This window comes from Tauraco erythrolophus, chromosome 4, assembly GCF_009769465.1.
Source record: "Tauraco erythrolophus isolate bTauEry1 chromosome 4, bTauEry1.pri, whole genome shotgun sequence".
NCBI classification, from domain to species: Eukaryota; Metazoa; Chordata; class Aves; order Musophagiformes; family Musophagidae; genus Tauraco; species Tauraco erythrolophus.
In genome coordinates this window covers 81,031,434-81,103,522 of record NC_141468.1, presented here as the reverse complement: position 1 = coordinate 81,103,522, position 72,089 = coordinate 81,031,434, and the positions used below count along the sequence as shown (strand labels likewise).

General features: G+C 41.0%; 1 protein-coding gene across 7 annotated transcripts; it reads left to right on the top strand.

Moving 5' to 3' along the window:
• The first annotated feature begins 27,717 nt into the window (after positions 1 to 27,717).
• BCAT1 (branched chain amino acid transaminase 1) lies at positions 27,718 to 57,883 on the top strand. Of its 7 annotated transcripts, XM_086610571.1 has the most exons (10): positions 27,718 to 27,843; positions 29,029 to 29,085; positions 31,142 to 31,252; positions 32,115 to 32,234; positions 34,670 to 34,833; positions 36,506 to 36,648; positions 49,473 to 49,558; positions 51,306 to 51,446; positions 52,576 to 52,650; positions 57,806 to 57,883. In XM_086610571.1, the coding sequence occupies exons 1-10, from the start codon at positions 27,733 to 27,735 to the stop codon at positions 57,845 to 57,847; spliced, it is 1,050 nt and encodes a 349-aa protein (XP_086466697.1). In that variant the 5' UTR covers positions 27,718 to 27,732; the 3' UTR covers positions 57,848 to 57,883. The 7 variants fall into 7 exon arrangements, with proteins under 7 accessions (XP_086466697.1, XP_086466698.1, XP_086466699.1 ...); XM_086610572.1 differs by lacking the exon at positions 29,029 to 29,085; XM_086610573.1 differs by lacking the exons at positions 29,029 to 29,085; positions 31,142 to 31,252.
• The last annotated feature ends 14,206 nt before the right edge of the window (positions 57,884 to 72,089 follow it).

The window sequence follows — 72,089 nt, the reverse complement described above, 5'->3', positions numbered from 1 at the left end:
AATAGTTACAAATGACCCCTTATACAGGCCAGTGATTCAGGCCTGACCCTGCGTTTCTTCTGGTGCCACTGTAGCTATGAGGGAGCTTGCAAAGAGGAGTAAGTCCTTAAATACAGGTTTTCGTCTGCTAGCTCTTTTCTTTAAACATGTCAGTTCTCATTTTGGAATCCATCACTGCCTCTGCTGTGGTTTGTTGTTTTTTTTTTCCCCTCGAGTCTACAATGATTTATTTGCAAACTGCAGAAGCTTCGGTCTCCCACACTAAATTGTCTGCTTCCAGTTCTAAACCCTTAGTAACTCTTCAGACAATGATTTTATTTGTTTCTGCTGTGTATGCATTCATGTTATTCACATTATCGTTTGGTAATTGCATCAAGCCACTTGCCTCAGTCATCATCTGCAAGATCTGTGTGTAGTTTCCACCATCAGGAAATTTCACAAATAAATTGTAAGCTATGTTTTATGCGTCTTTAAATCAGATCTGTACTTCACCTGTGCAGCTGTCTCAGGATAAAAAATATAGGCAGTATAACTGAATCTCTGAGGAAAATAAGCAGAATAATTTTTATTGTGCTTAGGCTCATCTTTGCTGATATAACACTGCAATTAAAAATGCATCTCATGGCTCTGCTTAACTTCACTATAAAATGTTAAAATGCTAATTTAGTACCTGGCAAAAACGTAAGCAAAGAGAAATGTTAGAGAAAACGTGATGAACACAAACTTCCTTGTGGTTAACAGCAAATCCCTTTTACAGTGGTAGGTGAAAGTATTCGATAGCATTTATACCCTTTCTTGTTGTCAGTTCGATGTAAAAGATCTCATATCAATGAGAACTGGGCCTAAACATGGTAAAACTGTTGTGACTTTCAGAATTTTCATTTGTTTTGTTTGCGTAATAACCATATCACATAAACATAAGATACCATCTAGTTGGAAAACAGGCGGATGAATTTATAGGTCAACTAGATCCAGCTGGTTGCTTTAACATGTTTTTCTTTATGCCATTCTAGCAAACAATGCACTTGTTAAAAACCTAATTAATGCTAGAACAGACAAACAAACAAAAGAGACACTTAGAGGCACTGTTCATAGGAGTTAGAGATGGAAGAGCTCCATTAGGTCATCTGCCTGTTCTCTTAATAGTACGAGGCTGTTTTCCTCAATCAGAAGGGAAGAGTCGGTGAACTGAGCAAGAGGATAAATACAGAGGAAGTGGCATTGAGGAGTGACGGAGCAACAAGAGGGTCATAGGAGGGAAAACAAAAAAGAACAGTATGAGCAGTAGGCTTAGAAATCAAGGTTAAAGCACATTACGTTTGGACGTCGTTTGCGAAGAGTGTTTCTTTAGAGTACTTGCCTATTTGTGTGAAGAAAATAGGAAGGAGAATTGTATGATTGTGCAGGAAATGTATTAAGACAGAACTAACTATTGAATAAAGGTTCACCACGCAGAGATGGGCAGCTGCCTTATGCTCTGTATTGAATGAAACTGGTGGTAGGTTTTCAGTATTTTTCGATTGGGAAGGATCACACTTTGGATTCCATGTTGTAGGAGTGTAATTCACAGCTAATGTTGTAATTTTTCTGAAATATCTGGCAAAATAATTTTAGGCTGAAGCTGGATAGATGCCTGGTCAGGTTCTCCTTAGAGTTATGACAAATTAATCTATTTTCTACTTCTGGTGAACTCTTTTCTTCTCTTTAGCTTTCTTGATAATCCAGTTTGTCAAGCACACGTTCTTTTTGGAACTCAGAAGTAGTTATCCTTCACCTTGCCTAGTCTTGCTGCCTTTCAGGTGAACTGATACAAGCTTTCTTGTAAAAGAGGTTAGGCATTACTGAAGTCATTCAAATATTAATTTAAGCACTGAGTAAAAAATATTGGCATTATTTCCTAGAGAGATTTCTCACTTGAGTGCTGACTGCAATGACTTTAGTTTGGCTACGTTGTCCTGCATTTATTCCTGTGAAACGAAGTTGGTCTGCTTTGAGTTGTGATATAGCTATAAATGTTACTAAATGTGAATCTTGAATGAACTAGCTGAATATTTCTATATGTTCTTTATTTTAAGGTTTTTCTAACCAGTAAGTTATGCTTATAGTATCTGAATTTTCTTTTATTTAAACATAATAAGAACAGTGATACTTGTTTTAAGAGGAGCATATTTCAGTTTTATTCAAACTATTTAAATTGACTTAAACTAAATAAACTGCTCAAACCAGAAGGTGAGTGCCTGCATAGTCTTTTAGACTATTTAAATTTCTTTCTGCAATCTAAGAGTTTCTTAGATCAAGAAACTCTTGCGGGTTCTAAGCCCTGATGCTTTCGCTCTGATGCAAAATTATTGTTAAATGATGTGGAAGCTTTCTTTTTCTGCTATACTAGTTGCCTTGTATTTTTCTTTATTGTATACTGTTATTACACTGCCTCACTGTTTAACCAACGTTAGTGCCAGCTCAAGGTTGAACAAGCAGCCACAGTAAGGTGAAAATGCCCAACTGACAAGGCATCAGCATAGATGTGTGTTAGGTAAGAGTAGTCTTAAAGAAATGTATTGGAAGTGCAAAAATCAACACAAATGAGGATTCTTGCTGAACTAAGTAAAAAGCTAAGCACTGAAATTGCACATGTCAAATTGTCCTTTTTTTTCCCCCTCTTCGTTTGGTTCCCCTCACCCAGTGCTGATCTGTGCATACACTGAGGGGTGTCATTGGAGCTGCTCTGGGATTTGTGGTTCTGTGAATTCATTATTGGAGACTGTCAGCCCAATACACAGAAAGTGCCACCTAACAAACAAAGATACCTCCAAGATCTCTCCTTGCCTCGATGAGTGATTAGAAATACAATTTAAGAATTAATCTTCTTGCTCCTTCTGTCTTGATTTTGAAAAGAGTAGATTTAAAAGAAGTCGTGTGGATGAGATGTGCCATGCTATCGTGTAAATGACCCCGCCTGATGAATATACCTGGTGACACTTGCATGGTAACACATATGCATTCATGTTTGCACACATACGATATAGACAGTATTAAAATATTTTTATATTATGCAACTGCTCCCATGACAGCTGACATAAATATGCCTGGCTGTTAGATTTCATAAATGAGCTTCCTGAACTCTGGAAGTATTTTGAAAATGTTGTTAAGTAAATATCCTTTTAGTTGATATTAAAAATAGTATTATATGACTCTGCCCTACAGCAATATTCAGAATTTCTCTCTCAGTCTGACAGTGAGTGGATTTTTTTTCTTTTAAAGCTATGAACATCATTGCTGTTTTTTTCTGCAAATTCATCTTTTATGTGGTGTGGCTGCCAAATTGTATTAACATTTCCTAGGAAGAGATGAAAACTGTTTTGAAGTCATGGAAGTGTTTTATATGACTGTAGCAATGCACAGAATATGTGGCATTTGTGTACATTGGACTCTGGTTTACACCTGGAACAGGACGACAACGCTGACGTATGGCTTTGAATGCTGAAGTACTTGTCATCTCATCATGATTTGGGTCACCTGTAGGCAGTATCATAGTATAAGTCATGTATGGAATTTATTGATCTGCTGGATTCCTGGAATCTGATAAGTATTCTAATTTCATTATCCTTCTAGTGTAAATTAGAGCATGAAATATTTCTTAGACATTTAGTAGCCAGAAGCAAGTATGGGAAAAAGCAGTAAAGCACTGTTTTTGCTTAGAGAAATGTCTCAGAAAGGACTTTCTTCCTTGAAAACTGCTTTTCATATGACTTCTGACTGAGAGGAAACTCCTGCTCCATCTTTGCTGGGTCTTGATGACTGCTACAAGATAGTCTTGAGTTTAAGTTTCTCCGCATAGCGGGAAACGCGGTTGCCACAGTAGAAGAAACTATATGCAGCCATAGCTGTGTATCTCCAGCACATTTGCTTCTCCATGAATAGCCAGTGCCTGCCAACAAAGCACTGTCTACAATTCTTTTGTGGGCATGAAGGTGGGTTTTCTGATGTTCTGTCGCTGGTAGTACTCCAGCCAGGGCAGTGGTGCTGTTGATGAAATTGGCACTCAGAGTGGAGAAGTCAGAGCTATTTGTGGGCTGACTTGGATAAGCATGCACTGGTGAAGCCAAAATGATGACTAAGGAGTTGGTGAAACTGTGGATCTTGAGTTGTTTTGGAAAGTGGCCGATGTGATTTCCTAGCTGAAAGTGTGAACTCTAGAAACTATTTGCAATATATTTCTTTATGCCTGCCTTCCACTAGGGAAAGTTTTCTGTTCTCCAGTGGTGAGAAGAGTTATCAAACAACAGGGAAAATTAAGTAAGCATGGAACTGATTAAAGAATTGGATTTCTTTGAAAAAGGATGACAAAGTACATGGCATATAGAGGAAACTGGAATTTTAATTTTTTTTTTTTTAGAACTAGTGCTTTTTTTTTTAATTAAATAATGTCATACACTGTAGGTTAAAGAAGTGCAGTTTGCAGCTTAAGTTTACAGTGATGAAGCTTCTGATAATCTTCAGTTCCTATTTCATAACTGAGGATGACTGCATGAGATAATGGGGTAGCTAAAACTTAAGAACAGTAGTTTGACAAAGAATCTGGTAGAATTGCAGTTTATGGAACAGGTAATCCCAAACGAGAACAAAGATATTGATGGGCCTCAAAAGCCACCAAGTATGAGGGCACAGGAAAAACTAAGGCAGACTCATGTAGTCTAGGGAGTTTAGGCAGGAGCTCGGCCTGTTTTTGTAGCAAAGGTCTTCTTGGCTGAAGGATGGATGATCTTACCGCATAAAAGAGGTAAATTCTCTGTTTTGAAGAAGCTGTGAGATGTAGGATACCCTAAAAATGAGCATAACTAAAGGCATGGCAAAATGGTAATAGTGAAATTGATTGAGAGCTCTTTCAGGTCAATACTTTGGCTACAAGGTCTCCTGCCATAACAGAAGAGCAGTCTGAGAAGGTGTGCCAAAGACAGCAGGGAAAGCCAAGAGACATTGATTGGAGTGTCCTGATGATAAAAGATGTTGAAAATACGCATGTCTAATGCAGTCTGGGGACCAAATGCAGGACTTGAATGTTCGGGTTTGAGAAAGGTCTAGCAGAAATGCAGGTGAGAACTATTAAGTACAAAATCTCCAGAAGTGCTGGTAAGTGTTAGACATACAGTGGTCCTTCACATGTTGGGAGGAGACTAACCCCTCTGAGGCTTGCATCTTCTTTATACAGAGTTAGATTGGAAGTAAGGACTAATGTGAGGGAGCGCTATTACCCCACTGAGTATATATTGTGATTATTTTTGTAAATGCTAAAGGATTTGCAGTGATCTTTATAGCATTGAGATCTGCTATAAAAGACAGAATTCATCACTGGGTCTTTATTTTAGTAGTGTTTCTCAGTGATACAATGACATATAAAACCCATTTTCTACAAAATTTAATCTAGTGTAATGCTTTACACTTTTATTTCTCATACAGGCTTTACAGCAATGATAAAATCAGTGTGCATTTTCAATATTTTTGAAGGAAAACTGTGAAATATTGTCTTATTTCCAATTTAGAAAAACCGGTTACATATACCATAAAGAAAATGTTTTTGGCTCTACACCGCAACATAGGAAATACTGTCATTCTTGTGTAGCAACTTGATACAGACATCAGTGACTTTTGAGGAGACATTGACCCTGTGTCTCAAATGTATCTTTAGGATAACATCACTGTTCTAATAGATGCAATTTTAAATATACCATGCTGTTAAACACAAAGGGCAAATTTATGCTTGGCATATCTCCCTTGGCAATGTTGGCACTAAACCAGGGAATAATTTTCCCTGTTGCATTTAACAACATGTTTCAGATTTAAAAGCCATAGAGCCATTAAAATATGACTCCATCAATTAGAAAGTAATTGTGGTATGTCTTTCTAGTGCTGAAGGATTAACTCCATTTAATCTCAGTGTGGTTAACAAAGGCAGTTAGCTAGTTGCTTTAAATATGAGTTATATCTGTAAACCATGATGACTTCATGGAGAATAGGATCGGCCCCGTGGCATATGCCCAAAAAATGGGCTATTGACTTCACTGAGTTCCGTGGGAACTTTGAACTGAAGGGCAGCACTGATTGAGCCCCAAGGGTCTGTTCCTGCAAGTGGTCCATGCTTGAAATTCACATACAAGTTTTGTGTCTTGTGGAAGGGAATATTAACCTATATCCAGCTTTGGTCCTCTCTGTGTTGATGCCAACACTTGCTTTAGGGCAACTTCATGAAGCAGAGATGGTAAGAAACTGGAGCATAATGGTTGAGGATTTGTCAGTATTTGCTGTCACCCGTAATTATTATTAGAAAATCCAACTTTGCATACTAGATGTTAGACAGAAGGCAGCAATGGAGCTGCACCTGCTTGAGAAATTCTTGCTCCACAGCTGGCAGTTACCATCCTGTTAGCTGGTAACCAGCACACTCTTCATCCTAATTCACTGCAGCACAAAGAAAAATCATTTGGCTTCATTCATCTGCAGAATACTTAACTATTATAAACTGATGGTGTCATGTCAGGGACATGGTTTAGTGGTGGACTTGGCAGTGCTAGGTTAACGGTAGGACTTGATGATCTTAAAGGTCTTTTCCAACCGAAACCGTTCTATGATTCTATGAAGGCCTTGGGATTTTACCAATGAATTTGGGAGTATTTGACGAATTACAGGGAAAGCTAGGACCTGGTATACAGTGCTTAGTTCAGACTGTCCATCAGTTTGGGTAACACTTTAGTCCTGCTAGGGTCTGACACTGAATGCTTTTGAACTGACTCTATCGAAAAGGCTTGTCTTTCTGGAGAAAAAAACCCTAAGCTTTATGGCAAATAAACCATATTTTTAATAGGTTTTTCAGGCAAAGCATATTGGTACGTTGTAAAGGGACTTGAGATTTCTCTCAGCAGACCCTCCTTTAGTTGCTAGGAAGGAGCCTGCAGCCGTGATTGCATGTCTGGCTGTAGAGGGTGAGAAAAAAAGAGGAACAGAAGGGTTAAAGCCGATGGTGAGAAAAGGCAGGAGGGATGTTATGGCCTCCCTGGGGCGTTGGGGGAGGGGAGAGGAAGTGAGATCTGCTGTGGCTGGCAGTTTGCTTTTTCTTTTGTTGGTAGCAAGCTTGCTATCTGTTAAAGGCCCATTGAAGATACAGCTTTTGTTACTCCCCATCTACCATATCCACAAGATCTTCAAAAAGGGAAAAAAATTGTTACTTGCCTGTGTGTGTGTGTGTGTGTGCACACTGTGCGCCATGGGGCCCTGGTCCCGGTCCCACAGGATGGTGGCTACCGCAGTACTGTGGTGGCTGGTGTGTCTCTGGCACTGCCATCCACCCTACACGAAGCCCTCCTTGTAGGGTGAGTGCTGCTCCCTGGGTAAGAGCTTGGGGCAGGGATCTCTCAGGCTGAGCATGAAGGGTTTCCTGTGCACCTCTTTCCTGTGGGGGATTATGCCTTTGACCTGTGGCTTTCCCACTTGGGCTGGGATTTCCCACCCAAGATGCAGCAAGGCTGAAGGGTGGCAGGATGAGAGGCCGCCACCACGTGGTGAGCAGCCAGTGCAGGCTCCTGCTAGGGCTTTTCTTTTGTAGGGTTGAAAGCCTCTTGCCTGTCAGCCCTGGCAACAATATCCCTTAGTGCCTCTATCCTTCCCCTGCCCACTTAGACAGCTCCTCTGACTCTTTCCCCATGCCCACCCGTCCCTGGCCTCATCTCAGCACCCAGCCATGCCTTCTGCCACCCCTTCCGTCTTGCCAGTTGCACTTCCCTTAAGCCATCCTCCTAGCTGTCTCCTTCATGGCCCATCCCACAGACGTCTTGCTCCTGCCGCCTTCCTACCTCTCCCAAACCTTTGCCCTCACTTCACCTTTCCAGCTCTTTTTTTAAAGACTGCTCAGAAGCCAGAAATGCTGTCAAGGCTGTATTTGTCTCCTTTGCTCCGTGCTGTTGGGTGTGCTATGCATTTCCTGGCCACTGACAAGGAAGATCTAGTTGGTGCAGGAGGGTGCACAAAGATGCTAGCCTGATGCTGTGGAAACTGGAGATCTGGCTTGTGGGTAGATGGCTTGCACCCGTTTGTGTTATCCTTCTGTTGCTGAACAGAAGCATGCCTAGAACTATCACTCCTTTTCTTTCAGTTCCTTTCTAGCATGGTCAGTGGCAGAACCCTTAAGTTTGACATAGTAGATAACTCAAAAAACTCCGATTATGTATTTATATAGGTGGGCATTCCTTATCACTGTCTTCCTTTAATGAAGGATTTAACAAAAACAATTCTTTCCCCTTTTCTTCCATTCTGCCTAGTCAGGCTTCTCTGAGAAAAGGCAAAAGTAAATCTGTTAGGTGGATGCTTTAGTAGAGAAACTAGGATCTGATGGAATTGTATAAAAACACTATTTATTTATTTAGCTTTGAATGAAAGGCTTATGGTGCTGTCCATACCCTTCTGCACTTCAGACCAATAACCTAATCTAAGACATTATCTCTCCTATGAAGCTCTGAAATTCAGTTGGACAAAATGATGCAACTGAAGTAAAACTAAAAATCTAGAAGGTGTAAAGTTGTGCTAAGAAACTACCAAAAAGTTGTTGCTAATATATTTACTGAAGATGAAGTCTGAGTGATCGTTCCTAAAAGAATTAGAATCTGTCCCTAAGAGAATTAACAGAATGTGTACCAACTTTTCTGCAATGTGGATTGAATTTGATTTCCTGTGGTTTTATTCCTTCTAGGGCTGTCAGAATGAGTGCACAGCTGGAGGATGTTCAGGAGAAACAGCAAAACATGTGACTCAGTCTTTCAAGGTATGTCGTTTGTTAAAAGATGAGTGTCTGAAGCATTTCAGTATATGGTGCAAGACAGCATCCATACCTTCGTAGTGGGGGTTGTGCAGGCGTTCATAGCTACTGACACACTTGAATGTCATAATTCTGTAAATAATCCTGTAAGTTGCATTTGCCAAAAATGTTTTCAATGTAGAAATTAAGAATGTTACAAGAAGAACTTTAATTTGTTATAGTTTCACATACTAGCTAAAAGGTCAGTAGTCATTAAGCAAAAATTAAAATGGTATAGGTGATTTTAACTCATCTGCTTCAAAAGCAATAGAAATAAATATTGATTCCCTCCATAAGGTTTTTTCCAAACAAAGTCTATGTAACACTCTATTATTTGTTAAAGTTTGACATTATGAATGGTGTTTGAAAGTAGGTTTTTTCCGTCTGGTCTGAAAGCTGCAGAGCTAAAACTCTCAGAAGGACTCCGAAGCACACCACAGCTCTGACACATCAGCACTCAACAAACAAACAAGACTATGATAATAAAGAATGCTGAGCAGCTGCCAGGAACTGAAATGGAATTGAATCCCTCTTTTTTTTCTTTAATCTTATGCTTAGAACTGAGCTCAGTTAAGACATCAGTCTTTGCCTCCATCCTGAATGCAGTGCTAGTAACTAAGAGCTCATTTTAAACACTGTATGGACACAGATGTCGACTTTTAATTATCTGTTGGAAATGCAAAGTCCATCAGCATTTGCTCTTTTGAATTCTACCTTCTATCATTCTCTTTTTTTTCCTGCCTCTTTTATACTTCTTTTGCCTCATGTCACACATCTGTAATTCTTTCTCCCCTTCTCTTCCCCTGCTTTACAATCTTTAAAAAGCCTTGTCTATATTTTGCAGATGTTTAAAAGTAGTACCCAGAAAGAGGTGACCTCACTTGTGCTTTTTCAGCAGCTCACTTCCTGTTATTGCTGGCTGTTGTCAGCAGTACGTGAGATGAAATTATAATGATACACTTTGTAACTGTCAGGTTCTTCCTGATTTTTTGGGCAGGGTTACTGCTGTGCAGTATTCTGAATTATGCTTCAGTAGTTATTTCCCTTTTAGTTGCCAGGCTTTAACCAGATATGGAAAACAAATGCTGCAGAAAATGTGTTGGATCTCCTGATAAAGTTTATTCTGATGCTGGTCTCAAAGAAAACGGCAAAGAATTCTTGAGAGTCCATGACTACAGAATTTCGCCATGTAGCAGCATGCCATTTAACTTCTTTTTCCCCATTCTCAGTCCTTCCCAGTTCTTCTCTTCCTCATTTCTTTGCATTGTGTCTTGTCTTGCAATTCTGCCCAAGAAGGAAGATTTACGATGACTTTTCAGCCAGAAGGTCTGATTTGGAAAATGTTGACAAAACCAGGGATGCAACCAGTTCTGAAACCCCAAGAATTCACAAGTATGGAGTGCAGAGTTGTTTTGTGAATTCATCTTTAGTAAATAGACAAGCTAGATCTCAGTAGATTCATTCAGTAGAGTGTGCTAGTGTATTTAAAAATTGCTTTACAGAGAGGAAGGAGACTCTTGTGTAACCTCACTGAACTGTTTCCTTCCACTCATTGATGGAGTCCAGGAGGAGGATAGACAGAGTGGCAACAAACTCTGATAGAGTTTGGGTCATAGATGAACTGGGCATAAATTAAAACAGACTTACAGCAGATTTAATTATACCGTCAGTCAAGCAGGTGTTTACCAAAGCTCCAAGTATTGGGTGGCACAAATTGGTTTAATTCAGTTTCCTTTCCATTGATACTTGGAAAGAATGGCAAATCATTGTAGTGGAGAGTCTATGTGAGGGGATAAATCTACTAGCAGGTGGGACAGATGGTCCTAAAGGGAATAATACCAGAAGAAACCAGCAGGCTCAGTCTGAAGTCTAATTTGTAAGTCCATTCCTACCTTATGGCTCTGTTTCTGAAGATTAGCTGCAGTCACCGGAAAGGGGTTCAGATTTTTACAAAATATTGTACTGTGGGATGCGTGTGTGTGAAAGTTATAATGAGAATACAGGTACTGATTGCAGTGTCATGCATTATAATAATTATTTGCAGTTTCTTTAACTTCAGTGTCAAATTGAATAGAAAAATGTTATAAATGAAGAAAAGAACAACAACAGACAATGACAAATGAAGTAGCCTGGATTCATTCTAGGGAACTTCACGAATACTTCTGTGGAAGACAGTTACAGTTACAATTTCAGAAACTATAGCTAATAATATTTCAAAGGAATCAAGTTGACCCACGGGACTGAAGGCGCTGAAGAAAGCTGTAGTTTTGTTCCAGTAACCTAAGTAATCCAAGATTGTGGGAATGTAGAAAACAGAGTATGGTTTTGGTTTATGCTTACATAAAACATATTGTTTAAAGTGGATGATGCACAACATTTGAATGCCAGATTAGCCCTCTGAAGACATTGCTTTTTCAAATGCAGTGCTGTGCTTTTTAGGTGGGGTGACCTTTGAATTTTGCTGCAATTTCTGCCTGACTTGGAAAGGCAGACTTGGAGAGTCCCTATACACCGGAGGGATAGAATACTACCTACAGCTTCTAGCAAGCTGTGAGCACCTCTGCTACCTGCTGGTTGTTTTAAATTCTCATGGGATTCTCTTAAGTCAGTAGGTCAGAATTGACACCATTCATTTTAACTGCTACTGGACTACCTTAATTTGACTCACTTCTGAAGTTAAAAATCTCATCCTGACAGCTCAGTAATTTACAAGATTTCATAGATTTCATAGATTTCATAGATTTCATAGATTTCATAGATTTCATAGATTTCATAGATTTCATAGATTTCATAGATTTCATAGATTTCATAGATTTCATAGATTTCATAGATTTCATAGATTTCATAGATTTCATAGATTTCATAGATTTCATAGATTTCATAGATTTCATAGATTTCATAGATTTCTAGGTTGGAAAAGACCTTAGAGATCATCGAGTCCAACCATCCCTAATCCCCATTAAACCATATCCTCAAGTAGCTCATCCACCCTATTCTTAAACACATCCAGGGATGGGGACTCAACCACTTCCCTGGGCAGCTTATTCCAGTGGCTGACAACCCTTTCAGAGAAGAAATACTTCCTAACATCCAACCTGAATCTCCCCTGACTAAGCTTATGCCCATTTCCTCTTGTTCTATCTCCCATCACTAATGTAAAGAGCCCCTCCCCCACCTCCCCACCATCTTTTCTCAAGTATTTATAGGCCGTAATCAGGTCTCCCCTCAGCCTCCTCTTCTCCAGGCTAAACAGCCCCAACTCCCTCAGCCGCTCCTCATAAGTTTTATTTTCCAGCCCCTTGACCAGTTTAGTTGCCCTTCTTTGGACTCGCTCCAGGAGCTCAATATCTCTCTTAAAGCGAGGGGCCCAAAACTGGACACAATATTCTAGGTGCGGCCTCACCAGTGCCGAGTACAGGGGCAGGATCACTTCCCTGCTCCTGCTGGTCACACTATTCTTGATACATGCCAGTATCCCATTGGCCTTTTTGGCCACCTGGGCACACTGCTGGCTCATATCAAGCCGGTAGTCAACCAACACCCCCAGGTCCTTCTCCGCCAGGCAGCTCTCCAGCCACTCCTCCCCGAGCCTATAGCGATGCTTGGGGTTTTTATACCCCAAGTGAAGGACTCTGCACTTGGCCTTATTAAAGCTCATGCCATTGGCCTCAGCCCAACGATCCAGTCTGTTCAAATCCCTCTGAAGGGCCTCCCTACCCTCGAGCAGATCGACACAGCCTCCCAGCTTGGTGTCGTCCGCAAATTTACTGAGGGTACATTCAATCCCCTCATCGAGGTCATTGATAAAGATGTTAAACAGAACTGGACCCAGCACTGAGCCCTGGGGAACCCCACCGGTGACCGGCCTCCAGCCGGATTTAGCCCCATTTACCACTTATAATACTTAATGTGTTGCATTTACAGTTGACACATCACCAGTGATCTTGGAACAGATAAGATACATCGAAGGAAATAGTGATTATGCTTGTTTTCTGTATTGTAGAATATGTCAAATCATCAGGATTTATCTAGCCAGCTCCTTCCACTAAAGTGATGTGTTTTTCCCCCTATCCTCAGCTGTTACTTGTGCACATATATATTTATGTGTGTGTGTGTGTGTGTATTTATTTAAATAACTGACTGTGGTTTGTGACCATAACCTAAGAAGTTATACTCGTAGCTTTTGTGTATTGTCAGCATTAGATTTCTAGGAGGGACATATGAAACCAGTAATGTAAAGTGCAGTCCTTCTCTATACCACTGAATGTATTTCAGAGTGTTGAATCAAGAAACACACATATCTGGCTTTGCTCTTATGTGTCTTTCTGTGTTGAGTAATACCATGAAATAGCACACATGATGTCTAAGGCACTTAATGTTTATAATTAAAAATCTGTTAATCTCTTTAATGCGTTCTTTCTGCCTATTGTACTGTCACGAGACAGAGAGAATGTTGTTTGGGTAGTGTAACAGTCTGTTTCCATACTTAAGTCTACTTTGGTTTCTTTTAATGCATGTGTTAGCTTTGGAATTTGTTAACTTGGAATTCATAATACTTGGTCTTAAGAAACTAAAGGTATCTATGCTTGCCTTTTCTTTCCCTCATGTTATCAATCCATATGCAGAAAGATGATTTTAGTTTTAATGTAACCTTTCATCATGGAATACATTTTCTCTTTGAGAGACTGATACATGGAACACTTTAGGAAGGTATTACTTGTTTCTGTTATGTTTCTCTGTGGTTTAATGATCTGAAGCTATGTAGAATTAGTTGGGCATCATAATGGGACAAAGTTCAGTTCTTTTGTTTTAATTTTTAACAGCCTGCTGTACCAAAATGGTGCAGACTTTCTAGGGAATGCTGGCTAGTCTGCTACACCAAAGCAGTTTTCATTTTCTATGAACAACAGGTAGAGTTTCTGACATACTTAGAGCATATGAGTCAAAGGAACGCTGAAATATTTTTGCAATGAGGACATACATGCATTGTAGTTACCATATTATGTACAAGGCTAACAAATATAAAGCAGTGTACATGGTTTATGTTTTCACATCTCTTCCTCTCCACATTATTCTCAATATGTTATTTTCTGCTGACATCAATAAATTATTTACCTACCAAAGCATATGGGCACTCAGTGATGCTTTATGTCATGTTGCAGCTGTTGATTCTTCTGTGGTTTTAGGGTTGAGAGGCTCTTAGAACAATGCCTTGCTTTTCCATTTTAAATTCAATATTAGATACCATTTTAGATTTTGATTGATCAGATAGAACATTTCCTTTATGTTTATGTTAGGTTGTGAGGGAAAAACTTATTACAGAAATTTACCAATGTCTTCACACTGTGATGAGCAGTAGCTTCGCAAAACGTGTATATAAGAAGTCACTTCTATGTAAACTGTCGTAAACTGTCTTGAAGCAGTAAAAGAAAGGGAACCAACTGGAGATATGTGTGTGTGTGTATGTATAATGTTGCACAGTAAGGCATCTCCAGATATTTTGTGTCTTAGAACTGTAGGCCATCTAGTCCGTCCTCCCACTGAAAGTGGGACTCTCATCAGCAGTAGACCATGGCTGTGGCTTTATCTGTTGAGTGCAGTGCTGCGCTACTCTCTTTAAGAAAATTTATTTTTCTGATGTCCTTTCTGAACCTCCTAAGCTAAAACTGTGTCAGTTACCATTTGGTAGGTCATCTCTGTATAATTTCCATGAAAGTACATCTCTTTAGCCACTGTTAGATGAGGATGCCAAGCTAGAGGTCAATTCTGTTGTTGTTATAACAATATTTTGCATTTGTAGCCTGGGCATTGCTTTAGAAAAGGTTGTCCTGATTTTATCTTGATTTCAGCTGAATCGATTTAGCCTTTGATCAATGGCAATATAATGATTTACCTTTTGTCACATATTGAATAAAAAAAGAGAGAGTAATAATATTATTAGATCGCAGTGGCTTCATATCACTCGATTATGCCTCCTAGCAGGGTATGTGTATGCAGCAGAATTCCTTCAGTTGATTTACATCACATTCATTCCCTCATCTTCACCTGCCAAGAGAGAAACCAGCTATAGCACAGAGAAGCTTGAGTGCGGAGTGGTTTCTGTGGTACTGTGCATCCACACAGGCATTGCACAAACTCTTTTGAACATTACTAATTACAGCTGGGCAAGACTGACTTACATGTCTGCTGCTTTCATTCCAATTATTAGGAAAGTATGGGTCTAGGTCACAGTAATGATCAACACAAAGTGCACTTAAAGCTGAGTATCCTGTTTTGATGAGACGGAGAAGAAAAAAATCCCAATGTGTGTTAATGAGTGTTTCAATGGTGGTTGGTTGCTCGTGCCTTTCCTGAAGGAGACCATGCAAGTTGCATGGACAGGTGGAGGATACACTAATGCAGCTTAGTATGACTGATGACTCTACATGGCACATCAATATTTCTAAATCAAGCTTGTTATCACAGAGTAGCAGCGGTAGTGTCACTGCTTCAGGTTTGTAGTAGTCAAGAAATGCTACTGAGCAATGACAAGTTCTTAATGCTGTGATAATAAATAATGAACCATGATTCTTGCATGATATCTGAACAGTCTGCAAGTAGGTTTCTCATGCCATCAGGAACCCATCTATAATGTGGCATTTGAGATCTGCGGCAGCCTTACTCATGTTTAGTTTGGTGGCAACTAGTTCTGTGCTTCTCTTCAGGTGGGTAATGTCCTTCAAATAGTTGGCAGGCTTTTAGCAAGTAGGTTCTCTAAGCTGTAGTAGAGAAACTGATTGTCCCATGATCTGAAGCTGTAGGATTTGCAAATAAAGCTGATTGTCTTCAACAAATAACAGGAGCTTTTAGCCAAGATAAAAAGAGGATGCTAGAAAAACAACAGTTTAGCTGAGTTGATTTATAGCACAAAGAAAGTGATGTTTAATCTTTTTAATTAGGAGAGTAAGATATAGTTGATGTCTGTAAGAGCACAGAAGTTGTACTAGAATTTTGAAAATTCCATTTGGCTTGTATCTTTTTCTGAATTTGTTTTTCCCGAGGTGAAGAATTTCTTTTAAAATACAGGGCTTTAGCACCAGTCAATGATTCCCAAAGGAAACTATCCGACTCCAAAGCTTATAAAATCCATATCTATTTCCAAGAATTCTTTAATTTTAATGTCGTTCTAATATCAAATCCCCAGATTTGATATTAAATGTTTTCTTTGCTGAACACACATGACTAGGAGCTATGATTTAGGAAGATAATTTAGTCTTCCCCCCCGCCCCCATGGGATTCTGTTTGCTTTTCTGCTTGATTTTGAAATTCTCTCTATATCCTAACTCTCGTGAGCAGTCTAGAGAGCTGGAAGAGTTTTATCTTAATCCCATGCTTAGTGCCTGTTTCTAGGGAAGTACTGAATTGAATGAATTGGCGAAATGCGGCAGTTTTAGTGGCAGAACAAACGTTGAAATTCATGGCAATTTGTAAGTTTACCTTCTGTCTGCCAGTGTGAGAGGGAGATAGGACAAGAGAAAAAGGCAGGTGTGATTAACTGAATGTTTGAAATTTTTCTAGTAACCTCCACGTAACGGACTGTGCCGTGAAAGCATTTTATATGCCCAAAAGTTTTTGAAATTCCATCTGAAATGAAAAATTTGGACTGCCTTCATTCCATGAATCCACTTCCTTGCGCGTTTGCAAGCTTATTAAAATCAGGGTAAGAAGATTTAATTGCAACTGCTTTGGATTTGGACATGTGAGATTATGATTCTATTCTTGGCTATTCCACATAACATGTTTGTGACTGGCCAGGCTACTTAGGCAAAATATTTCCAACTCATTTGTCTGAAATTTAAGTTTGCAATTCGTTTCTTCCTTCAATGTGGCTACTTTTTTAGAAAAGCTTATATGTAAATACCTCATTTTTATTTCACTTTCGTCGTGTGAAATAGAAATGTTTCTTGAAGCAGGAGACAATAATGTCTTAAATCTTTGGGGACTAAATTTATAAGCTTTGTTTTCATAGAGCATTGTTTGAACATCTAAACCACTGCGCCATTGTGCAGAAATGTGATATCAGGGAAATGTCAGAGATCTCTCTATTCCAGTTTTGTGTCACAGGCCAGTGTGAGCCCTCAGCTTGTGTTAGGCTCAAACCTTCTCCCAGGCAAACTCTTTCTAAAAATGGAACATTGTGTTTATGCTACAATACAGGAATACAGTGATTGTGAGGCAAGGAGCAGCACAGCATCAGGAATTGCATTAGCCAAGCAGTCAGATCTTTTGAGAAGAAGCAGTATATACTAATAGTGAATAATATTAATAGTGTAATTAGTTAATGTGGTCCATTAGCGAAGAACAGTCCTAGTTTTGTACTTATGGAAATGTTTGAGTCTATGAAAGGATTTTCTGTGCAAGGAATTGGGCTATTACAGAATTGCAATCTGTGATTTCCCTTATTGTTCTATGCAGAATTGCTTCTTTATAATCAAAAGTCCAGGTGTATTTACATTGCAGACATGAAGTGCAGTTGCATGGCCAAAGAGAATTTTTCTGTAGCTAATTTGACCAGCAGTAACAGGGAGCTACAGAAATGTGTTTTTCAGTCCAGTGCAATGACTGTGTTAAATCCTCCTTATACTTCCTCACTACTCACGCTTTCTGTTCACCCCACTTAGTTAACTGGAATAGCTCTTAGCAAACAGAAATAGTTTCTATGATCAAATTTTAATAGTGTGTCCAGTTTGTTTTCCTATGTTGAATAGTCTTATCAGCAACTTAGTGGTTTATATTTTAAAGAGGTAGTCATATTTCAAATGTTTTACATAATTATTTGATAGCTGAAATACTAGATGACTGTTTTTTGTAGACCTGAAAATACCACTAGCTGCAGTAGAGGAGATAGACCCCATTAAAATAAAAGAGATACTTTTCTTAATATGAGGTAGAAGATTTCCTTAGGATCTGTAGGAATCCCATTCCCTCATCTTTCTTACCTGTAAAAATATTTATCTTCTGAAACGTGTGTCAGTGGAGAACAGACTAATGAGTAAGGGACAAAAAATCCCCAAAACCATTACTAGTCCATTTAATTTTCCTGAAGCAGTAGAAATGGATGGGGCTATGAAGATGCAGGTAGTTTTGCCTGCCTTACAATCCAAATTCCTACAAAGCTGGAGGACAGGATCTTGATTAACTTAAATGGACTTTGGATCAAATTAACAGGAGTTGGTGCAGGGCAACATTTCAGCAACATATGGAAAAACTCTTAAAATTTAGTTAGTGCCATTAAAATAAATTATATTATGCATTATCCATGTGCTTGAGTGTTTTGTAGGGCGAGAATAGTTTCTTCAATGCTTTCTCTACAATCTACCCAGATTGTAGCTTTACAGTATTTTTATTTTCCTTCTGGTGCATTTTGGGAACTTCAGACTGCGTTTTGAGCAGTGCTGCTGCCCTACGTGTCCTTTGCATTCTCTAGGGCAAGAAGTTTATGTCAATTCCAACTGCTTATCTCTTGTCCTGTCAGAGCAGGTTTACTTCCTTGCCTACTGCTCCAAATCAAACATTCCTGCATCAGAGTTGGAGAATCTATCAGGTCAGGAGGAAGGTTAAAGAAGCCAACAATGTGTTATGCCCTTTTCTTTTTCTTCCCATTGCTTGCAGAGTGTAGCGGAAGCTTATTCTTTGGTTTGACAAATATTTGATAAATATGTGTTACGACTAGTTTAGGTAGAAGTCTTGCAGAGGATGGACTGGACCAAGTCCTTCCAGCCATATTTTCTGTTACTTCTGTGATTGTGACTCACAACTGATTCAGAGCCTTGACTCCCTTTTGCTTTGCCTTTTTTCTATGGTTTTCAGTGTACAGTCAACCTGATGCAATGTTTCAAGGCCCCAGTCCAATTACATGTGGTAACATAGATGAAGTCTCGAGGAAGCTTAATGTTGAAAGATTTCTGGGTATTTTCCCTGGGGTTGCAGAAGGTATTTTGTTATATTTTGTTTCTCTTTATTTTTTTTATAGTGGGAAGATTAGGACTTTCTTCCTGCACAAATCTTATGATATCTTGGCATGCTTTCCATTCTCAAGCCTCAGGCTCTTGCTGTAAATTTAAAATAGTAATGATGGTAAAGGGATTATAGGATAGCTTACATTAACATTACTGTTTATGCTTACAAGCTAGTAATAGATTTTTAAGAATTTATTTAACTCTATCTTACTCTGTTTTGAGTTGATAGAATTCTTATTGTTCATATTGTTTCTACTATAGACTTCATTATGGTGATCAGACCCATGCAGGGCTTAGCCCTATACAGAAAGCGATGGTCTCTGCTCCAGAAAACTAGCAGTCTTTTCCAAAGAAGGTGAGGATGGGAAAAGAAACAAAACCACAGACCTTTGTTTACACAAGGCCTGATTTTTGCTCAAGTAGATGCTGTTGTCGTGTCAGCTGGTGATTAGTGGATAGAGCGGAGAGGTAGTAGGTCGGACAAACTAGACAAAAATAACACCTGCTAGGAGAGGTTGCAGTTAGTTTCATCTACTGGCACAGTATTCAACATTTCTAAGACAGGGTTTAGGAACAGGCATAACAGGTGATTGCTTATTTTGTCCCAATGGAGGAGAAAAGTACCAATTGCCCTAACACCACACAGCCTCCATGACCTTTTCCTGCTTTCTAGTTGCATAGCCCAGCACTGCTCTGATGCGGCTGATGGAGGAGTTGGAATGTCATCCCTGATTCCTCTCAGCATTTGGCAATGGTTTGGCACAAGCCTTTTTTTTGCGCGCAGTAGTAGCTATTAAGCATAATTCATGATACCTGCCTTAGAGAAAGCAGGCCCACGTGGTGAAGGCTCTTCCTGGATCAGGTTGCAATTCCCTGTGGGCTGCTCGTAGTAGCTGCTTGTCGAGGTTTTTGGACTGAGGGTCGAGACAAGAACCGAGAGGGAGCACCCACCAACCATGGTCCCGGGCAAAACATGACTCAGGCTTTCTTCTTAAAACAAAAACAATTTATTAACAGTTACTAAACAAGAGACACAAGGGAACGAAACCAGTTACTTGAGAGGAGAAAAAAGAAAACAAGGCCAGATCTTAAAACAACACCTCCCCACCCCGTTTCCTTTCGTTCCTGGCTCAACCTCCCCCCCGGCAGCGCAGGGGGACAGGGAATGTGGAGTGCAGGTCAGTTCATCCATGTTGTTAACTGCCGCTCCTTTCTTAAAGGAGGAGGAGTCTTTACACCATTTTTCCCTTGCTTCGGTGGATCCCCTACTCATGAAGAAAAAAAGTCCCCAAACTTTTCCAACGTGAGTCCTGCCCGCAGGATTGCAATCCTCCCCATGGATTGCACCAGTTCGGGCTTTACCAGTCTCGGCCTCTTAGGGAGCTGCTGCCACTCGCGTCGGCGTGGGTCATCCCACGGATTCCAGATGCCTCCACGACCTCGTCGTGCATTCCATGCCCATTATTCACAGTACCTGGTCGCGCATCCCCTGCTCCACGACCTCTCCTGGGCTCAGGCATCTCCTTCCCGACGTGGGTTTCTCCACGGGCCGCGAGTGGGTCTCTGCTCCGCCGAGTACACCCTGGCTGCAGGGGGCCGCCTGCCATCTCACACCGATTTGCAAGGGAAGCCTCAGCTCCAGCACACCTCCTCCTGCTCCATCCTTAACTGACCTGGTCGTTGTGGTTGTTTTCTCTTAGATCTTAATCCCCTCTAGAGGAGCTCGGCCCGGCGGGCACCCCGGGAGCGGGGTGCTTACCGAGTCCCCCATGCGGCTCCCCCGGCGCCATCTTGAGCACATGGCGCCGGCCCGGGCCCGGGCAGTTGCCCGGCCGGGAGCTGGGAGCGAGGGCAGCGCCCTCCTGCTCTCTCCTCGCTCCTGAGCAAAAAGCCCCTTTCCCGCCCCTTTGTCCCAACTTAAATAGGGCAATTCGCAGAGACGCCAATTTGGCTCAACCTCCCCCGGGGGGGGATGGGACTCAGATCTGGTGGCACAGGGAGCAAATCCCCTCTCCTGCCACCAGAACAGCCCCCCCCCATCAAACTATCACACTGCTCTACAGGTGCAGTTATGTGCAACATAGAGTAGCTTGAATTCTGCTGAATGATGCTACTGGGCTGGAATATCTAATAAATGAGCTTCTCCAGCCAGCTAAGATCACTGCTCACGTCAGCAAAAAAAAAGGTCATCCTCTGCCACCTGCAGCTCGACATCTGGAAAGCGATGATGCTGACTGAGTTACAGGAGAAAGGTGGTAGCTGGCTTATTGGCTGCATGGCCAAAAAACCCCATGTTTAAGATGGGAGGGTTTTAATTAACAAGCCACTCTTCAGCCTAGTTAATATCTTCAACCTCATTGCCCACCACTGCTTCTCTTTGGCAGTGCAAACCTCTTCTCAGGATGTCGTATAGAAGAAGCCTCAGATTCAGGAGGCCAGGCAGAAGGTATTGTGGGGTGAAAGTAGCTTCTCCAGCAGATATAATGGCTACCTGGTATAGAAAGTGTGCGCTGGGAAGGGCCCAAAAGCAATGATGAGGGTGCCACAGCCGTGAGGTCTGAACGATGGGAAAATGACATCCTCATCCCTGGAGTTCTCCTCAAAACCATTCTGTCTGGTCCCAGTATCCTCTCCAGCTCCTCCTGGCTATGCTTTGTTACTTTTCCCCTTTATAGTAATTCTTCACGCTCTTTGTAATCTGTCTCCTCCTCAAAATTTGCTTTGCTACTGCAACCACATTTTGGTGTTCACAAGTGCTAGGACAAAACAAGTTATTCAATGTTGCCTACGCTTCTGTGTCTTATTGCATCAGAAGGCCCTGATCTTTCCTAGGATGCACTTACAAACTCAGCATAAGTAATAAAAAATAATAATTGCAGTTGCTTTGTGATTGTGAGTGAATCATCTTGACTAGAAGTCAGGGAGGTTACTTATTTCATCAGAGTAGATTACAGTCAGTCTTACTGAGTGGATGTTAATGTCTTGAGGATCTCTGCTGAAACTTGCTGTTATAGCTGGGTAACTTGCAAGCTGTTTTACAGCTGAGGCTGCCAGTTCTGGTTTTGCTGAAGTAAGTCGTAGAAATGCTTGGCTCAGTACAGTGTTTAGAAAAGTTTGGGTGTGTCAAATGAATTACACCTGTTCCAGCTGCTCAACCTACTGCTTATGGTCTAGTAAAAGCAGTAGTGCAGTGAAAATAACTCGATGGAAAGAGTAGGACAAAATAGGCACTTGCCATCTGCACCTACCTGACACAGCTGTCTAGGGTAAGAAAGGTAGGAATATAGTCATGAGAGTAACAGCTCTGGCCAGAGGCCGCTGTCAGCTCCAATCCACTCGAGGCTATTGCGAAGGCTGGGTAGAATAAGCGTTAAACTGACGTCTTGGCTAGAGGCACCAGAACGCCTCACTAGCTTTCATTAAAATGGATGCTTACTAGCACGTCACTTTTAATTTGACCTATCTCGTAATTGACAAGATCTGTTTTAATCAAATGATGAATTTTAGTTTCAGGGAGTCACAATGTATCTTCTTCGCTTGGGCTGGGTAAAGCTTCACTCTGGAAGAAGTTACACTGGAATCAGTAGCCACTTTTCAAATGAGATGCTATTCAAAAAAGTGTGTCTGGTCGAGACAGTGGCTGTTTGTAGGTGTAGCATTGTCATATAAGCTCTGCAAATCAACAGTGTCCAGCTGGCTTCCCCACCACTCCCTTTTGCCTACCATGGGCAGGGCAATCTGGTTCTTCGTATTCTTTACCAGAGTGCCTTGGGCTGGGACCAAGGCACATACATCTTGTACGTACTGTACTGCTGCAACATGCAGTTTGTAGGGCTGGAGCTATGTCTTTGTCATTCTACTTTAGGCAACAGGGGCTGAATAGCTGCACTCAGTAGACTCTGTGCCAAATCTGTTTCTTTCTTTATCTCCCTTATCCTTTTTGTCCCTGCGTTTACCGGTTTTCCTTCCAGTTTAATGATTTTATTAGGCAGCAGTGTTGGAAGGTGATTGAGAGCACATTGATAAATAAAGCAAGCAAAACACAGACCGAGCTGAAAATTGCCCTTTGTATTAGGAGTACAAACAGGGGAGATCTGGATGGGTGTTAATGCCAATCCCTAAGGCATTCTTAATGCTGCTTTCAGGGCTATTGACAAAGGAAATAAAATGCCATTTAGAAAGGTCATGGGTGATACCATGGTAGCACTGTGATAATTTTTTAATGAATAATATTAAAGTAATAGGCATTGATATGGAATCAGTACTCCTGGTATTAGTCACCTGGCTTTGCTCTGCTCTCTTTATGTGGGTTCTTCTGAGTGTCTGGTTGTCCTCCTGCTGGTGCTGCTTGAATAGCACCACAAAATGCTGGGGCAGGACTTTGGGGCAAGTTAAGCCAAAAGGGTGTGTGGGCTGGGTGAAATGTTGTGTAGGGCATCTTACTGCTCAGGGACCTAGAAGAGGTTGAGGGTGCTGGCAATACTTCATGCTGCAGATCACACTGTGGGAGAGAGTACGCCAAGGATGGGTGCTCTAGCTCCACCCCCCCACCTCCATGGGAAAAAAAGATTGCAGTGCTCGATGATGTCTTGACATAAAAACCATTAGTATTATGAAAGACTCAGGTGATTTTGCACGCTGTTAATTTGTGCTACTCTCACTGCTTGGTAAAAAGAAGGAGAAGAATACAATAGAATGAATAAAGAGGAAGAGTCTTAAGAAAGGATTTTTAGAAAGTGATGGCCGAAAAACATCCTACGTTCATCTCCTGAGAGCTTAATAGGATTATAAGGATCAGAAAAATTGCTTTTTTGCCAGTTTAATGATTGTTACCCTACTGGTCTGTGCAGTTTAAGCTGTGTTTGAGGTCTTCTGCAGGGTGTTCCTACTGTTGTTTGAAGGAAGTGTTAAGGTCAAGTGTCGCACCTGATACTGTTGAGTTGGGTGTTTGCAAAATGCCTGAATGAAAGCTGGTTTTCTTAAATGCTGAAGGAGATGAAAAACAGCAGGTGGGCTCCTTGTTCAAACTGCGCAGCTCCAGAAAGCTCTGTGGTCCAGAAACTATTTGCTTCCTGTCTGGGTAAGCATCACAGGTACCTACCTCTCTAGGCTTTCTGCCTTCAAGTGACCCAGCCTGAAATCCAGTCCAGTGATTGCTGTTTGTGACTGCAGAAGGTCCCCAACCCTTGGGTCTGAGCGCTAAGCAGTGTGGGCTGCTGCTCTGAGCCATAGGCACTGCTGTGTGAGTGCCCATCATGCAGAATACCCATTTGATTGAACTTACAGGAGTGAGCACTTGGCCCGCCTCGTATCTCTAACGAGCCAGCGTAGGAGCAACTCTGGATCTGCGATCCTCTTTTTGTTAACCATTAGAACATAACAGCATACTTGTGTTCGATCAACATAGTTTTATTAAATTATCATTCACATTACAGAGACTGTCCAAGGCTCTCTTGAACCCCAGGTCTCCAAATCTGGAGGGATATCTTTGGTAGCAAAATTGGGTCAAAGAAAGCCCAAATGCTCCCAGGTGAGCTTGTTTCTTCACTTGTGGCTGCAGCTTGCTGCTCCCTCTACATGTGCTTGTGGATCTGTGAGAAGAGCCAGGTTAAAATTCTCCTCCATACTTAAAGTAAAAGCTAGCTATTAACTTTGATGAGCTTAGCAAACTGTTGTATAGCACTGCCTTTCAACCAGGTGTGCTACCACAACTGAGGAGGTGGTATACTGAGGCATAAAAGCAGAAAGCAGCACACTGATGGGAGTTCTAAGGGGTGAGACTCTGTGAAAATTCTGGTCCCCAGGCCAGTTTATTGTAAAGATAATAACCTTGATGAAAATGATCTGAGATGAGACTGAAGCCTTAACTTCAGAGGAAGATGTTAATACCACTGGCAGTAGGAGTTCTTCAGAAACTGTGCTTCTGTCTAGAGGTAAAGCCAAAGATATAACCTCACTTAAGCTCGATTGACATCCTGCTCCTGCGTGAAGTGTTTTCCTGAGCTGAGTCTTGCATTGTGGATAATTGCAAACACTCTTTTCTGGCTTTTATTTCGATCCACGCACTTCTGTGATACCTTTTTTCCCCAAAATGCATGATGAGAGGTTGTCAGGTAAAATTCATTTTTATTTTCAGGACATCAAGTGGTGCTTTTCCCATTGGTGCATTCACTGTCAGCAGGATAAAGGGTACTCTAAAGAGTTAAGAGTAATTATTGTTTCATCAGATTATGTATTAGTTCAACCAGGCTAATGCACTGTAATATCTAGACAAGCCCTGTAATTGGAGATAGTTTGAAACAAGCTTTTAGCTATTCATGTGCTGCAGCTCTAAGTTAATTTCACATCTAAGCCATTAAGAAAAAACAAAACACCCAAACAAAACCCCAAACCAATTAAACAATAAAAAATAGGCCATTAAAGACAGCTTGAAAATCAGGTTGTTTACGAAGACAGGGGCATCTGTGTTCTTTTTCAAAAGCTTGGGACTAATTTTTTCTCGTTTTGCAAAATGCGTACTTAGTCTGAAAAGTCAAAGCCAGTGATGTCTCTTGCAGAACTGCCTTTTTAGCGCACATGCAAATCATTTGAACAATAGTCTGAGCTACCTGCATTCCAGTCTATTCTTTATGTATCAAACATAGAGGAGTAAGATTTCACTTGAGAGTCTGTCATAAAGGCCAGTGCTTTCTGAATTGTGTTAGGAAGGAAAATGGAACTTCTAATACAATTCTGTGTTAAATTCTTCCTTGCCTCTCTGACCAGCACAGTTTAAATGCTCAGATGACGTAGAAGGATGTCATGGTTTGATGTGGTGGGGGGGGTGGTTCTGGTGGCAGGAGAGGGGTTTTGCTCCCTGCGACCTCCCCGGTTTTGGAACCGGGTTAGGCTTAGTTCTGGCCACCAGATCAGACTGCCATCCCCCTCGGGGTTGAGCCAATAGGGCGCCTCTGCGAATTGCCCTATTTAAGTCAGGACAAAGGAACCGGAAAAGGTGCTTTGCCCAGGAGCGAGGAGAGAAGGGAGGAGGGCACTGCCCCCGCTCCCTGGCTCCTGGCCGGGCAGCTGCCTGCGTTGGGCCGGCACCGCCCACGGAGGATGGCGGCGGCAGAGCCAGCTGGGGAACTCGGGGGCACCCCACTCCCGGGGTGCCCACTGGGCTGAGTTCACCTGGAGAGGACTGAGATCTGAGAGAAACAGCCGCATCGACACCAGGTCAGTGAGGATGGAGCGGGAGGAGGTGTGCTGGAGCTGAGTTTCCCCTGCGGCTGATGGTGAGATAGCAGGCTGCCCCCCTGCAACCAGGACGGCCTCGGTGGAGCAGAGACCCACTCGCAGCCCGTGGGGAGAAGATGCCTGAGCCTGAGGATGGTCGTGTTGGGGTGCACGACAAGGCAGAGAGGCATCTGGAGTCTGCGTGATGACCCATGCCGGAGCGAGTGGCTACAGCTCCCTAAGTACCCGAGACTGTGGTAAAGCCCACACTGGGGCAATCTGTGGGGAAGGATTGCTTCCAGTGGGCTGGACTCACGCTGGAGAAGTTTGTGGATTTTTCCTCGTGGGTAGGGGATCCATTGGAGCAGGGGAAAAGGGTGTAAGGACTCCTTCTCCTTTAAGAAAGAAGCAGCAGTAACAACATGGAATGAACTGACCTGCACTCCCCCAGTCCCTGCCCTCTGTGCTGCTGGGGGGAGGAGGTAGAGCCAGGAGGAAAAGGAAAGGGGGGGGGGGGAAGGTGTCGGTTTTAAGATCTGGTTTTGTTTCTTTCTGTCCTCTCAAGTAATCGGTTTTTGTTTCCCTTTGTCCTTCTAAGTAATCATTAATAAACTGTTTTTCTTTGAGAAAAGCTCTGCCTGTTTTGCCCAGGACCATGGTTGGTGGGTGCTCCCTCTGTTCTTGTCTCAACCCTTAGTCCCTTTGTTTTTTTTTTCTCTCCTCTCTACTTTACTGGAGAAGGAGAGACTGTGTGAGTTTTAGTTGCTGGATCAGCCTAAAACCACGACAAAGGAGAATGAAGAGGGTGGATCAAGACTCCGTGCACTTCATAGCCCTCTCTATTTGTTTAGGCCCTACCTGTGCATAAGAGAGGTACCACTTTCCTTCTTCCTTTGCTGTTCTTTAGGATGATTCACACCGTATGAGCTATGATAAAGAAAATTAACTCTATTCCAGCCAAAACCAGTACAAAAAACTGCTGCATTTCTGCAGCTAGTCATGGCTTGTAAGAGCAGATCTCTACAGCTAATTACACAGGGAAACATTTGGCCTTCTTTGCTAATGGGATCTTTCTAGGAAAATACGAAGGTGAATGAACAAGCTGGTGTGACCCAAGTAATCTACTGACTGCTGGCCCTGATCTCTCACACTGATTTTATGCATTAAAGGAAAATCAGCGTAATGTGTCTGCTTACTTTTAAGGGAGGTTAATTTCTGATGATCAGCTTATGGTTTGAGGTACAGCAATTGGATGTTTCTGGAACTTGTAAAGATGTGTTAATCTAAACGTCAAAGAAATTTTCATCTGCTAATTTTCTGTTTTTACACCTTGTACTGCTTCCTCCACTTAACCATGCTTCAAAATATGCCAACTACTAGTATAAGCAGCACTGTGTGTATGTGTGCATACACAGAAGGAATACTTTGCCAGCTACTTAGAAGTAACCACCTTTAACCATTCTGTCATTAAATGTCCCTGCAGATAAATTATTGCATTTGTCCATGTTCACTGATGCAGAATAATTTTTAAATCAGTCTGTTTTAATTATCTTTATACACTTCATTTTTGTCTCCGTGTTGCTTCAGGCTTCAGACTTGGTTATCACCCCAGCTACGACTTTCAAGGAAAAACCAGACCCCAGTGGTTTGGTATTTGGTACTGTGTTCACTGATAATATGCTGACAATTCAATGGTCCTTGGCTTCAGGATGGGAGAAACCTTATATTAAGCCACTTGAGAATCTTTCATTGCATCCAGCCTCCTCGTCTCTGCATTATGCTGTAGAAGTGAGTACTGAATCAATTTGGAAACTGCTATTTTTATTCATTAGCTCTTGAACCCATAGCTTTGTAATACAAGGGCTATTACTATCTTAAGTTTATTAGTATTGAGTTACATTTTGTTTTGTTAACTGATGTCCTTCCACAGTAATTCCATTATTTACAACAGGGTTATGTTTATGTTGGTGTAACTCAGAAGCAACTCTGGTCTGTGGGTTCCAGCTCACTTAACTTTCTAGCCTGGTGAAGGTGAGCCCTTTCTTGTGTGGTTACAGATTCATTTGAGCAAGCATTCTAGTTCACTGATGGTGGATCGGACCAATCACTGTCTCTATTGTAACTTAATGAAGCACTGGATAAGACCATGTGAGATTCCAATAGTGGCTTTAATTCAAGGCCTAAACATGCACTTTGTGAAAGTTACTTTAAGCTGTTTTAAAGGTTCATAGCTTAGGTGGCAGGAGAGACTAGCCTCCAAACAAGTCAGATCTCCTTTGCGACTCCAAACAAGTCTGGAGATCTCCAAACTAGAGATCTGAGGCATTCAGCACATAAAAGTGTATTTAAGCAGAGAATATACAGCAAGGAACTTTGGAAAGTGAAATGTTAAGTCGAAAACCAGCGTGGTTAACAGTTTCCGTGCTTAGCTGCTTGCTGTCTAAAGCTGCCTTTTGTGCCTCCAGAGCAGCTTTGGCCAAACTCACATCTGTGTGAGAGCCCCGGTAGGGCACACGTGCTGAAACGTAAGCCTGCGTCGTCTCCTGCTTCTGGGTAGGTGGGAGCGTCTCCACTGAAGTTAGTGGAGTTGCTTGTGCTTCTATTAGTATTTCTTCTCTTTTTCTTTTAACCACTAGTATAAGGGAAGGATCAAGCTTTCCCCTGCTTGTTGTCCCTGAGCTCCTGCCTTCACCCTTTTTTGTTGTTGCTCTTTTTTCCCAATCTAGTCATCAAGCCTCCAAAGGTCCTGTGCAAATTACAGCAGGCCCCTGTGACTAAGGCTGCAGCTCTTGATCTGCCCAAGAAGTAAGAAACCACGCTGGAGTCCCAAATCTATATTTCACTCTTAGTCGCATATTGCTTTAATGCTCAACCTCTGGCCCAGTCTGAAATCATTGCTAATATGAATATGCTCTTTTTTTTTTTTCTCCATTTTTTTATTCTTTTACCCTTATTGCATCACGTTTCCTCTAGCCAAGAGGACAGACAGAGGAGAATCTGGTGCCAATGCTGTGGCTCAATGAATACACAGTGGGTATAATAAAAATGATGAATTTGGCATTCCCTCCCCTTTCTCCTTGCCCTTCATGATGCAATGTGATAGTCTGGATCTGCCGAACTTAAGATCCAGCTCCTGTGATGTACAGATGTCAGATGATATTGTTTGCACACCACTATAGCAACCAACCATCAAGCAATCACAGCAGTTGCTTGTATTGAAGTTGAACATTTCTGGAACACATCTCTGTCTCCCTTTTTAATGAGTGAAAGGTTTTACTGAGCTCTGGAAGGTTAAAAGTGTTTCTTTTTGGAGAAAAAGATTTAACAGCTTGAGAAGACTTTGTGTTTCAGTAATGATGCGATTCTTCTCGCAAACCATTGATCAAATCTCAGTAGTAACATTCCTTCCTCTTCCCTCTCATTAAAAGTTCTGTGAATGTGTTTGGGAGAAGGGTGGGGGGAAACAACTGTTCTGTGTTAAAAAGTAGCAATACAGAAACATGTATTAGTTAGTATCTGGCCCAATAAAAATATTGAAGTATCAACCATATCACCAGCTATTTTCATGCTTTATTAAAGATAGATTTTTCTTCTTGTAGCTACAGTGTCTATCCGAGGAACAGTTTCTTTTTCAAAAATGTGTACAAAGCTTTTAATAAAGTTGGCATTGCCATAGGAATAAGATAAATTCTGAAGGCAAAAAATTCTGGGTTCTGATTCTGCTACATAGTGGCATGTGGAACTAAGGAAAATTGCCAGGGTTCCTACAACTCAGTTACAACCCAATTAAAATTTGTCATGTGGAAGGACCTAACTCTGTCATAGAACTGCACAAAAGCTTTCTAAACATTGCATTTCACTGATCCTTATGGGAAAATGATACAGATTTAATAATAATGAAACCTTGAGTATTCTACTAAAATTACTTATATCCAAATACAGGATTTTTTTTTCCAAATAAAAAACCTGCATATGTAGACTTCCAACTATATAGAATGTATTTCCAGCCATTTTTTGTGGAAAAGACAGGAGAAGAATTTTGAAGAGGCTGAAGGCAGTGATGCAGTTAAATTCATAGAACTTGCACTGAAATCTAATGTACAAAGAAATGCTTTAGAAAATACATTCTAAAAATCTGAACTCTTGTCTATAAGCATAAGTGATCCTTTAATACTTAATCCTAATAATACCTGTATATATGTATATATTGATGTGAGCTTAAATAACACGTGTTTTCTGTCTATAACTATATCTGGAAATTATCAATCTGTAACTGAAAATACCTATGGATATTTTGTGGGCATATGTTTTTTGCTGTGGTTAGGAGATGCTATAGAGCATTCTGCTGGGGGGCACTGGTGGGATTAAAGGATTCTGGTAAATTGATTGTCAACATCAGTCATCCGGATTCTGCAGTTTGATGAGTTAATAACGACTAATTTAAGTTTTCTGTGAAGTATAGATAAAACATTTTCGTGCATTCTTCCTCCAGTGTGAGGCTAATGCATCCGTCTCTCATGCTAGCTAAACCCTTTTCCACAGCATGGGGATGTGTGGGGGAAACAGGTGACCAAGTTTTTGCTACAACTACAGCAAGAACTGCAACAGTTCCCTTAATTACCTTATTCTATGCTTCCTACCAAAATATATTTTGGGCAGAGCCCTAGAAATGATTAACATATACCATTAAATTCTATAGATCTTTTCTGTAAGGGAGAATACTGTTTTGGCTCAGCCTTAGGTATCATGTGGTCAGGAAGTAAGGAAATAGTTAAGTCAAACACATGCCACAAATTTTAATTGTTGTAACCAAATTATGGAAAAAGTGGTTATCAGTAGTCCCTTGACAGAAAAAGGTGTATCTAAAGCATAGGCAGGTTGTCTTTGTAATATGAACTCCACAGTACTACCTCACAGGAGTGTGTTGCCAGGATTACCTAGTTAGCATTTGTGCTTTGAGTACTGTGAGCAGGAAAGTGAAGTTCTTTTATTTCCAAAGGGTGTGTTCTGCTTTCATACAGATCATCATGGGATAATATATGTCAATTATTATTTGATTTCTTTTCCCTCCTTTTTGGCTTGATAGTTGTTTGAAGGAATGAAGGCTTACCGAGGAGTAGATGGCAAAATCCGCCTGTTCCGGCCAACCCTCAACATGGACAGGATGGCACGATCAGCAAGACGAGCAACTCTGCCAGTATGTAGCCAAGGCTTCTTATTCTCCTTAAGTCTCCTTTTCATTTTCAGAGTGCAAATCTCTGAAACGTTACAGTAGTGTAAGATTTATTAAGTGTTCTAACTCTTGAATAGTTCAGTTAAACTTTGTTAAGAGATCTTACTCAGTGAACTGTTTGAAATGTATTTTTCTTCTGAACTGCAACAGTGTTTTCCTTTCTTTGTTGTCTCCCTACTGCCTCAGATGTACAGAGTCTATTTCTGAGGGATGAGTGCTGTTCTGCTGGTATTTGCGTGCGGACAGCTGATGAAATTGTTCAGACGCTACTGTTATTCCTTTTCTTTTTTCCACTTCGGTTATGTCCTTCAGCCTCTGAGTGCCTTCGTTTTTGGTCACGCTAGCATCTTAACACTGCTCTTAGCAGTTGTATATTGGCCAGTGAATTTCCTCCCATGCCAATGAGCTTTATTACTGTAAAAACTTTGAAACTTTGGAAAACTGGGAGACTTGGTGAGCTCCTTGGAGTTGTAACCCAAAGCACTTTTCTGCAGAAGAGGTGGTGCCATAGCTGCACAGAGACTTCCCTCAATGTGCTTTGGAGGCAAGAGGGATCAATGGCTCCTGTTTTCTTATCCCAGGAGGATACTTTGGTAGCATCAGGAGGGCTGTCAGGGTACAGTGTGAAAAGACTCTGTGACAAAGACCATGGGATCTTAAATTCTGTAAAAAACAAACTCAAGGAAGATGATATAGTCCCATGAACATCTATGAACTGTCACTGTTACTTATCCTGATGAAGTGTTCCCCTTAGATCTATAAAGACTATAGAGTGTTCAGGCTATATTTCTCCATTTCCTTTTCTCTCTTTGCTTTTCCTTCCCAGTGTTTTGACCAGAATGAGCTTTTAGAGTGCATCCGGAAGCTTGTGGAAGTGGAAAAGGAGTGGGTCCCATACTCAACTACCGCCAGCCTGTATATCCGTCCTACCTTAATTGGAACTGAGGTGTGAGATGTTTTTTTTCTCCTCTTAACTTTTGTGTATTTAAGCACGAGGCAAAAGCCTTCATCCGTAAAGAGAAATATGCAGCAGTCGTTAGACAACAGTGTTCCAGTTCAGGGGCAACTTGTTTTTATGTATTTATTTCCGAGTTAGTCACCTGCAGCTCGACTTGGCAAGTTCGTGTTGACCACACCACCACCTAGTGGACACGTTGATTCACATCACAGACACTGAACTTCAATTAACTGTTCTGAGTGGTGACAGCAGAATTGAAAGTACCTTCGGTTATGTACTAAAACGGTGGTTATTTGTGACATAGTAATGTATGCCTTTAAAATACTAATAATCCAGAGAAAATGTGAGGGAACCAAAATTTGCTGTGTACCTTTTGTGATTTCATCTCAGACCTCCATCCTGACCTCAGTGAGGAGATTTTGGAAGATTCTACCCAGTAAATTAAGATGGTTCTTCTGAGAGAGACTTTTGAAAGAACTAAGAACAAGTTCTTATGTCAATTTATTCTTGAAGCCAGATACGCTTGACCTTGCAAGAGGCTCCTTAGCAGCTAGGTGTTAGTGTGTAGTCTGTGAGTTTCATGTGGGTATGAATCACACATATAGTATTTATAAAGGGAATTAGAAACAGGGAGTTTATTTTAATTAAAAACTTCAAGGGTTTATTTTAGCAGTGGCAAGAGAGAAACCTATAATGGTAGAGCACAGGATAAGGAAGCTAAAGAACGTGTGGTTCCCAGCTAGGCAAGTTACTTTTCTGCAATACCCACATCTGTAAGGAGTTACCATACATGACCAATACCCACATCTGTAAGTACAATCATAGAATCATAGAATGGTTAGGGTTGGAAGGGACCTTAAAGATCATCTAGTTTCAACCCCCCTGCCATGTAGTTACCATACACGAGTTCACATGCATTCTAGGACTCCATTAACTTAATGCTTGCAAACTGGTTGAAGATTCTCACCTGGAAGGATCTCCACTCAGTGACTGTAAAGTATTAATATTAAAAATTGATTTTTTTTCCCCTGTTTTTGTTTTTGGAAGTTCTTTTGCTGTTGAGCTTTGTTTCAGGTTAGCCAACACACTTGGCCTTTCTGCGATGTCATGTTGTCTCTGGGTTGCATGTCCTGCTAGTCTTTTATGAATCAGCACAGTTAGGAAACTCAGTCAATGTAATCTGTTGAATGTTTCTGTAAGAATCAGGAAAAATATTAAGATCTCAGTCAGTCAATCTTGTTAGAAGTTCTGTTGAAGGAGTAAGGTAAAAATCAAAAGAACCCTCTCAGCACCTGAGGAACGCTTATTTGAATTTTCTAGTAGTTCCATTATTATGCTATTGTTTTCCCTCCCACCTCCCACTTTAGCTTCACATGCTGTATGCACAGTGTTTTCCTTAGACCTTTGGTCCTAAAGATTTGAGGTCAATAACTTTTTTCAAATGGAGGCCTAATTTTAGAAACCACGGATGAGCTTGTTTTTTTTTACGAGACTGGTTTCTCTGAGCTGAGAGAAAATAGTAACCTGTGCAGTTGCATAGGAGATCCCAAAAATTGCTGTACATAGCCCTGCTTGAGCAGGGAGGTTGGGCAAGGTGACTTCCAGAGGTGCCTTCTGACCTCAATCATTCTGTGATTCTGTGGTCAGTATTGAGCTTTGCAAAGAATTGTATAGTTAAGCTGAGTCTCCTACCACAGAATTCAGACTTTGACCAGTGCCAGACTTTTCACCTCCACTTTCAAAGTGTTGATGGTGATCACTTGAAGTACGAGAAGCCGTTTCTCAGAGAGGAAGGAGGTGTGGGGAAAGTGATACATTCCAGGTTATTTCCTGTGCTGTTGTGTGAACCATTTCCAGCAGGCAAATAGCTGTAGCTTATCACACAGCCATTTGCAGAGCCACCGCTCAACTCCCCCAGTGCCAGTTCTAAGTGGCACTGGCTAATTCTCGTTACTAATGCAGCTGACAGTGGTTCCTCCACTGTTGTTATTGCTAGCAGTGATCCTTGCCACTCCTCCCCCTAGAAAGCTTTGTAGGCTTCTGCTGTGATTAATTCATATAATCATATAGTATCTTGTTAAGTATCTTGTTAAGCTAGTTTCTGAATTCTCAAAAGTTGGAAACTGTTTGAGAAGATCAGAATAACATATAGATAAATGAAACAGCTGTAAGGGAATGGTGACAGCATATAAAATTAAGGTTGTTATGTTGCTTGGATGGGGGAAGTTATATAAATATTTTCTCTTGGTATATATATAATAGAAATATTTTATATATTAATACTATAATAATTCTATGTAGTATAATACTTATATATTTAGTATATAGCCTAATATTCATATGTTTATATATATGAATAGTGTAATATTGTATAAATATTTTCTCTCAGTAACTTTAGATTTGTTTACATTCCTTCTTTTTAGCCTTCCCTTGGAGTGAAGAAGCCGACTAAAGCCCTACTGTATGTCATACTGAGCCCTGTGGGCCCTTACTTTGCAAGTGGAAACTTTAGTCCAATATCCTTATGGGCAGATCCAAAATATGTAAGAGCCTGGAAAGGAGGAACGGGGGACTGCAAACTGGGAGGGTAAGAAAACATAATTCTGCATTTTCTATGTAGCTCACAAAAGAGATTTGGTTTTTAGGGAAGTATCTAATCCAGTAGAAGTAGAGATGTTAAATGTAGCAGTTAAACAGAGTACTATAACAAAGATTACAAAATTGTACTTTCAAATATTATTTATACGATTCAGTTGCATGTTTTTGTTTGGGTATTACAGCCAATTGGACTACTTGCAGAAGCAATTTTGCAGCATCTCAAGCTGAGGAACTGGACCTGGAAGGTGTCCATGTAATACTTTGGCTATTCCCCTTGCAGAAGTTGACACTAAAGATATTAATTCTGTGATGCAGCGTTCAGTGTAGCAGCCTGCTGCCAGCTGAGCCGTGAGCAGCATCAACTGCTGACCTCCTTCCTTGGCAGACTGTCCTGACAAGCCATCTGCAGTTAGCAAGGGCAGTATGGGTGTTGAAGGGAAAGCATGAGATAATTGTCTGCATTGACTTGACCATAGTCTGGCAGTTTTCTGCTGAACTAGGTCAAAGCACCAGTCAGGTAGAAACATAATTGTTAACATCCAAGTACTTGACTTGTAGAGTGAAACTGCTTAGGACTTGACTGGGGCAAGCAACTCTTGTTATGTGTCCAAATAAGTGACTCAATTGTACGTCCTTGGTCTTTGGTTTAACAGAAGTTTATTGTCTCTACCTGGGACTTTCACTTCTGTGCAGAAAGTAGTTGTCAAGTGCTGCTCAGCTGAGCTAGTAAAATAATCCAAGGGCAAGAAAACAGCTTTCCTTCACTCAGTGTGATGTTCTGAGATCTTTACTCTTTGTTATGAGGTTTTTGCTTAGTTTTAAAAATATATTATTTTCTGTGTATCCTTCAATGAAGATGTCAGCTATTAAAAAATGATAAGTCTGGAGTCACTATTGACTTAATTTGTGCCCAGAGGTGAGAACTTAACTCTAGTGTGGTCAGCACTTTAGAGCTTCTGACTTTGAGTCTTGATGGTTGTTGAACATCAGAAGCAGAAGGAGTTTTTTTTCCCCTGTCAGAGCAGCTACAGAGTAAACACATTATTCAGTCAGGTTCACTCTGTAAGCAGTGTTTTAGGAAAACAGTTGGTCCTCAAGGATATAGAATTCATCAAGGCCCATCTGCAGCTCCTGAAGCTGCTAATTGTGTGAATGTCTTTTACTAGAAAAGAAATAGCTTACCTCTGGTGATTTTTGTATTCTGAGAGGTTCATCTGACATATATGACCCATCTGTTCGTCTGACATACATGGGACGAGGTAGATGGGTTTGTTTTGCTTTTTTTTTAAAACCATGAGTGACATGGAAATTGTTGCTCTCTAGGATGCCAATTGCTAAATAAATACAAACGCTTTCCTAAGCTGTCTAATTGCAATGATTAGAATGTCTAGAAAATGGAACAAGAGTTATTTTTAAGACAATTTGGATGGATATGTTTGAGCTGTTGATGCTGTTCAGCCCTTCAAAGTTTCTGGGTTGTAGATACAAGTGATCTGGTGAAATACTAGTAGAGTACTTCCAATGAAAATATTGCAGGGACAAGCAGAGACTGTGCAGAGAACTTGCTCATAGGGTAGATGTGCACACAACCTTGCATAGAAATAAGAAAATACCCAACCAGATAGTTATAACTGATTGCTCTTTCTTTTTGTTTCTGGAAGGAATTATGGATCTTCTGTTTATGCCCAGCAAGAAGCCCTGGAGTTAGGCTGCCAGCAGGTTTTGTGGCTCTATGGAGAAGATCACCAAATAACTGAAGTTGGAACAATGAATCTGTTTCTCTACTGGATAAATGAAGATGGAGGTATATTAACAACAAAACGTGAAAACTTTAACAGAGTAGACAAGTGGGACTGTAATCCACAAAATTACTATTAGAGCGCACATCATAAACATTTTAACAAAAATGAACTCACAAAGGAAATTACGATTCTCTTCTGAAAACCAACAGGTGACTGTTAGTTATACCATTGAGAAAAAGGAGATTCTGGAGCAGCTGTGATTACTGTCTGCTGATAACATACCAAACTGTTGGGGCAGTCCACATGCTTAGGATCATAGAATCATCAATTATAGAATTAAGATCATCAAGTCCAACCATTAACCTAGCACTTCCAAGTCCACTATTAAACAATTTCCCTAAGTACTACATCTACTTGTCTTTTAAATACCTCCAGGGATGATGACTCAGCCACTTCCCTGGGCAGCCTGTTCCAATGCATGACAAACCTTTTGGTGAAGAAACTTTTTCTAATGTCCAGTCTAAACCTCCTCTGGTGCAACTGGAGGCAGTTTCCTCTTGTCTTATCACTTGTTACTTGGGAGAAGAGACTGACACCCACCTTGATACAACCTTCTTTCAGGTAGTTGTAGAGAGCCATCAGGTCTCCCCTCAGCCTCCTTTTCTCCAGGCTAAACAACCCCAGTAACCTCAGCTGCTCCTCATAAGCCTTGTGCTCTACACCCTTCACCCTACATTGCCCCTCTTTGCACACACTCCAGTACCTCAATGTCGTTCTTGTAGTGAGGGGCCCAAAACTGAACACAATATTCAAGGTGTGCCCTCACCAGTACCTAGTACAGGGGAACAATCCCTTCCCTAGTCCTGCTGACAGCACTATTTCTGATACAAGCCAGGATGGTGTTGGCCTTCTTAGCCACCTGTGCACACTGCTGGCTCGTATTCAGCTGGCTGTCGACCAATACCTTCAGGTCCTTTTCTGCCAGGCAGCTCTCCAGCCACTCTTCCCCAAGCCTGTAGCATTGCGTGGGGATGTTGTGATCCAAGTGCAGGACCTGATGCTAAGCATTGTTGAACCTCATACAATTGGCCTCAGCCCATCAATCCAGCCTGTCCAGATCCCTCCGTAGAGCCTTCCTACCCTCAAGCAGATCAACACTCCCACCCAACTTGGTGCTGTCTGCAAACTTACTGAGGGTGCACTCGATCCCCTTGTCCACCTCATTGATAAAGATATTGAACAGAACTGGCCCCAACACTAAGCCCTGGCGAACACCACTTCTGACCGGCCGCCAACTGGATTTAACTCCATTCACCACAACTCTTTGGGCCCAGCCATCAAGACAAGTTTTTTACCCATTGAAGCGTATGCCCATCCAAGCCATGAGCAGCCAGTTTCTCCAGAAGAATGCTGTGGGAAACAGTGTAGAAGGCTTTACCAAAGTCTAGGTAGACAACATCCACAGCCTTTCCCTCGTCCACTGAGTGGGTCACCTTCTCACAGAAGGAGATCAGTTTAGTCAAGCAGGACCTGCCTTTCATAAACCCATACTGATTGGGCCTGATCACCTGGTTGTCCTGTATGTGCCGTGTGATGGCACTCAACATGATCTACTCCATAACCTTCTCCGGCACAGAGGACAAACTGACAGGCCTATAGTTCCCTGGATCCTCCTTCCAGCCCTTCTTGTAGTTGGGTGTAACATGTAGAAGTGTAAAGTCTAGACATACACAAGCTCACACTGGAGATTTGCTGTCAAGTCTAGCAGCATGCTTGATCTTGAAGGAGGTGTTGGGTCAGAAACAATGCAGATATACAAAAGAGACCTTATGGCTGTGTAAGTCTTCAAACTCTGTGGTTTTGGGCATGAGTGGTTCCCATTATCACTTTCTGGCATGCCAAATGTTCCTGAAGCATAGCCAAAAGTATTCCAGCATGCAACTGATGAAGAACTCGGCTCAGTCTTTGAACAATTTGAAGTTCTGTCCAGTGGAGGCAAAGAGACAGAAACATGCCAGTCAGCGTTCCACATCAGTAATGCTTAAATGATGCTTTCAAGATACACCATCATTCTTGAAGCCATTTTTACTTCTGTGTAACTGCAGTCGTCTCTGAGCAACATACATGCTGATTAGTAAACTATCTAGTTAATAAACAGTCAACTATTTAGGCCTCTCAAAAACACCCATTGGGCGTGCAAGTATTCCGTGCTTGAGAAGTGATAGCTGCACCTGAGAACTGGTTGGGAAGATTAAATGACTCTTGAGTCGTTAAAGGGTTGAGCCAATATATAGGCAAGTGAATAAAAGGACACCTCCTGACTTCGTAAGTGCAGGCCCTCCGTGAAAACTAAGTGTTACTGAATTTTTATATGGCAGCAGATGCAGGGTTCAGACTCTGATTCTGTCATAGTGCCATGGGTACCTTTGAAAATTGGTGTTTTTCTGACAGTGCTTAGCTGCAGTACCGATGCAGCATTCTGTGGGGACAGCAGTGTGCTTTAGATAGTGTAGAATAATGGGAATCCAGCCACCTGACTCTTGTCTTGAGTTTCATTACTTGTTCTTCTACAAAATCTTTACCACTTCTGTAAGAATTACTGTACTCCCTGTACTGTCTTCAGTGAGTCTGTGAAGTCTTGTGAATGAAACGATAAATATGAGAAATCTTGTTGTTATAGCAGCAGTAGATTTGTCAGTGGAGCTAGATGGCCAAATTTGAGCCTTGTGTAACTTCGCTGGAGAGACACTGTCGTGGGTTAGGCTGACCCTCCCACACAGCCGGTCACTCCCCCTCCCCCACCCCCAGGAATGAGGGAGAGAATTAAAGGATAAATGGGATACCCGTGGGTTGAGATAAGAACAATTTAATACAGATGATTTAATACACAGTGTAGATGCTCACCACCCCCTTGTATGCGAAGCCCGGCTCGTCCCGAAGCTGCAATCCCGGACGAACGCGAGGCCCCGAAATAGAGAGGGGCAGAGAGAGAGAGTACTCCGAGAGTGGGAGTACTGGGAGAGAGAGAAAAAGAAAGAAAAACAATAGAGCAAAAGCGCAGCAAGCGCAAAAGAGCAAAAGCGGCAAAAGAGCCAAAGCGCAAAAGCCCTTCTTTCTGGCTGACCCTCACTTTTATACTGGGCATGAGGCTGCATGATACGAAATACTAATTGGCCAGTTTGGCCCTCAATCTTAAGTTCCACCACAGATCACAAGGGGAATCGTGTCCCCCTTATCCCAACTATGCTCCCCCCTTATCCCGCTGTGCTTCTGCACTCCGGCACACTGAAAAGTCCTTGGAGTCTCAAACATCAGCTTGCTATCAGCATTCTTCTCAGAGTGAGCCTCTGAGTAAAACCAAAACACGGAGCTCTTCTAGCTGTTAAAAAGAAGAGCTAACCTGGTCCCAGCTAAAACTGGGACAGACACAAAAATGAATTTTGGCTCATTGTGCCCAGGGAAAGGACAGTGCAGGGGGGACATAATTAGAATTCAATGTTCTAATTGTACTTAAACCAGGAATATGCTGGAATTATCCAGCTGCAGCACCATACTGTTCCAAAGATCTGCCAATCACTGCGTTACCAGTGCACTGCTGAATAGTACTATTGTGAGGTGGCCGTAGCAAACAACTTGTAATTCATGCCACCCAAGCTAACTGTGTACTGACGAACCTGCCATTTCACAGGACATGGTTATTAGCATCATTGGAGCACTCTGCTATCTCCTGGTGTGTTCATTAATGCTTAAATTATGATATCTTTGGTTGAGAATCACTCTTGCTGCCAAGGTGTCATCACATACCTGCCTATGGCTTTACATTGTCATTTAAAAAGTGCTTGCCATTATGTTCTGTCACTTCACAAAGGGTACTTACTTAGGCTGTGGTTTGGTTTTGTTATGCAAATTATGCAGCTGAAAGAGAGATCTAACATAAAAATGGTGAGGCAGAACTTGCAGATCATCATCAAAATGAAAATGTCCTTCTTTGTGTGCTCAGAGGTCACTGTGGAGTAGTCTGAGCTACTCTCCTTGGTGTATAATAAATCCCCAGTAAAGCCTGGACTAAAGGACATCTGTACTCTCAATGAGAGCAGGCTTTTCTTGCAAGCCTTTGCTATAGATTTGCAGTTACAGCATTGTGACTAAACATGACACGTTGTCTTGGCTGGCAGGAGGAGCCTGGAAAAACGTTTCGTTTGTAACATTGAACGGGGAGTAGAGGAGGAAACTGCTCAATTTCTGATAAAATTGTATGCTTTTGTGTGCCCACTGCTGCTCTGGCTGAGGCTTATAACGTGACCAAATCTGGATCCCTACTGTTGCATAAATACAGGAGTGTGATATTTCATTCATCAAATACTGTTTACGGTTTATGTTCACAAAGTAAAATTTTGGTCACCCTACATCTCTTCCACCTGCCTCAGAGCACTTAACAATCCCTAGAAGCTGTTAACATTGAAAGTAATTTTCTTTAATAATGTCTGTTCTTTTGCCTAAAATATAGGCTTGACTTTATGGAAAACCTTTAAAATATAAACATATGTCCAATCTGAATGTTGCTAACTATGAAATCTATGTGCACTTTCCAAAAAATCAGTTTCTTCAGGGAACCGTCTGGGCTCTACTTCTAGCTTTAATGTTAAGACATTGTGAATAGCATTCAGGCATTACTTAATGTTTTTGAGCTCTTATTAAAATGAGGATTAATAGTGCTCACTTCAAAATAGCTTACATAAATTAAAAAATAAATATGCTAAAGGATTCTCTGGAACAGTCAGGTAAAATATCAGGCGAGTTTTCTTAGTGTTCTGTAGGTGGAGGATTATTTGTGCTGCAGAACTATCTTGTATAAGTAGACTATTAGCAAAATAAGGTTCATACTTTCTGCTCTAATAGAAAGCCATAGCAATTGGATAGAGGGGAGAGCAGCAGATGAATGAGATGGCAGACAAAGAAAAGGAGAGGAAAGTAATTGAAGAAAGTGAATTAACAGAGATACAAAGACAGAGTGATTTCATGAGGGGAGAGTAGAAGAAAAGCCTGAGGGAAATAAGGAGAAAGAAATAGAAAGGTCTAAAACAAACTAGGAGAGGAAGTCAACTGTTAATAATAGTGAAATCAGAGTTTCTTGGGTTCTCCTTGACCCTGAAGTTCACTTGGTATCTGTTATTTTGGTAAAATATATCTTGATGAATTTCTCAGCGTCCTTACAGGGTGACTAGTACTGAAGGCATCCTGTGTTTGGAATCTTATCTGCTGTATGTTCATAAATACTTGTGTGTAAAGGTTGAAGCTGCGTAACATGCAAGACCTCATTTTACAAATCCCTTGACAGTCTTTGATAGAGTTCCATTGTTACAGCGTGCCTATACCATGCCTGGTGTCACGGTGCACTGGACTGATAGTGCTACTACTATAACAATAACAGTAGTCAAATGAAGAGAAACCCTGACATTTTACTTCAAATGCCTTTCTCCTCCTTTTTTGCTACTATACGTTTTAAGGCTTCTAGCCCATCAAAGTTATTCAGAAGGCAAGCAGAGTCTGTGAGCTCACAGTCTGGTTTTTTTGAGATGGACAGACTGATGTCATATGGAGCCTGGTTTGGCATCATTTCACAGAGAGGATGAGCTTTTTGGCATGCCATGTTGTATAGAATTGTCATCTCTACCGGATACCAGGGGAGCAGATGTTCCTTGCATGGCCCCAGGCTGGTAAGCATCATATGTATACTTGACAAAATTCTACAGAGCAGGCTGTTTGAAACATTTTGAGACTCCCGTGTCCTGTCTGCTCAGTGCTCTTTGGTGGCTGGTTTGGCCTGGCACCTTTTCAGACTAGTTCAAATCAATTAATACATGTTGTTGAGCTTAAACAGGTCCTGACCAAGATCTGTGGCAACATCGCCAAATAGAGAATATTATCTGGTGTGTAGTCACAATCTTTGGTATTAAGGTCCACATTATTTGAAATTTTCAGTTAGAGAAAGGGCGGTAAATTTAAACGGGCTGTCAACGCACCTAACGGTCATTTCTGTGGAGATCCACTTCAGAGCAGCTAATACAGACCGGGGAGAGTTGCTGCAGAAAAAAAAAAAGCCGAAGAAAAGCTCTTTTCTGGGGATTTTCCGAAACGTTTTCTAGCCAGGACCAGATCTGACGGTGTTGGGGGCGGTGCAGGCGTAGGCGTGTTGCGGGGAGAGCCGGGGCGGTGCCAGCACACCCGCGGCTCACTGGGCTATAAATCGCCTCAGGGAGGGCAAGGACTGGTCGCTGCCCACCGAGAAGGAGGTGAGCAAGCCTATTGTTCCTGCCTGACGAGGGGGGCAACTGCTGCTGCTTACAGCTCGTTGGACGGGATTTGAAGTGCCTCACCTTATCAGGGAGTCATGGTGGCTTCCCGGAGGAGAATTGTGCTTTCTGCACCCACTTGAAGGGATGTCGGTGTTCAGGTCACAGGCTGTGAGGAAGGTCATAGCTTATCCTTGGTAGCTGGGAGCAATCCTGAGGATGGCTGTGTGAGGTGCGAGCAGGTTGATGACCTGCTAAACCGGGTGGCACAGCTCCAGGATGAAGTGCTGGAGCTCAGGGAGGAGGTGAGTAGGTTAAGAAAAATTAGGGAAAGTGAGAGGGAAATTGACAACTTCCATAATCTGGTTGTGGCAGAGCAGAAAGAAGAAGTGGAGAGGTTAAAGGGGATCAGGGAATGTGAGGAATTAGGGGACAGGGGGCAATGGCACAAGGTCCCTGCTCGGCGTGGCAAGGGCAACTGCCCGGCAATTCCCCCGCCCCCCAGGTGTCCTTACATAACAGGTACAGTGCTCTGCAAGGGGAACTGGTAACAGTGAGGATGATGGTTCTCCCTGCTTGGAGGTGTCACCAAAGCCTAGTCAGACTGCCACCGGCATTAAAACCTCATCAGTAAGGGATGAAAGATGGGTCATTGTCATTGGTGACTCAGTGCTTGAGGGATCAGAAGGCCCGATATGCAGACCAGACCCACTGCACAGGGAGGTCTGTTGCCTCCCAGGGGTCAGAGTTAAAGATGTCAGGAAGAAGCTTCCTTCCCTAGTACGGCCCTCAGACTATTACCCCCTTTTGTTGTTTCAGGTAGGCAGTGAGGAATTAGTAAGAACCACTCCAAGGACAATGAAGAAGGACTTCAGAGCCTTGGGGCGCCTGGTCAAGGGATCAGGAGCACAGGTTGTGTTCTCCTCTATCCCTCCAGCTGTGGGCAAAGATGAGGGATTAGGCAGGAAGTACCAACAGTTTAATACCTGGCTCCGAGCCTGGTGTGTCCAGCAGGGGTTTGGGTTTTTTGACAGCAGCTGGATCTGCAAGAGGCCAGGTCTGTTAGAAAGGCATGGTAATAGCCTGTCCCACAGAGGGAGAAGGGTTTTGGGAAGGGAGTTGGCAGGGCTCATAGACAGAGCTTTAAACTAGGTATGAAAGAGGGTGGGGGTGAAATCAGGATCACTGGAAGGGAGCCGGAATGCAGTATGCCAGTGCTTGTGGGGGAGGAATGCACTAACAAGATCGCACAGTCTTGTGAATTAGCAAGGGATCAAGGTGTCATGCCGAGTTGCAGACGGAGCACAGGGGTTGTTGAGGGGTTGGTTACTGTGGAAACATCTGAGCATCATCAGGGGGCTCCAGGTACCTCATCAGGGACCCAACTCAAATGTCTCTATATGAATGCCCACAGCTTGGGCAATAAACAAGAGGAGCTGGAGATACTTGTGAGCCTGCAGCACTATGACCTGCTCGGTATCACAGAGACTTGCTGGAATGACTCCTTCGATTGGTGTGTTGGACTAGAGGGGTTTAAACTGTTCAGGAAGGACAGGCAGGGGAGACGAGGAGGGGGTGCTGCCCTCTATGTCAATGAACAGCTAGAATGCATGGAGCTCTACCTGGCAAGTGATGACAAAAGAACCGAGTGCCTGTGGGCCAGGGTGAAAGGAAGGGTAGGAGACTTTACAGTGGAAGTGTGCTACAGACCACCCAATCAGGAGGACCAAGTGGATGAGGCCCTACCTAGACAGATAGGAGTTGCTGCTCGTTCACAAGCCCTGGTCCTCATGGGGGATTTTAACCACCCTGATATCAGTTGGAATAACAACACGGCGGGGAACAAGCAATCTAGGGGATTCCTGGAATGCATTAACGATAACTTCCTTATCCAAGTGATAGAGGAACCAGCGAGGAGAGGTGCCATGTTAGACCTGGTTCTCGTCAATAGGGAAGGGCTGGTAGGTAATGTTGAACTCGTGGGTAGCCTTGGCTGCAGTGACCATGAGATGGTGGAGTTTGAGATCCTAAGGGCAGCTAAGAGGGGGAAGCTCCGCAAACTTGAAACCCTCAATTTCAGAAGAGCTGACTTTCGCCGCTTCAGGAACCTCCTTGGTAATGTGCCATGGGATAAAGCCCTGGAGGGACTGGGAGCCCAAGATTGCTGGTTGACTTTCAAGGATCATCTCCTCCAAGTTCAAAGTCATTGCATCCCTAAAAGGAAGAAATCAGGCAAAACCACCAGGAGACCTATATGGATTAACAAAATACTCCTGGCTAAAATCAAATACAAAAGGAGAATACACAAAGCATGGAAGCAGGGACTGGTAACCTGGGATGATTACAAGGAAGTTGCTTGTGTACTCAGAGACCAGGTTAGAAAAGCTAAGGCCCTGACAGAGTCAAATCTGGCCAGCAATATTAGAAATAACAGAAAAGGATTTTATAGGTATGTGAGAGAAAAAAGAAAAATGAGAGACAATGTGGGGCCCCTCCGGAAGGATATGGGTGACCTGGTTGCTGAGGACATGGAGAAGGCTGAAATATTCAACAACTTTTTTGCCTCAGTCTTCACTGGCAACCACTCGAACCACACCATCCAAATCACAGAGGATGTTGGCTGGGTCTGGGAGAGTGAAGAACCACCCAGGGTAGGAGTAGATCAGGTTTGGGTACACCTAGAGAACCCGAAGGTGCACAAGTCCATGGGACTTGATGAGATACATCCACGGGTCCTGAAGGAACTGGCAGCTGAAGTGGCTTTGAGAGGTCATATTTGAGAGGTCCTGGCAGTCTGGTGAGGTTCCTACAGATTGAAAAAGGGCAAACGTAACCCCCATCTTTAAAAAAGGGACCAAGGACAACCCAGGAAACTACAGACCAGTCAGCCTTACTTCTGTGCCAGGTAAAATCATGGAACAGATTCTCCTGGTAGCTGTACTAAGGCACATAAAAAATAACCAGGTGGTTGGTGACAGCCAACATGGCTTCACTAGGGGCAAGTCGTGCCTGACTAGTTTAGTGGCCTTCTACAACAAAGCTACAGCGCTGGTTGACGTGGGTAAAGCAACGGATGTCATTTTCCTGGACTTGTGCAAGGCATTTGACACTGTCCCACATGACATCCTTGTCTCTAAAATGGAGAGACACGGATTTGACAGATGGACCACTCGGTGGATAAAGAACTGGCTGGATAGTCGCACTCAAAGAGTTGTGGTCAGTGGTGCAATGTCTACATGGAGACCAGTGTCAAGCGGTGTCCCTCAGGGGTCTGTTCTGGGTCCAGTGGTATTCAACATCTTTGTCAGTGACATGGATGACGGCATTGAGTGCACCCTCGGTAAGATTGCCGATGACACCAAGTTGTGTGGTGCCGTGGACTCACTTGAGGGAAGAGATGCCATACAGAGGGACCTTGATAGGCTTGAGAATTGGGCCAGTGCAAACTGCATGAGCTTCAACAAGTCAAAATGCAAGGTCCTTCACCTGGGTCGGGCCAATCCTAGGCATAAATACAAACTGGGCACAGAGTGGGTTGAGAGTAGCCCTGAAGAGAAGGATTTGGGGGTGTTTATAGATGAGAAGCTCAACATGAGCCGGCAGTGCGCTCATGCGGCCCAGAAGCCAACCGCATCCTGGGATGTATTCAAGAGAAGCGTGGTCAGCAGGTCAAGAGAGGTGATTCTCCCCCTCTACTCTGCTCTTGTGAGACCCCACCTCGAATACTGTGTCCAGTTCTGGTGTCCCCACCATAAGAGAGACATAGATCTGTTGGAGTGTGTTCAGAGGAGGGCCACAAAGATGATCCAGGGGCTGGAGCACCTCTGCTACGAGGACAGGTTGCGGGAGCTGGGATTGTTCAGCCTTGAAAAGAGAAGACTTTGGGGGGACCTAATAGCTGCCTTCCAATACCTGAAGGGAACCTACAGGAAGGCTGGGGAGGGACTTTTTACAAGAGTGTCCACTGATAGGACAAGGGGAAATGGGTTTCAGTTGAGGGAGAACAGATTTAGATTAGATCTTAGGAAGAAATTCTTCAGTACGAGGGTGGTAAGACTTTGGAATAAATTGCCCAGAGAAGTTGTGGATGCCCCCTCCCTGGAGGTGTTCAAGGCCAGGTTGGATGGAGCCTTGAGTAGCCTGATCTAGTTGAGAGGTGTCCCTGCCCATGACAGGCAGGTTGGATTAGATGATCTCTGAGGTCCCTTCCAGCCTATGCCATTCTATGATTCTGTGATTGGATCACAAATGCAGATTATCAGGTTTTCAGTGTCCAGAATCGGGTGAGCCCTGTGGCTTGTGGAAAATTAAGTCCTGTTCTTTTGATAGTTGTGCCAGAATTAGGACCAGACATGTATCAGAATTAGGAGTGATGCTAGACAGACTCCAGGAAAAAAAAGCTGTTTTTCCTGACTGTATGAGAAAGAAGATACTGCTGCCATACTTAGGAGTCTGGGATGGTTTAGGGAATGGCACTATTGGTTAGTCAAACCAGATCAGAATATATAGCCTGTTCTAGGGCAGCTTTTTGGTATGGCAGTTGAATTCTATTACTTACGTGTGTATGGATCCTCATAAAAGGAATATGGAAGCATAGGTACGAAAACTTATAGTCCAAACAAATAAATGCAGTATTGAAAAGTAACAGACATTTCCCGAGAGAATGGACAGTGAGTAGCAGATTCAATGAACCATTCCGTTTATTTATCCTCCATTTCCCCTCTCCAACCCCAGCTCTTTGAGCCCCCTCTGGCAGAGCAGGAGAGAGCCCATACTGTAGTCAGTCTAGAGCTGTGTATGCACTGGCTGGCAGGCAGTGTTGGTGTGCTGAATTATCTAGCTGATCATGGAAAACAGTGTTAAGCAGCTGAGCTCAACCTGCTCTCTCAGTTCAATACTGTGCTTTTGTCTTCTACCCCGCTGTTAGTTTTCGCAGGACCTATAGAAATATTTTTAGGACAGCTTCTCCTTTGAGACTGGTTCAAATAGTCCTGTATTCAGGGATTTTTTTTAGATAGGGAGAAGGGGACATAATAAAAACATGAAGATACATATCTTGTTCTTTTATATGACTGAGGTAAAAATGAATCAAAAACCTTAATGACTTGTGGATTTAATGAGCAGGATAAAATCATAGGAATCATAGAATGGTTTGGGTTGAAGGGACCTCAAAGATCATTTAGTTCCAACCCCCCTGCCATGGGCAGGGACACCCTCCACTACACCAGGTTGCCCAAAGCCTCGTCCAGCCTGGCCTTGAACACTTTCAGGGATGGGGCATCCACAACTTCTCTGGGCAACCTGTTCCACTGCCTCACCACCCTCAGAGTGAATAATTTCTTCTTTAAATCTACTCTAAATCTGCCCTCTTTCAGTTTAAATCCATTGCCCCTTGTCCTATCACTACATGCCCTTGTAAAAAGTTCCTCTCCAGCTTTCTTGTGGGCCCCCTTTAGTATTGGAAGACTGCTAGAAGGTCTCCCCAGAGCCTTCTCTTCTCCAGACTGAACAACCTCAACTTTCTCAGCCTGTCTTCATAGGAGATAGTATCCTTATAAGATCAAGAAAAATAATGGATTCTCACTGGGAAGAGAAAATTGTTAGAAAAAAAATATGAAGAGTATTACTGTGGGTGTCTTCACTTCTCAGTGAAAATTTGAGACTGTCTTTTAAAAGAGACTGGCTGTTGGAAAGAGTAAATGCTCAGTATTGTCTGATAAAGTCTGATTTGCTGAGATGGTCAGATGGAAGACTACATACAAACTTCTATATTGTAATTGAAGTATTTACCAAGTATGGGTTACCATTTATCTACCATTTCATTAGTTATGTTAGATGAACGTTTATCTAATGTTCTTTCTCAAAAGCAAAAAAAGAAAAACCAACCTAACACACCAAACTAGTTGAACAATTTGAATTGTTGGTGCTTTTGGAATTTTATTAACCCTGCTCTTTTTGTGTAAAGAGAAAATAAGGGAAAAAAAAAAAAAGGATATCTAGACTAAGACATAATACCAATAAGGAAGTCTCCTCTCAAGATGCAATTGGCAAGGTTTCCACTGCTTTACTTGTTCAGTAAATGAGCTTCAAAATTTCTGGTAGATGTGTCATATTAATGCTAGGAAGTAGGTATAGTGAACCCCGTATTCCTAAATTAAGTAAAGCAGTTCAGGGAAAGTTGTGATCTGCCCTGGTATTATAAGACATGGCTTTCCCTCGTGTCCCTCTTTTCTGAATTTGAAGACTGAGCCATTCAAGGGTTCCCAGTAGTTATACAGTGAATCCATAATACACTAAGGAATAAGATCTACTATTAGACTTTAGCCATGTGTTTATTAATGCATTAAATGTGTTTCTTCCCCACCCTCTGAAGTGTACTCAGAAGGTTCCAAACATTCAACAACTTACTGGAATCTGTGTAACTTGTGTTCTTATAGAACTCTAATAAATGTTGCATCTTACTGGGTAGGGAACATTTCTCATATCATTCAACTTCTTTTTAATTTTCACGTTTGGTATAGTATTGGTAAACACTAGTTGAAAAATAGATGAAGAAACAATAGTAGTGTTTCTATCTCTTTTGTATTTGACAGAAAATGAACTGGCAACCCCACCTTTAGATGGCATCATCCTCCCAGGAGTGACAAGACAAAGCATTCTGGATCTTGCACGCAAGTGGGTGAGTGTTTTGACCTTGGCAGTAATGATTTCAAATATCATGTTATAGCATCAATGAAAGTAAGCATTCCTGGTGCTCAGTGTCTTGAAGTTCAACTGGTCTTCTAACCTAAATGGAAACTAAGGGCATGCTAATTCATACATTCCCAGCAACGTCATCAGAATACCCACACCTGTCACACAGAACAATACCAAGGTTGTTAAAGTAGCTCTATGTAGTATTTAACATGGAAGTTCTCATTAAATCCACTGGTACCAGCAACTTTAAGCAAGGAAACAATTACTGTGTGTGACCACAGCTATACTTCAGTCATCAGCACACTATTTCGCCACTTAGTTTTCATGGTCCCACCTTTATTTCTAGGAACTAGCATGCAGCCTAAAATCCAGCCCCAGTCTTGAAGTCATCCGTCTGCTTCTAGATTCCAGTTCTGTAGCATAGCCATCCAAGTACTTATTTGGACACTTGGGACTACCTCATATTTTGAAATGCAGCAAACTGTTCGCTCTATCTGTACTGTATTCAAAGATTTTATTGCAGTTTGGATAAGAATACTCTACAGTCGAAGATTCATCAAGCCCAGTATCCTGCCTTCTGGTTTTGACCAGGCTTATGTTTAGGGAGTAGTAACAAGAATTACACAGGTATGTGTGATACTTTGCCCCTGGTATTAACTCAGCTTCCAGCCGAAAGACCTCCTGAAATACAGTTCACAGTTATATCACTTAAATCTAACTTACAGTGAAGAGAGCTAGGCTTGTACTTCATGGAGCGTGTGTGCCACCTCACCTCAGTCCACTTAAATAATTAGGTGTCTTCTACTCTTACAAAGGTCGTTCTCTTCTTCCTGAAATCCATTCCCTAATGTATCTGAAACTCTGCTTACACAATGTCCTTGCCTCTCTCTCCAAATTCTATCCTGTTCAGAGATAATCATGTTTTCTGCTGTCATAAGCACCTCTTGTTCATGTTAAAAGCTTGCATATAAAACAAGGGCTAAGCTTTATTTTGGTCTGATAGGACAATGAAATCCACATAAATCCATGAAATGAAGATTTCAAAGTTTGATGTTTATTTTTGTTCTTTAAACATGTCCTCTCAATGAGTTGCTATGCATTCTTCAACACTTGTAGAAGGTAAAACACTTCCTGTGTTAAGCTTGTCCAATGTGAATTGCTTTACTTATACCTGCAGTACAGTTCATCTTTGTATGTGACAGCTGTGTGCAGGGTACCGTGTGGAATTTCGCCAGTGATTAAAGAAATGTATCACATCTAGTTGGCATTGCAGGTAGAATTAACAGAACGTATTTTGCTTAGGAATTGTCCGAGAGTGGGATGCAAATCTCTCTTGACATAATTGAGTAATTTTTGTACAAACTTTAGTGTGTCAGAGACCATGTCTCTGTGACACAGGAGTCAGATCCTGTGTCACATAACCCATGGCAAATTCTGCTGTGTTATTCCCTAATGCAATATTGATACTCTGTACCAAATCAGAGGGAAGTGCCACTTAATCATCAGCATTGTACCTGACAAACCACTGGCTTCCTTGAAGGTCATTCTTTTGATTAGAGTCTTATCTTGTGTGATACTAGGAGGTCTGAAAATATTACAAGATCGCAGCCAAAACTTGACTGATTGCCACTAGGCTAATAGTTGTATTGGAGATGTTTTGACATAGAAAACAAAAATACAAACCATTTTTAAATTTTGTATAATTTCTATGGTTGATTCTTCTCATGCAGGGAGAATTTAAAGTGTCTGAACGATACATCACCATGAGTGACCTGATAGCTGGCTTGGAAGAAAACAGAGTAAAGGAAATGTTTGGTGCTGGGACAGCTTGTATTGTATGTCCGATCTCAAATATTTTATATAAGGGCAAGGTAAGAAAATGTCTTTCTTCCCCCTACCCTTTTATTCTTTCTTCAGAATTTTATCATAATTAACTGCAGCTGAAGCAAATAACAAATGAGATAGAAAAGGGGTTCTGCCGGAGGCTCCTGGAAAGATGAACGATGTCATTGTGTTGTTTCTCGAATGAGTTACTAGTATGTTGTCAGAAGAGAACTGCCCGTCTCATCTTTTAGGGTTTTTTAATAACTAAAATCATATAAATCTCAATTCCTGAGAAAAGGAAAAAAATATAGTTCCCAGACTGTTTGAAAACATAGAAAAATACATTCTCCGACATTTCTTTTATTAAAATTTTTTTTCCAAATTTAAGGCACTTGGGAAGGGTGAGGGGAAAGACTTCTGCAGGGAATGAAACTTCTGAGCCACTGCATTCTTTCCTTCTCAAGTTCATCTCTTCTTTACCCCTCGTTGCAGGGAACCCAGCTCTGATGGAAGAGCTGTTTCAGGAGGGTGCACAGCTGCTTCCACCTACTATACATCATATGGGAGATTTCTCCTACACAGGTGGAATCCCACAGGCATTCAGCCTGTTAAGCTGACTTGATGCTATTTAGCCAGCACAGAGTTAGTTCAGAAGGCTGGATTATTGCAGGTGCATATATGGATGTGCTTTGTTCCATTAAATATGAGGAGTACAGTAAATGTCTGTAAGGTGATACTTCTTGAATTAATAAGATGGAATAAATGTATTGATATTATCAGATGCTAACATAATATGAGAGACATCAAGGTGTTTTTGATAAGTACTATAAATGTACCTGTTGTTTTCCTGCATGATATACTTTGAAATTAAATACTGTATATGGTGTTACTACTCTTGCCTGTACAATATACTCTAGGTTTTGGACAGATCTTTTGAAAGGCTTAGATGAGCCTTTGTTTAAAACCAGTTCAACTGATCTGACTTTTCACTGGCTCAGCATGCCTTCCTGTAAAAAAACATTACAACAATTCTTGCCTACTTGTAAGGAGGGCTAGAAAGCTTGATAATAAATATTTATTAAAGTTCTTGGTGATCTTAAGGTATCAGTATGTATATAAAGCTATTATATATATTATTCTCTCTCCCCCCTGCCCCACTTCTTTATTCAATATCAGCATTTGCACATTCCAACTATGGAGAATGGACCTCAGTTAACAACCCGTTTCCTGAATAAGCTGAGTGATATCCAGGTACGGTACTTCCTCTTCTTTAACCAGATAAAATAATAAAAGGTGAAAATTTGAAAAAATCAGAAAATAATTGCTATAGGCACTATGGTTGCTGTATCCTTTTTTTTTTTTTTTTCCCCTTGAGAAAATATGACATGGATGGACAGTGATATGTTTTTTCCTTGTTCATCCTGGAAGCCGGGTGAGAGTTGTAAGATATTACTGTTATCAGTGAAATCCAGCTACTGTTGTCATAGGTTCCTTTTTAAGGGAAAAAGTAGATGAAGCATCTTAATAACCATGATCACAAATGAATGTAGACTAATCAATAAAGAGATGGGTGAAGTAGTAAGCACTCACTGTGCGCAGCCAGCTGATCACCAATTCGGTTTCTCAGCATCTTTCCAATCACGTGGTCGCTTCTTGTTCTTAAAACAGTTCTTTCGTCTATGATTTGCTAAATATCAAATCTATTTGGAACCTGTGCTTGACCTCCATGTCTGGGCGTAGGAGTCAATAGCATTTCAGTTAAAGTCAATGATCAGAACGTAGTGGCCTGTCTTATTTTAGTTGCCTGTTTTCTGTATTTAATGTAGTCAAAGGTATAAGGGATTTGGAGATCAGAGCAGGTTTTGGCAAGTTACAAGCCCCTTTATTTAAGATCTGATTGCAGCTGCTTGGCAGTGTTATGATTTCTTCAACTCAAGTCTGATGGTTACTGTTCTGCAATGTTAACTTTTGGCTCAAGAGGTTCTTTGATTTGCTACTAAAATTTTTATCTTCCAGCCAGTAAGCCCTGAACTAAGAACCTTCTTGAAAGATTGTGAGATCTGCACCACATAGAAATGCTATGAATCCCACAAAATAATCAGAACTTTCTAAGAAAGAGTCCTAAAATTTATTTTTCTTTCTATTTTACAGGCCCTTTACTAGTGTGTAAAATAATCTGTGACAGGGTTCTTCTGGTAAGACCTCAGACAAAAACTACTCATGAATTACCGTCTGCTGTCATATGTTGTTTAGGATAGTATCGGACATTTCTGGCTGTGATTCAGGGAGGAAAGAATTCCTGATATTGTGGTAGCTTTGCATTGGCGGCTGAGCCAACTTTCATGGGGACACTCCATCATGTTTGTGTTGTTTCAGCTGTGCTAACTGTAATGGCTTGGGATCTACTCTTCAAACAGTAGGACTGCTGGCTAGGAAGAGTCATAGGCACCTTTGATTCTAGATTTTATTATTTGTTGAGGAGAAGGAAACGCTTAGTATTCCGTGTTCCCAGCTCAGTTACGTGTAACATTTTTATCGTCTTACTATATGAGAACACATGTAGCCTTTATCCAGAATCTCACTACATATTGGAGTTTTATTTCATCTTTCTCATCCCAAGTGCCTGATACACCTATCTAAAATAAGTCCAATACTTCATTTTTCTTGTCATCATATGTCCAGATTTGTTTCAGGGAAAGATGATAAGCTGATCTTATTGATATGCTTTTCATTGGGATGCATACAGATCACTGTTTCCATAACACTCTGCTCTGTATCAAAGCCACCTTGTTAATATGTCAGGAATCTATCTTTAATGGCCAAAAGCATTTGTGTAACTCCTGTGTTACCTTCTGATGCCTAGGTGATGCTTTTGCAATATATGTTAGGACCTTCAACTAGTTGTGATCAGTGTGAGTCTCCGCTCATCACTTCTAATTGCAGTCGTGGAAAAACTCAGCATCAGAAAGTGTTGAAGCCAGTTCTAGCTCCTTGTTGAGTGTTATGTACTCAAGGTACTAAGGTACTGCCTTAGCAGTTTGTGTCATGAGACAAACATCCATCTTGTCTAGAAGAATGGCTTGTGAAATCCAGAATTCTGTTTCAGAAGACAACACTGGAATATGTATCTTTCTCCCTTGGCCAATAGATAGTGAGTGAATTACTAAGACAAATTTATCCAGCCTGCTCCCTGCGGCTTCCTCCCATGCCCTCCCCGATCACCCTGCTTTTCCACCCCCAGCCAAGGCTCAGGAGGAGGCTGAAAAAGTGTGGATTGCTTCTAACCATTATCTTTCTTGGACCTTTTCACTTTACGACTATGCTGCATATGGACCTTTTTGCCTTATGACTATGTACATACCTTATGTTCATCAATTACATGCCAAGAGTAAATCCGTCACTCCTGGAAAGCGCTGGACTGTTACGTATGTGTTTACTTCTGGGTTTTCTTCCCTCTTTAAAAGAGCCAGGAGAGTTAGAACACTTCATCGTTAGAGACGTGATTTCAAAGAGAATGATGGCTGCTTTCCCTTAAGAGTCAATCAGTGGTTGCAGATTATGTTTCTGCACTTTTCTGTCTGTGGAGAGATGATCTCATATCCAAATGGACCCCAGGTTGTCATACAGAAAACAATGCTGCAACACACAAGATGTAATATATAATATTCTTAAAATGTCAAGGGATTTTGCAGGATCTTTCACAAAGATCTTTCATATATTCTACCAGGAGGGGGAAAAAAGATCTCTTTACGGTATCATTGGACTACTGTCATATCATTTGGACAGTCCGAGGCTGTTACTCTGAAGAACATTCAAGTTCTGAAGAATAAAATGCAATGGAAATGACAGCCCAACACAGCTTTGGTCTCTGTGCTGTGCTGTTGCCTGAACTAGGGTAATGTATCCATTTCACGTTGGACAATGGACATTCTCAGTATCAACATTGTCCTGCATTTGAACCTGTGACCAAGAGGTGCAGGGCTCCATATCCAATATCACGATACCAATTCCCTTATGTACAGTACATGCTTGTTTAACATTTCAGATTATCTTCATTATTGTGTTTCCAAGTCTGTTTTCATGCTGCTCATTGTTCTTCTGCGAGTCTTCTGTGTTCAACAGGATTTATTTGAATTTGAACAGCTGTTCAGTGGAACGAGAGCTAGAGTGGCAAATTAGAAACTCATGGGCAGAACTGATTCCATTTATCATGCCAATTGAGAGAAACAGTAGTAGCACTGCGATATACATTTTCCTTCATATCACTGAGTGGAAATTATGATTACTAAAGGCTGATAAAGATTTTAGATTAAATCATTTACATTGTATACAGTAATGGTATGCTCATGAATGAATTAGTCATAGTACACTGTCTTCTATAACCACTTGAGTTAGAAGATTTAGAGATGAGATTCTTTTCTCTGGGAATACACTCCCTGAAACACCACTCAGATGTTTTCGTGGTTTTGCATTCCATGCTTCGAGAATAAACAAGCTTTTGTTATACCCTTTAAAGTGTAGATCAGGATGCAACTTTGGAAGGGATGGATAGAAGATAAGATATATTGTTTATAATACATGATATAAAACACATTTAAACACTGCAGTCAAGATACAAGTGAACAGACATTTAGTCAAAAACCCTATGGTTTTCAAAGTTACACAATCTAAATGAGTAGGTGAGTGGAAAACAACCAGGGAAAGAGAATGGATATGCTAATTTTTACAAAGCAGGACCTGTGGAGGGAGGAAAGATATGGGATTGACTAGCCTGAGATCACAACATTTTTGACAGAATGAGAAAAGGAAGCTAAATCTGCTTTTATTTCTGTAATGAAAACATCTTGATTGTGGTATAACATCTTCATTCCCATTTTAATTCTGGAAGCAGGTTCAAACTGTAGTCAAATGGCAACTCAGAGCAGCCCTTGCAATTCCTGAAGTCAGCATCAGAGCCTTAGATAATTCTGTTACCTAAAGCCAGCAAAATGTACAAATAATCCCCTGGCTTTTGCCTGCTTTCTGATTTGAAGGAGGCAGGGGTGCCACCTTTTCTCTGAGAAGCAGTGATACAAAGGTCAAAGATGTCTCTCTTCGCCCTTTGCCCCCATCCTCAATAAAATTGCCTCACATGAGGGTAATCCTGTGCTTTGTGGTTAAACTAATGATACATTTGCTTTTCCTTGGTTAGAGTTCCCAGGGCAACCACACTGACATTTGGGAACGTAAGCTGGAAATCCTTTGAACAAGTAATTCATCCGAGGTCCTGTGTAGCAGCATACCAGTGTTTAGTCAACCACATCGCAGACTGCAGAACAGGAGCAGCAGTATTAGTAAAGAAAAGAAAAAGTAGATGGGATACATGTGGAGGTTGTTTAGAGGCTTTATGTGCTAGATTGAAGAGTAAAACACAAGCACACGAAACATCATTCCTTTGTGGATCTAGAAATGTGTTTTTCAGGCTCATCCTTATTTGGAGCTATTGTCTTTTCTCTGCTTTAATGTCCCTTTATCTCCTTTCCTGCTGATGCAGAGCCTGGATTGGAGGAACTTCCTGTTATCCTCTCTGAAGAAATTATTGTCAAGTGATCTTTTCAGCCTATATAAAGCCTCTAAAACCAGTCTTTATTCCTTGGTGAAATGCTTTCAAGCTCCCTGAATATGGTACTGTGAGAGAAAGGGCTCCCAGCTTAGATCTGTCACTAGTCTGTCCACCTCTGCTTTACTTACACACTTGAGCCCTGTGTGCCTTTTTGGGGCTCCCTGGAGCATTGTTTACAGGACTGATGGCAAAGAGCTTTAGAACATGGAGCCAGTTTAACAACCAAAAGTGCTGCCTTGGGACTGTATCCTCCCCTGAAAGGGATACAGCTCCATGTGGTAGGTTGCTTTCATTTCTGTCTGTTGATCGTGTTGGTTTACGTATGGAAGGACGACTTGTTTTATTTGGGTTACAATTCTAACTGTACTCTGTGGGTTTTGTGATGGTTTTATTTCATATTCAACAGAATGCTGTAATAAAAAGCCACCTTGAAAATAAAAAGAAATAAACCCGATGCGTTTATTGGAGCTTGAGCAGGGGCAGAATGAATTAGTGAATTGACCTCAGGGAATAACTGTATTAAATTGATGGAAAGCTCTAGTGAGGCAGGACTATTCTTTATCATCTCTAGCGAGTATCAGTATTGCCCCTTCCTAGTCTACTTATTGCAAGATGGATAAAGCTTCAAGCTGCCTTTAGGCTTTGCTGAAATCAAAGACAGAAGTAAAGGCATAAGAAATAATGTAAACTGCTATCAGGGGTGATAGATATGAATTTTTATGAGGATAGATGTAAAAAGTTACCATAATTTTACACTGTTAATTTTAGCTTTTATTCTTAAACTCTGGTTTTGCTTTGTTTCAGTATGGAAGAGAAGACAGCGATTGGGCAGTGCTGGTGTCATGAAGGTGGAAGAGCTCAGACCCTCCAGACAGAATAGACATGAATAGTGACAACTTCTGTAGCTGCCTGTGCGTAGCATAGTTTCCATATTGATTTGCTCCCAGGATGATTGTTTCCACAATCTGGTGAATGTGAACACAATCATTTTGATTTCTACTCTAATCCTGTTAGTAGAAGCCTATCTTCTTGGTAGAGGTGCTAAATGTTAGCAATAGAACTTTCTTAATGGTTTTCTTAGTGCCTCCTCGTGTCTTATGTGCAGTCTAAAAGCTTGTAAAATGCTCTTCAACTGCTCTTCAGTTTGATTTGCTTTAACTGCCATCACCAGCAGAGCACGTTGTCCTATAACAAAGACATTGCCTGTTAGTTGGCCACAGGGTTCTGTTGACATTATTCTGCCATTTGCTCTGTGTTTGGGAAACAACTAAGTTTAGCCATACTCTCTTTCCTTTCATACTCTGCTTGTATGGGAGATTCTTGAGTTTGCATAGCCCTCTAGATCCCCTCATACGTACTCTGTCATATAGCTGCTCTGTCCTTTAGGCCAAAATTCTGTGAGTTGATCTAGCCTGCAATATGCTCCTGGTTGGCCTATTGCCTTTCCCTCCATGGGGATACGCAGTGGCTGCTTGGGCAGCACGTACCTCTCTTATAGTTGAATGCATCCTTTCATACATCACTTACTGGACTAGGCCAGGCTCTGCTGAGACAATAGTCACCCTTTGTCTGGCCTAGCACAGAGCTGGGCACAGTGTTGCCTTCTGGGTGATGTCTAGAAAACAAGATGAGACAACTGTGGCTGTGAAAGTTGAACCACTCTCCAGAGCAACCAAACCTTTGGATTGAGGAATTTCTTTTCAACACCTAGTCACATAGTTTAGATCAGCAAAATGTTTTTCTCGTTCCTTTCACCACTTGCTGTGAAATGTATTCAGCCTCTATTGACATGTGTATACTTTCATAGGGATTCCCTATTCAAGAACAAGCTATGTGGTCAACAGAAAATACCTAGCACAAGAAGGAAGGAGATTTTGTTCAAACTCTGGTTTTGTTCTGATTAAGCACATACTTCTTCATATACTCCTACTCGATACTCTTTGGAAGCAATTTAGAGCATGTAGCCCACAGTTAAGGAAATAACTTCTGAAAATGTTCACTAGCAATTATACTGTAATATTTATTAGCTTTCTCTTTTTGCACACAGCTTTGTCAACAGCTTTAGGATACCTCTTGCCAAAAAGTATCATCATATTCTGTATCAGTGTTTCAAAGTGCTACTTCAGTGTAAAACTGGTGGAACTTTACCAACAATAATGGCATCCTACAAGAAGTAAAAGTGAAACATTTGTTGCCATAGTTTTCAGTAGAGATGCACCAGTGTTCAGGGAAATATTCAGCACTTTATTTTTTTTAAGATCCAACAGTATCTCTCCCATGCTTTGTAAGTCCTTTGTAGTTACTGGCATTTGTTAACATAGTTCAAAAAGGCAAAATATAATTTCTAATAGCCATTCATGCCTTACACAACTGCTAAAAAGTAGCCTTGTGGCTTTCCTGGGTTTTTTTGGTAGATATTAAAGACAAACCCTGCTTAGCCATAACTTTCTTTTGCTCCCACAAATCATGACTTTTACTATCTTTCATTGCAGTCCGATCTGATCTTTTTAACGAAGAACAGTTGAAGATTCTCTCTGACAATGTAACCATTGTTAAAATTTGTTGGATAGTTTTCTCTTTAGAATATATCTGCAAGCACAAAATGTTGTTTCACTTACAGTAGCAATAGTATTGTGAGTCTGCTTTTCTGACCATTTGAATCTGTATCGTGCTGGTCTTTGTTCAGTATCTTACTATGTACTATAAGATTCTGGTAGTCTTTTATTTAATTAGAGGGGTGGAAAAATTAACAGGGGGAATATGTCAGGATGCAACGTGGGGTAGAGAGTTTTATCCAATGAGACAAGTATTGTAACTAAAGAGTGCCTTTAACTGGAGTGTGGCATGGAGCTCTCTAACGATTATGTAATGAGCAACCACGTGTGGTTTCCTGTTACTGAACTATCTAATCTGTCCCCTTATGTTCATCTTAGATTTAGCAGCAAGAGGAAAAGTGGAAATACCTAACTTCAAATGCATGGCAAAGTGGTTGTATGACACCTTAACATCTCAGGATGTTGACATCGTTGACAGGTATCATATATCAAAAAGCTCCATGAAGGCATCAGTATACCAGCAGTAATCTATTCGCTAGTCAGAATGGCTAAGGACAAGTTAGAAGAATTATTTTACTAAGGTGTAAACCTAATCTTGAAAGTTGTGTCAAACTGTTCTTAAATTGGATGCAAGTAATTTAATGTGAGGAAACCAGGCAGTTTCATTTATTGTGGTTTGCTCTGTTGCCTGCACTGACCAGAGAGACACTTTTCCTTTTACTGCACATTTTGAGATGATGGAGACTTCAAAATCGAGAGTTGAAACTGAAATGACCCACAGAAATGCTTAGACTTTTCTAGAAGAGAAGAATGAAAACATGCAGTGTGTGTATGTTAACGTTGTCTTTAACATCTTGGTTAATTGCTTTACTGTGACTATGTCAACTTAAAGTTGTGCTTGTTTCCAAGTGAGATCCAGGTGAATAGGTTCTAGATTTTAAACTTTAAAGCCTACATAAAGGAGCTGACGGGTCGGTATAATACAGGAAATTCTTCTCATGTTACACACTGTCCTACTCTGCATTCTGCCACTACTTTTTTGTCCTGTGAACCAAAGCAAAGAAATAATATGTGTAAATAATAGTGAGTACTTGGTATTGCATTCTCCCTATTTTCGCCTGTAAAATTTAGGAGAGAACTGTGGTATTCCCTGAGCTAATAATAGACTATAAAAGAACATCTGCACATCTTTTCTCCATGTGCCCTATTTGTTTAATTGCAGCAGATTTACATAGAAAGAGTTTGGTACATCATAACTAGGCAATTATCCATTCTTCATCTGTTAGTTATGGCTCTGCTAATTGATCATTTAAGACATAAGATAGTCTAACATTAGGAGAATTTGAGACTGTTCAAAAAAGATCAACAAATTAATATTGTTGTGATATTTGCATAATTGGCTGCAATTATTTAATGTTTAATTGGGTTGATCACATGAGTTTCAGCCTTTCACATGCTTATGTTTTACAAACACCGATACTTTAAAATTACAATAATGAACTCTAATTTTTGTATGTTCTTTCTTCTCCCCTTCATCCTTTTGATTATTATTTTCAGTATTGTGCATGGCCTTAATTTTCAGTTTGGTGAGCATGATTCATGCATAGGAAAGACATCCTTCAAATGAGAGAACTTTTCCTGAAACTGGCATTTCATACAAGCTGTTCTGATGCCAAGAGTTATGGCTTCAGCAACTGGTGTTAACTTAACTAGATTCTTAACTGTAATGAGGGCAGATTCTCTCAGAATTTATAGTGACAGACTCTGGTGAGAATACTAATAAAGGTTCCTGCTTAGGGTAGATAATCTGTTCAGTCTGTAGCAGTGCAAAACAAACATGATTTTTCTGGGATATAGAAGGGAAGTCTGATATGACAAAAGCAAGATAGTGAGAGAGAGCTCTGCCCAGCCATTATTTACATCTGTTCAACTATCTCAAGCCAAAAAGCAGTTGTCCTCCACTCCTCTTTCTAGATAAACTGCTGTTTAGGATTTACCTGATTCAACAGAGAGATATCATTGATCCTCTCCTGTATAGTTATTTTATACTTATTTTTCCTCAGGCATAAAGAATGGTAATTTGGAAAAAAATGTGGTATTTGAAAGAGTCATTTAGAGTGCAAGTTATTTGAAATGTCTCTGTCTAATACTTGGTCTTCCAAAGAGAAAGACAGAAAAACAGCTGGGACTGATCTCATACCCACCTAATTAGAGGAGGAACCCTCTTGAATTCAATGGCCTCTCCAAAACAATCTACATGATCTCAACAGATTGCTTAGGGTGAACTGTCTGTTGATAGTGCCTTGCTGTGAAATAGCATACAGAGGTTGTAGCACAGCCTGCCAGAGTGTGGCACATCCTCTTTCTCTGCATGGGATTCGCCTTACTGATGCTAAGTTTTAATATTCTAGTGACAGGCTTGCATATTGAGAGGTGGGCAGGTGTAAATGGTGGCTGAGCGTGCCCTGACGTGGGCTGTTCCTTGCTGTCTTTCTCTGCTTTCCACACAGACTTGCAGCCCCTTTTCCCCACCCTCCTGTCACGATGGCATTAGTCCCATATCTGAAAGTGACCATTTAAGCAAATTTTGCATTATTTTTGCTTTTAGCAGTAATGACACTTATTAAAAAAAAAGTCTTTTGTTCATCTTGCAGATATCCAGGGATCAGAATTGCACTTCACCACCTGCACATGTAATGCGTGAACAGATTGCCACTAACTTTGTGATCCTGAACAAGTTATCTAACCTCTTTGTAAATGCAGAGTAGTAGTATTACCACTTATATCAGTTTAAACTCTAATCCAAACTTTTGCATAAAAAGCTATTTTACTACAGGTTAAATAAGCTTTCCAAAAAGCTTTTTAGCAGCAGAAAAAGATGTCATGTAAAGTCCAGGATTTCAAGAATTGCTTTATATTGGAAGTATCTTGATTATGCAGGAGAAAAATATTATTTCAATGAGAAATATATTTAAGGTTTGCTGTATGGACACAAAACCAACTAAAATATAGACTTCAGAATATAAAGTAGCATACAGAAAGATCTTGAAAAGAAAACTCATCTCTACCTCTCAAACAGTGCTATCTTATTTGAAAGTGATGCTTGACGGAAGCATTGTACTTCTTGATGTAGAGTCATTAATTACAACTATTGCAGAGGTACACTTTGTCATGTAGGAGTGAGGCAGACCTCTTTATCATCTTGACTACAAATTTTCTGAACTGCAATATTTAGAGATGGGGAAGCATCAAAGAGCTCTGTTTTACTGTATTTTTTTTCACTGTCCTCAAGATCTGGAAAAATAATTCATAGGTTCTAAATCAGTTAAGCGAAAGTAACTTCTTAATAAGTATTTGTATTTTTAGTCATAATAGCAAAAGAGAGTATTGGTATTGAATTAGTGACAAATGCTGTCGTAGCAATCCTTCTGTTCATGCCTTGCTTTAAGCATGATGGTTGTTAGTGGCAATTCCAGGATATTTTCCCTGACTATGCAAAATCTGAGTGCCATCTATAGCACGATTGGCAAATATATTCCCAACAACATAAACAAAACTGGTCCATTACCTTGAACAGTGAAGTACATTAGGGCTTGGCAGGTGTGGAACAATACTGAATTAGAATAGTCAAGCCTTAGAATTGAAACAAAATTTTGCAATTAGTAGCTCAGATAGAAATAAATCTCATTAACCACACTCAAATTTACTAGAAATAATGGTGTTTAAATTCATTAGTAATAACAACATGGGTAGATCCTCATCCCTTTCTATGAACATGAATTTATACTATTTGTGTATCTTAATGTGTTGGTCTGATTTTTACCATGATCCAGAATTCTCATACATGCTTTTAAAAAAGAATCTTAAATTTCATGTTCATAGGAAGACCTTAAAGAGGATTTAAGACCTGATGCATAATTCTAAAGCCTTTAAAATATCCGCTGGTTGAACTTGAAGTGGAAGAAGAGAAGACAACTTTGTGGAAGTAATTAACTACAGTGTTCCAAATGGTTTTCCAACATTGATAATTTTTAGTTTTTACCAAAGAGATATGCAGGGAATAGTAGGTAAAATAAGCGTAGTGGTTTTTTTTCTAAGCAAGAGTTGGGAAAGTTTCTTAGAGCTGGTTCTCTTAATAATGTCCTCTTTATAGGACTTGATTCTGTCAGGCTTAGGGCAGTCATTTAAGTGTGAGGTTGAGAAGCTCAGAAGTTATCTCAGGTGGTACTATCTTGCAGGAACAGATTTTCTTTTATTTTCTGATCAAAGTGATTGAGATATGAACATGGAATCTTTTAAATTTTGCACCTTTTTATAAAAATTTTGCTTTTCATTTTAGAATTCTGATACAGTATCACTGAACTATTATCTTAAACTATCATGTCTCAGTAGCTTATGAGAAGAAAGAAAACATTCTTATTCTTTATTTAATCACTTTCTTTCTGAATGCCAAATCCCCTCTTCATTATGATTTGCTCACCACTAGAGTTGTGACCTCGTCAGGTGAAATAACAGGTTTTTTCTCTACTGTACCCTACGAGTGCATGCTTGGGTTTTTAGTAAGAACTTGCAGTAAATTTTCTGGCTTGCAGTAAATGCCAGAGCAAAAAAGTAAAGTGGAAAGTCTTCTGTCTCCAGAACAGGCATGCTAAGGAGTGAGAGTAGAATTACCCATCAAGTCAGTCAAGACAGGAGGTCAGAAGAACATCATTACTATTCTCATTCAGTCCAAACTGGAGACTACCTAGGTATACCAGATGTCTAGCAGGATGGTAGATCAATGTTGCTGTTTAGGAATGCTCTTATTCAGTTGCTTAAACATTTGGATCTGTGCCTACGTTTTCATAATTTGGGCCCCAGTATCTTAACTGAAACCTGCAACACACTTTTATATGTCATGAAGCCATAAAATATTAGATCAAAACAAATACGTAATGCTCCAGATCACCTAACAGTGGGAAAGTTTTCTACAAGTCAGTGCCCTATTCTGTTCCCATAATTTATATTCATTTTCTAATAGCCCAGTGGTTGACTAGAACTGCGAGTAGAAGACAATATATTGTTAACTCTATTCCATAGTCAAGGACATTGACAAAGAGTGAATCTATTCACTCCATCTCCTGGGGAGATGGCTTGAACTCTAGCTTGGCCACTATAGTAGAGAGTGACAGAATCTGAAAGGTTCTTTGCCATGATGGAGAAGAGTAAAGAGTTCTATCTGAAGCTTTCTGCAAACAACTTCTGTTGAAGCAGGAAATTTTGAAAGACAGATGTCCCAGTCTACCTGACTTTCAAGGCATTTAGAGGGGTGCAGTAGTAGTAGTTGGAATTGTAGCATATAAGCAGTGGGAAATTAGCAACTGAGAGGGAGAAGTAAACACCTCTGAAGGGTCTCTGTTTTCTCAAATGTTAAAGTTAACTGAGTATTTTACAAGGATCTGAGCATATAAAAGCAGTAAAAGACAGATGTGTGAAAAAATACTGGATACACTAAAGGAAACTACCTCATTCTTCTCTAAAGGTTTTGTAGAAGCACAATTAAGCACTCCTAATGGCATTGTTACATACAGACCATCTGGCATGAAAGAAACACTTTATATTTCTATGTCTGTAAATCCTGTAATAATTGTATTTTGCTGGCAGTAGAAATGGCCTATACTATTTTCAGTTTTCCTCATCAAATCTGTAATTATGCAATGTTGCTGTCTCCAATAAAGGAATTTACTGGGCACCTGTTTGTGGCATGTTATGAAGTTGTCATTGTTGAGTACAGCTCAATAAGCATAATTATCGCATAGACAGGAGCTGTTACGAAATACATTCTTGAAGCTTGGATTAAAAGAAAAAGAATTACCGAATGAAGTGTTGCCTTTAAGAACAGCAGAGCAAGATGCAAGCGGTGAGAGATAAGCTAACTATAGTCAAAATGCAAAGCCTGTGTTCTGCCTTCTGGCTTCCACTGAAGTCTAAGGATGTGACACTCAGAGGGAAGAACGAGGCCTTAACAATGGCAGACATATATCTGCTCTGCCAAGCCCGGAGGCTGAGCCAGTTGTTTCACCTACAGTAAAATGCTGGACAAATCAAGCAGCAAAATTACCTACCTGCTGACTGTGTTGTCATGAAACAGCTTTTAACACGTCAGGACTATGTAGCAGTGATTCTAAGGGCAGGCCCCTTATGTAGCCTCCGTTCGAAGGTTTTGGGCAATGATCTCAAGGGAGAGAAGAAAGCCAAAAACCAACTTTCTACCTTGAGCACTTACTTCCCAGGGCAGTTTTGAATAGTCACCACTCTAAAGTATGTCAACCAATGGGAAGCCCTTTGAAGATGGAAAGCACTGAAAAGTGTCATTAAAATCTTGACATTTGCCATGTGTAGTATCTATATTTACCAAAATACTTGACGTATTCCCCCTTCTCAGTGCAGGGAACACTGTGATTAAAGGTAGTGCAGATCCATGCTGTGGAAAAGTACACATCAGGGTAAATTTTCCATCTGGTTTTGTTCTCAGTGGACTTCAGAGAAAGCTGGCATGGATACAGGACTTTAAAGAAGCTGTAGACAGGTAAGTACTAAGAGTTGTTAATTACTGCTAGGAGAATGAGCCTAATATGTCAGAATCAGACTTTATTCCTGTATTTTGACCTCTCCACTTTCATCCTAAGGGAACATTTCTTAACTGTAACTCTAGCTTGAGCTTCAATAAGACAGCTTTCAAAACTTGCTTATCCCAAGTAGTAATAATCTGAGGACAGATCCTACAAGATGCTGAGTGGGCTTCAGAGACAGACAGACCTGTGCCTTTTAGCAACACTTAAAAGACCCCTTTCTCCCTCCCTTTTGAAACACTTCAGTAGCTGGCAATAGTTCTGTTCAATAAAGCACTTGTTGAAGTACCACCACCAGCACCGTGTTCTTGGGGATGGAGAATATCAATGCTGAGTACTCTGATCTGGGATACATAGTCTTGTAAAGTTGATGTGACAAAAAAATGTTTTAAAATATTATGAGGGAGAACATAGCAGGACAAAAACTGCATTCTGTACATATAAACAGAGCAAGGAAAAAAGTTGGGGATTCCAATATAGGCAATCAATATTAGAATTATAAATGCCAGGTTTGAAGGTATAGCAACAAAAGTGTTGAATTTCATTTTTTCTTCTTCCTTTCCTTTTGTTCAATGGTCTGATATTGTGGCAACACAGTGGTGATTTTAACAGAGCTGCTAAAGGATTACCCTGTTGCCAAGAAGAGCAAAATTTTCTGTAGCAGTAGCGCTTCTGTTGTTCTGGATGCTTCTCTGAAAAGGAACTTGTAAAAGCAAATGCAAGACTGTGGAAGGTGTCTATTTCCCTCACTCCTGAGGGAATGATTTTTAATGCCATGTCCTGCATGATTTTTAATGCCAGGTTATGTAAGACAAAACTGTTTCTCTTAACTCATATAAATTCTTATGGGCCATTCAAAGAAATTATGTTCTTCTGAAGTGATTCAGAACAACCTCTGCTTTATAACTTTTTCTTTCCTCATCTTGCTCATGGAACAATTCTTTTCAAGTTTCAGCTTTGCTTAAATCATGCTCTTAGTGATATATAGGCATTTATCCTTTTATGGCAGTACAGGCTAACATTTTTTAGAGTGAGGTAAAGAAAATTCATATACAAAGAAAATATCCTAAACAAACTCAGTTTTTGTGAGATAAATGCCTGACTTTAAAGGATAAGCAAAACCCTGAACGTTTAAAATGGGTCAGTTCTAACCACAGACTGTAAAAAGCACCCACATTTTAATTTTAGACACTGTACATGTTACCTGAGGGACTTAATAATGAAATATCTCACCCAATAAGATCATTTAAAATAACAATTACATGTCTAAGGCACTATGCATATTCATAGCCTACAAAATGTATGCCTTTCAAACAAAGGCTGATCAAGCCAATACTGATTTGATATGTGGTAATATCTGTGAAGCAGGCGTTTTGTAAGTGCTCAGTGAGCAGGCCGGCCATCTTCAGTACCCAGCATGTGTTCAAGTACCTCTCTGGGTCTGCCCGAAGGCGGGTGTAGGTAAAGCCCCAGTCTAGATGGAGCCTATGCAGCTGAAGCCGTGTCATGATACGGAAGCATGTGCTTTGTGGGCTTGTATGTGTGAGGGAGGTGATTTTATACCTGTCCTTTATAGGTACACATATGAAATATATGCTGGGAGGCTGCCACTACCAGAAACACTATCACTTGTAAAACAAGCCAGGGCTGTTCTGACTCTCATTTTGACAGGGATGAAATTCATCTAGTGTACCACACCTAAGCTGAAACCTAGGACTGTGACTTACCTGTGTTTTAGGTGAAGTTTACGTAGATGGTCACCAAGTAGAGCCAGTGGAAACAGTAATTTCAGTGGAAACTTCAAATTCAACTGGTACTAGTTCACACCCTAACTTGAGATGACTTTCACACTCTGGGCATGATGAAGAGAATGGCTCCACTCTTCTTACTTCCAGCTGCTCTGTCCATGACTTTCCCTTTATGGCACTAGAGCAGTTGCAGAGTGACCAGATCACTGCTTCACCACAGAAAGGGCGAAGCACATGCACAGACCCTGTGCATAGGAAGAGTAGAACTGCTCTTTCAGCCATGGCAGAGTTTTTAAGGAGCTGAAGCCAGTTAAGAAGTCATGCCCACATGAAATGTCAGGACTTGAATATCTCCCAGGTGCTAGCCACTTTTATTATGGCTCTTAAATCTTTATGCACCAGACCTGACTTAAGTCATTGCTGAATTCTTAGTTCTGTTTGTTTTTTTTTTTTTCTTCCTTTAGCTTATACAAGCCTAGTGCCTGAGCAACGACACTAATACTTGCTTTAGTGAGAGATCCTGGGTTGGAAAAAGGAACCTCTGAAGAATTGTATCTTCAGCGTAAGAGCATGGCTGAAAACTGATTAGAACAAAGATATTGAAAAATACTCCCATCTTTTCAGGAAACCTCAGTGGTTAAAAATGTGAATAAAAATGCCACAGATCAGACTACTGTCCCAGTGTCTTTTACCTCTAAGGATGGGGTTCTCACCATCCCTTTGCTCTGGATCCTTCCAGTTAAGACTCACATTGTTCCTAAACGCTTATAAACTTAACATCGTTGCCTTCCTTCACCTCAGTCTGTCTTTACTTATATCTTGCAAAGAATAGAAAACTTGAGTGATTTGTCAGCTGCTTATATTCCTGTCTCAAAAATACACTGCTACACATACCAACTTCTAAGCATAACTCATAGCACAGATTCCCTTTGCTATTCCCTCCTTTTTCAGGTGGAATATTTTTATGGCTCTTGAAGAAAAACAGTTGAGTCTGATCTAAACTCAAGGTTAGAAATCCTCCCTAATCCATGCTGCCATTCAGTTTTCTACAGAGGGTTCCCCGTCTAAAGGGGTAGGGTCAGTAACTCACTGGTGGGGAGAGACCCCATCTGTCCTGTACTTGGTGTAATCAAAATGCCTGCTTAGTTGTCAGGTGGCAACAATCTTCAGACTGTTATGCAGGCTTGCGAAGTCATTATGAGGATTGTGAAGGTGAGACAGGAGTTGGTTATCCATGAAACATTGCCCTTACTAAGAGAAATTACATTTTCTTTTGCTTTGTTTTTGTATCTTCATCTACTGTTGGTGATAGTGTCAGGCTGGGAAGTGCTAATAGCTGCTATCAGGTCAGTCATTAATCCAAAAACCTTGTCAGTGGCTGTGCCAAGGACTTTTCAGACTACAGAGTTTTTAGCCTCTGTGTGTGTTAAGGTGGAGAGCAGGGAAAGGTAGTGTTGTGCATGCTTTTCTGAAGGAGCAAAGAAACACAGTTTTGGGAATGTAGTGTTTACTCGCATAGCACACTTGAGGATTCCTGAGTGAGGAACCTACCTTTTGCTGTTTGGTCCCATCATCCTCCTGAAATGAGAGCTTCTTTTTCACAAATAAACAAGCTAAAGAAATAATACTACCTAAATTCATTGCCTGTATATTTGCTGTCGTGGAAAGAATCTGGTGAGACCCCAAATGCTGGTGCACTTTCTCCCTCATGCAGTGTGACCTCCGAAGAGGAAAAACATTTATTTTTTTATTTCAGAGAGACCAGACTACAGTCTGCCAGCTTAGGCAGAGGCTTATTTAACAATATGTGCATTAAAGCCTTGTAACTGATACTGGTGTTATACATATGAACCACAACCAATCAGAAGATTTTTAAGTCAGATGGCTGCTAGTTTTGAAAGATAAGTGTTATTGAGTTCCTGCCTTGTAACTCCTTAGCTCTGCTAAGGTGAATCTTGACTGTACCTCTTACAGCTGTTTAACTCTTAAGAGTCCCTTGGAAGGATTCCCTTTGTTAGTCTACACGCTGCTATACCCAAGCAGCACAAAGGAGAACTTCTTATTCCACATTTCATTTCATGTTCCAACAAAAAAAAAAAAAACGTCTGTACTATTTCCCCATTTTTGCATATGTGTAATATTGGCAAGCTTTTTCTGTACTGAGATAACATCAACTCAAAAGTTAAGGGAGATGCCAATAAGGCCAAAGTTTAGGCTGACAAAAGGGAAATTCCCCTAATTTTACAGGATAAGATCATATTTAAACACAAACTTTACTTTCTGAACACGTACGTGTATCTGTCAAACTTCACAGCCTCTTTGTGGCAACTTCTTACTGGAAAGAAAAGATAACATGAACAAGGCTTTGTTATCTGTTACTACAGTTTAAGCAGCATGAGGGAGAGCCAAGAATGTTTGACCAAGTGAAACTCTCATCAAGTCATATCTGAAGTTCAAGGCAAAACTGATCTGCTGTAGAGTTGTTTAACCTACTTTAGCCATTTTTTTTCTCTGAATAAAATATATATTGGTAGGAAGAATAATTTTGCATTTGTGTAGAGCTGGCAGCCAGAAAAATGTATGGTTTTCATTTTAAAAAATGAAAAGTAATTTTTCAGAGAAAAAAGAAAATTATGACCCACAGATCATCAGTAATAAGTATATTTTAACAATTACTGTTTCATTTAGTCATAAGATGATACGTTTGAGATCTTTCACAGGAAAATTGAAAAACAAACTGCAATTACAGTAAACTGCTAAAACTCTGTTAGTTTGTAATGATTTGTTTTTAAAAGACACCGCTTCTCTTGGTTTCCTCTGCTGTGCGTAATATAAGTTTATCAGATAAGAAGTGATTCTCATTAGAGAAAAATTATAAGCAATATGGAACAGAAGAAAAGATCAGCAATTACCCTTGATCAATTCCTTTCTGTGCCTTTGAGCAAGGCAGGTAACTCTCCTAGCTCCTGTTTTCCAGCTGTAAAATGGGGGTAATAGTTCTCAGGAAACTGAGAGACTCCTGTGAGGACAAATGTGTGACAGACTGTATGATCAATGACCAATGGAGGGCCATATGGACCTGAAGACAGATTCCATGGCTGCCTTCTCCACATTAATTTGTAATAGCGTGCTTACTTTTTCAATTAAACCTTACAATCACATTTCTGCCAAGCTCAGTGTTGCTTCCAGTTTCAGTGAAACTTCACAAGCTGGAACATTGCCTACAGCTGACAGTGACATTTATATGCAAGAAAATCAAGCTTATGCGTGTCCAAACCTTCTATAATTCCAGGCCTTGTCAGTCTACAGTATCGATTCTGATTTAAACAGATAAACACCCAGCTCATTTTCACCTAACCTTGGAAGAGTTTGCGTTGCCTAAATGTTCCACTCTGAATCCCAGGTGATATCTTCTGGGATTATGAGTGTTCAAAAGCAAATTAGTTATACCAACAACAGGCATTGAGGCACAGTGCTGTGTTTTTGCAAAAAAGTGCCTGGCCACTTAAAATTAAAGCCCTTCTCCTTTGTGCGTGGGAAACAAACAAACTTGGACCTCAGATGAGAGAGACAAGTTGCAAGAAGGACTTCAGAGACTGCACCAGAAAGTCAAATTTCTATGCCTATGTGTTTAGTGGGCATATTTTTGCATACAGTTTTCTTAATTTGAGGACCAGATGTTTTGCAAGTATAAAGTTCTTTTATGTTACTAAGCATAGAGTAAAAGAACCCACACAGGGTGGAAGTGCTCGCTTTCCATCACTTACCAGCAGTCCTGGCTAACCAGAGAGGTCCCAATTGACTGGAAGTTGACAAATGTGATGTCCATCTACAAGAAGGGCTAGAAGGAGGATCCAGGGAACTACAGGCCTGTCAGTCTAACCTCGGTGCTGGGGAAGGTTATGGAGTGATCATCTTGAGTGTCATCACATAGCACATACAGGACAAACAGGTGATCAGGCCCAGTCAGTATGGGTTTATGCAAGACAAATCCTGCTTGACTAAACTGATCTCCTTCTGTGAAAAGGTGACCCACTCAGTGGATGATGGAAAGGCTGTGGATGTTGTCTGCCTAGACTTTGGTAAAGCCTTCTACACTGTTTCCCATAGCATTCTTCTGGAGAAACCGGCTGTTCATGGCTTGGACAGGAATACTCTTTGCTGGGTAAAAAGC

Coding starts and splice junctions, on each gene's coding strand:
- BCAT1 (XM_086610571.1), top strand. CDS start 27,733: ATGCTGACAATTCAATGGTCCTTGGCTTCAGGATGGGAGAAACCTTAT. Junction 27,844..29,028: donor CTCTGCATTATGCTGTAGAA/GTGAGTACTGAA, acceptor CGTTTCCTCTAG/CCAAGAGGACAGACAGAGGA. Junction 52,651..57,805: donor ATAAGCTGAGTGATATCCAG/GTACGGTACTTC, acceptor GCTTTGTTTCAG/TATGGAAGAGAAGACAGCGA.